Source organism: Oreochromis aureus, linkage group 3 (genome assembly GCF_013358895.1).
Source record: "Oreochromis aureus strain Israel breed Guangdong linkage group 3, ZZ_aureus, whole genome shotgun sequence".
NCBI lineage: Eukaryota > Metazoa > Chordata > Actinopteri > Cichliformes > Cichlidae > Oreochromis > Oreochromis aureus.
The window spans coordinates 77,089,485-77,161,573 of record NC_052944.1 but is presented as its reverse complement, the minus strand read 5'-3'; the positions used below and the strand labels follow the sequence as shown (position 1 = coordinate 77,161,573).

Genomic DNA, 72,089 nt, shown 5'->3' with positions numbered 1-72,089 from the left:
TTCTTAGAACAACTGTAATCCACATAATTTCCTTAGGGATTAATAAAGTACTCTTATTCTGATTGTTTCAGGATGACCTGCCATTATCCAATGACACATGTGCTTACCTGTTTCTTTTGCTCGTTTCTCCTCCTCTTCTTTTATATTTTTTCTAAACTGAGCACCTGATGGCTTTGAGCTTTTCTTGTCCATCTTCCATTGGTTTTAATTTTGCACTCCAGTTTTGTGCCCAAATCATTTTGCACATCATTAGAATAAAAGTTATTGGCCATGTTTGCATAGCCCTTTTTAAAATGATGCTTTCATGACATGATATTGTATGCTGGGTGGAGGTCACGGCTATCCAGGCTGACAATTGGGACATTAAATGTCACCTCTCCGGTGGGGAGGGAGCCTGAGATTGTCTAAATTGGAGTCTGTTCTATACCAAATGCAGAAAAAAAAAAGTTTTAAGAAAGCAATTAAGTTCATGTTTCATAAAATATGATTGTTTGCTTGCAGGACAACAGGAGAGATGAGTTCTCCGTCACAGATGGTCGCCTGCAGGTTTAAGCTCACTGCATCTCCAACCCACATCCACTGCCACTGTACTGAAGGGAAGTTAAAGACTTTCTTCTGGACCTACATTTGGATCATCTCGATCCATGACAGTCATTCAGGCAGTAATGCCTGGACTGGAAACAAGCATCCTTAAAATGTTACAACATTCCAGCTCATGTGTTGGAATGAAAAACAAATGTGTTGTTTAAATTAGAGACTGCACTTGTGACAGAACAATAAATATTTTTATTTTGATTATATAAGTACTGTAAGTACAAAACAAACTTGTGGTAGGCCTAAACTTATTTTCAGAATAATTACATCTGAGACTTTGTTTCATTGTAAGATTATAACAGTGATGGCAATATAATTGTTTGTTGTTCAGCAGAACAGTGTCCAGTATGTTGGCTGTTATACTTTGTTGTGTTTGAAAATAAAAGTTGGGCTGATTTTAACATCATTACAAAAAGTGTTGTTAATTATTTTTAATCATATTCACGTTACCACAAATTGTTTTTTCATTTAGTTGAACTTGAAATGTTTGTCAGTAGGTAAACAATTAGTATTGTACAGTCAGAAATATCAAGTTATTCTTAATACTGCAGACTTGCAATGTATAAGTTGTCCTAACAGTCATCTTTAGTAAGCTCTACTTAGTTTTTTTTTGGCAACGAGTTTACGTATTTTCTTTGAGTTCTGGGAACTAACAAGCCTGTCCAGCATACTCAAAATGAGTAAGTTGCCCTAACTTGGTCATCTTAAGTTAACTTGATCCATTTTTTTGACTTCTGGGAACTAATTAGATTTTACAATGCACACTCATATTTATAATCATATGGTTCTTGGAGTGAGTGCATACACTCATGAAGTTTTTAGTAACTTCAGGTCACTGCAACAAGCCCAGGTATACAGTTTACCGACGGATTGGTACAGGACCTTGAAATGCACCGTGTAGAACGAAAGAACATCGTAGGAACAAAGGTAAGTTTACTAGTATCACAATTCGTCGTCATAAATACACATTCGTTTACCGTTTATTAATAGGACCTTTAACCTCAACGGTTAAAGGAGCAAAGGAGCATAGCGCGACAATTTCTGTTCAGCGCCAGACTTGCTTGTAACCTATATCACCAATTATGTTATGAAAAATGACGTATTAACTACTACAAAACACTGACCTTTGTGGAAATGCTTGGAGCAGACTAACATGTGAGCTGGAGTGTTCTTGGCTTGCAGTTAATAATACAACAGCTTCTTGCCGTTTTTTGTGTTTCTTTTTATTGCTCTGTAACTGATTTCAATTGAAAGCCTGCGTGCGCTAGTACCGCTTGCCACGCGTTCTCAGAATGCTTGAATGGTGTGACATTTTAGCAACCGCCATATTATAATATTGCAAGCAATCACAAACTCTACAGTCTCTCTAACTTCAGTGTATACTAAGCAATCTATTATTCTCACCAGAGAAACTCAACATAAACTAAAACCACATTAAAGTTAGCTCCGTGCTTACCTTTAGATGAGCCCACGAATGAGAGAACTCTGTGATTAAGCTAGAAGCCTTTCCAAACACAATTAACAGATCAGGAAGCTGAGACCCACGTGGTTCGTGATGATCTCAGCTACAATCCAAGAGACAACGGTGGGTAGATCGATGCAGATATCGATTAAAAAGTAGGTAGTTGTATATCATCCTGTAAGTTCACTACTTTACTCCCGTTTCACGAAAAAGCAGCTCTCTCTGCTCGACTCCTCTCCTGCGCACACTTTGCTCCGCCCCCTTTACCCAGCTCTGCAGCGATTTGTTGCTGTGCGGTCACGTGACTCAGCTGCACAACGTAATCACGTGGTGTGTTATTTTAAAACTAGAGGCCCTTTCTCAATGGCTGAAATGCGAGACTTAAATGGACACAAACATACAAATGTAGTACATTTTGTACTTTAGTACGTATTCCTACAGCTTAATGTACTTATTATTATGTAATTATTTGTCTCCAGTGTGTAGTTATCTTGTCTTTGTATCGAAATTATCAGAAAAGACTGTATAACATAGTTTTCATTTTATCCATGTCAGTAAATGAACTCATCATGAAGTGTTGCTTGCTCTTGGTAGCTACAAAGTGTGGAGTATTAAACTAAAATATGATACAAGTTAGAAAAAAATAAATCCTTTTGGGATTGAGTTAAACTTATCACACTGCTAAAGCATCAAAATTTGTTCATAATAGTTTTTGGTAGCAAAAAATGTGTTCATTTCTAACAAAAACAAGAGCACCTTGGATAACAACCACATAGACTAGCAATATATCTAATCTTGTGATCAATTAGACAAGAAGACCAAGTAGGCTAAAGTGTAAAATCATAGTTTGTTTCTTGAGCCTATAATTTTGTTATTGTGGAATAGATTAAAGCAATCCCATGTTTGACAAAGAACGATTTCTTTTCTTAAAAATCACAGCACGTGTATGACATTATAGAATGAGTAGTTAAATAACTTTCAGCGGTGTCATTAGACATGTTCATGTTTAAAGATGTATAGAATGTAACAGAGAGGATAATGTTTTGTACAAATGAGAATGGTTTACTGGTGTCTTTCAAAATACACCATACTCAAAAACAGGTTGTATTTTGCATATAATAACAGGATAAAACAGTGGTGGAGCGGGGGTTGCTTAAGCCCGGGTTGTTTTTTCAGAAGCCCGGGATCTTTTGGAGTGTAATTTTGTCATAGTTAGATGCCTGGCTGACAACTTTAAAAAACAAAAAACTACACACAAAATTCGAAGCACATAGCGCACATTGTGGGAATTTACGACTGTGCGTAAATCCCCTCTACTATTGGTATGATCCGAGCTCAGGCACTAAGCGACGGAGCGAGGGGGCGGGGGGAGCTCCTGTCTGCTAGTGCCAGGCAGACAGAGGAGAGCTTAAGTTCGACCAGGTACCAAAGCAAATCATTTGTACTGTATAAATAATTTAAATATGACGGTTTATCACGAAAGATTGATATCAAACTGATCACTTGACCCATATTACGGTACTTGCTCTTCAAGTGAATCAACAAATGGTGAAATGAAAAGCCGAACAACAACAATGCTGTTTCTTTAGAGAGTCTTAGCTTACATGTGTTTATTTCATATTTTCAGTTGTTACCAGTTTCAGTAATGTATTGATATACAAGAATGGACATAAGGAGCTTCTTTCAAAGAAAAAGCTCTGGTAGATGTTATTTTATATATTATGCTTTGTATGTTGTTCAGTATATTTCTATGCAAAACAAGAGGAATTTCAGCAGTATATTCACAGTTTAAACCAGCTATTTACATACACATTATGGAAAACACAAGAACATTTTTTTTTACTGTACAACATCAATTTAGAGTAAACTTGTTTTGTTTTGGATAAATAAATATTGAAATATCTTTTGAATTAGTTAAATGTCAGAATAAAGAGAGACAGAGCTGTCTATTTTTTATCACTTTCATCAAATTTAGGAGTACATATACACTAAGTTTATTGTTAATTAATAAGAAAACTCCAGATGATTCCATTCTGAGCTGAAGAAGCTTCTGATAGGTTAGTAGAGTCCATGTGAGTAAATTGGTGGCACACCTGTGGATGCATATAAGGCAAAACACAGAGCCTGTTTCTTTGACATGGGAAAATCAAGAGATGTCAACCAAAACACCAGGAACAGAATTGTGGAGCTCCATAAGTGTGGCTCAATTTTGAATACAATTTGGTGCCATTTGCAATTAAGAAATACAGACAATTTCTCTCTTTACTCTTAAAGTTAACAAATATGTTTTTTATATTTATCAATCTAAAAAAATAAACATTTAGTCTGATTTGATGTTACAATTAAAAAAGTGTTTGTGTTTTGATCTGAAGAGTATGTAAATATCTGGTTTCCATTGTATACAGGTATTTGATGATTGTCAGCACAAAGAGAGAGAGCGAGAGGAACAGAGAGGGAGATGGAGAATGAGGACAGAACAGAGATGGAACAAGAGCAGGTGAGACACACATGTTAGTTAAATGGTTGTTTACCAAAAGTATCACTGTATCATAGGTACTCATGTATCTCGTACCTAGTGTTTCTTTTTAGGTTTGTTATTTCTCAATTTCTATATTTATTAAGTTATGCAGGCTTGTTTGCACAACAAGGCTAAATAATTATATAAACTTTTCTAAATAGTGTACTTTGGTAGAATTAAAAAATAAGTGTAGTGCAGGTCTATGATGATTTTTAGTGCTATTGTCATCTAGTTCTGATTCTAGATCTGTCTTGGTTAAGTCCTAAGTAGTCCTGATTTTGATTTAAGATAAGATAAGATAAGATAAGATAAGATAAGATAAGATAACCTTTATTAGTCCCACGTGTGGGAAATTTGTTTTATCACAGCAGGAAGTGGACAGTGCAAAAGTTATGAAGCAAAAATTAGAATAAAATAAAATAAGAATAAATACAGTACACAACTGTACAGAATAAAATAAAATACTATATACACAGTAGAATAAAATATACAATAAGATAAAAATAGAATACACGTTATATACAACTCAGTAAAAATACAACGATGCCAGAAAAGATTATTGCATATTAGTGTTATTGCATATTTGTGGATGTGTGTGTTTGATCAGTTAAAGTCTTTATTGTAGAGTCTGACAGCAGTGGGGAGGAAAGACCTGCGAAATCTCTCCGTCCCACACCGTGGGTGCCGCAGTCTCCCACTGAAGGAGCTGCTCAGTGCTGTCACAGTCTCATGCATGGGGTGGGAGGTGTTGTCCAACAGGGATGACAGCTTAGCCACCATTCTCCTGTCACTCACCACCTCCACTGGGTCCAGAGGGCATCCTAGAACAGAGCTGGCCCTTCGGATCAGCCTGTTCAGTCTCTTCCTGTCCCCAGCAGAGATGCTGCCGCCCCAGCAGACCACACCATAAAAGATGGCTGAGGCCACCACAGAGTCATAGGTCTTCAGGAGTGGGCCCTCCACTCCAAACGACCTGAGTCTCCGCAGCAGGTACAGTCTGCTCTGCCCTTTCCTGTAGAGGGCGTCTGAGTTATGAGTCCAGTCCAGTTTGCTGTTCAGATGAACACCAAGGTACCTGTAGCTGTCCACAGCCTCGATGTCCATACCTTGGATGTTCAGTGGTTGCAGTGGAGGATGCTTGTGCCTGTGGAAGTCTACCACCAGCTCCTTTGTTTTACTGGCATTGATCTGGAGGTAGTTCAACTGGCACCAGTCCAAAAAGTCCTGAGTCAGTCCTCTGTACTCCTTGTCGTCCCCATCAGTGATGAGGCCGACTATTGCAGAGTCATCAGAGAACTTCTGCAGGAAGCACTGGGTGGAGTTGTGGGAGATGTCTGCAGTGTAGATGGTGAAGAGGAACGGAGCCAGAACCGTTCCCTGTGGGGCCCCCGTACTGCAGACGACCCTGTCCGACACACAGCCCTGAGTCCTCACGTACTGTGGTTGGTCGGTGAGGTAGTCCAAAATCCAGGTAGTGAGGTGATGGTCCACTCCTGAGTTCTCCAGCTTGTCCTTCAGAACCGAGGGAAGAATGGTGTTGAAGGCACTGGAGAAATCAAAGAACGTGATTCTCACAGTGCTCCCAGCGGTCTCCAGGTGAGCGAGGGAACGATGTAGGAGGTGAATGACGGCATCATCCGCTCCAATGCCAGGCTGGTAGGCAAACTGAAGTGGGTCCAGGGATGAGCTCACAACTCGCCGAAGCTGAGCCAGGACCAACCGCTCCAGGGTCTTCATCAGGTGGGATGTCAGAGCCACCGGCCTGTAGCTGTTGAGGTCCTTGGGGCGTGAAGTCTTTGGCACTGGAACAACACAGGAGGTTTTCCAGAGCTGTGGGACTCTTCCCAGCCTCAGGCTCAGGTTGAAGAGGTGCTCCATCACACCACACAGTTGGTCCGCGCAGGACCTGACAACCCTCGAGCTGATGCCATCTGGACCCGCTGCCTTCTTGGCTTTAATCCTCCTCAGTTCCCTCCTAACCTGGGTGGTTGAGAGAGACAGGCTGGAGCCTTGTGTTGAGTGTGTATTGGATGCTGTTGTTGGGGGTGGGGAGGAGTGAGCAGGGTGAATAGAGGAGGTGTGAAGTGTCTGAGGTGTCAGAGGTGGAACCTGGGTGGTTGAGAGAAACAGGCTGGAGCCTTGTGTTGAGTGTGTATTGGATGCTGTTGTTGGGGGTGGGGAGGAGTGAGCAGGGTGAATAGAGGAGGTGTGAAGTGTCTGAGGTGTCAGAGGTGGAACAGTAGCAGTGGGGGTGGGTGAGTCTGCAGCCGATGTTGGGGACTGCCTCATGGCTGAATCAAATCTGTTGAAGAAATGATTCAGTTCATTTGCCCACCTCACATCCCTCCCAGGCAGAGAGTTCTGATGTTTGTGGCCTGAGATGGTTCTGAGGCCTCTCCAGACTTCACCAACGTTGTTTTGCTGAAGCTGGTTCTCTATCTTCTGCCTGTAGCTGTCCTACCCATTCCTTATCAGTCCCCTCATCTCTCTCTGCACCCTTTTCAACTCCTCTTTGTCTTTGGATTTGAAGGCCCTCCTCTTCTGCTTGAGGACGGCTTTAATTTCTGGGGTAATCCAAGGTTTGTTGTTGGAGAAACACCGTACAGTCCTGGTAGGTACGGTGTTATCCACACAGAAATTAATATAGTCAGTAATGCATGTAGTAAGTAATGCATGTAGTAATTCATGGGTTTGACCCAACCCCAAATCCCACATGCATACTACCCTTTAGGGCTAAGCCCCGGGTGTTTCAAATGTCTGCCTCCGCCTCTGGGATAAAATAACAGTTATTTCTAAAATGTTATACAAACCTCTTTACAAGGTAATCAATCTCTGTAATTGACAACTTTTCTTCTAAACCCATTAGGAACATAAAGGTTCACATTCTTGTTTCTATTAAGATTTCTGCAAACATCTGACATACTTTAATATAGAACATGCTTAATCAGTTGTAATATGGTATTTGTAATGTTGTTGTACTTATGCTTGTATATACAGTAGACAGCACTCAGCAATCTTCCAGCTTGTAGAACTGTTACTGTATGCTATATTGGAAATATTTGTTACTCTTCCTGTAGTAAAAAAGTATCAGAATGTTAAAATTAGTAATTTATTTTGGCACTAGCCAAAAACACAGTAACAATGTGTGCAGCAGGAACAGATGCACTTCTATGTTTAGTGTACGGATTCCTACCAGGTGAAGCACTGAAAATATTATTTAAATATGTATATGTATTTTCAACTGGTGTTGTTTTGTGGTCTCATTCCTCAAGCAATTTGTTGCCTTATTTTGTCTCCAACACTCACTGCTGCTTCTGCAAAGTCAGAGTGCTAAGTGCTGTCTACTACAGGTAACTCCACTACAAAAAACCTGAACATTTCCATTAGCTTACTATTTTAATTGGGGGGAGAAACTAAGAAAGCACTTACTGACCAGATGAAAAAAAGGCTGCTCATGAAAAAGGCACAATGGGCTACACTGTTAAGAGAACTTAACCACCCAGTCTATTGAACATTCACATTCATTCCTTCATGTTACTGTTAACTACACCTGTGTTTCTATGAACTGTTAGGGTGGAAAACCTAAAACGTGTAGGGCAGAGTGCCTTGAGGACCAAGGTTGGGTAACACTGACCTACACCACATCCATCACCCACATAGAGCTTGCGAGAATGCTGTTAAATTCACTGCGAAAGTCTGGATAGCTGTGATAACCAAGGGGCAGCTTTAGTACACATCCACATGTGTGGGATTGTGGTCTGCGGAGGAAATCTGTAGTTTCTATGAACTTAATTAGTATGGCTTTATCCAACAGATTGGATCCCTTACAGAACCGCAGGAAAAGCTGAAGATAATTGAAATCATTTTCTCCAATGTACACTCTAAAAAATATTCGTTGTGTTTGTCGGTAGAACTTAACAAATAACCACTTTTCTGCTAAAAAAAAGTAAGTTGTCTACATGTACACGTTTCAGTGAGTTGACTAATCAATGTTAAAAGTCAGTGCAACACAAAAATTAAAAAACAGCACCTTAACTTAAATGTTTGAGGATATTGAATAAAATACTTTTGTCATCAATCAACAACAGAAAATATTAAGTTTGTGTAACATGTAAAAATGAGTTTCAACATCCTTCCTGTTTGAATTGAGACCATTCAGACAGCAGAGGGCAACCCCATAGCAACAGTTTCTGGATTCTTGTGGCCTCGTGGGAGAAGAGGTGTGTTTGCCCTAGACTGTGTTCAGTGAGTTAAGTAAGTACTGAATTCTAAATGGATGAATTACAAGTTATATTTGTACACTTTAAAATGTAATCTTTAAAAAACTGAAATTTGATGGTTTTAATCGTAATTTAGCAGAGTAGAGTTGTTGTTGTTTTCTTATTTAAGTTTAGCTAGCCGTTTCTTTTAGCTAGCAAACGTTCCTCACAAATAAAAGAGAACAGATACAATTAAAATATGTCACTTGTTAGGGTACATTTGGTTAGCTGATAGACCATGCCGACAGCAGAGCATGTTCAATTTGAACCCTTATATGTTCCTATTAACCGGTCAGCAGCTGCCTGCATTTTTATCATGGTGTCAGAGTAAATTCGTGTTTCCACAAGATGGTCTCGGGTGAGGTAACTAATTACTGACAGAGTAAAATGTGATGAATTTATCCTTGACTAAAAGTATTTATATCAATTGTGTTGATGTTCTAAGCTCGACTGGGAACTCTGCCTGAGGTTAAAGTTGGTTGACCTAGCAAAAAACCCCAAAAAACAATATTGTGTGTGTGTGTGCATACGACTTGCATTTGCTTTCTGTAATTGTAAGCATAATGTAAAGTGTGGGATTGTGGCATGTCCACAGTGGTATTTAAATAGTTTAAAAGAAATTTCTCTTAAACATTTGGATTTGACACCTTATTACAAGTTTAAACTGAAGTCTGTAGATGTAAATTTTAAAATTCAATTTTGTTCAGTCTTTATGATTCATTTTTTTCAGTGTTGCATTGTAGTGTTTTAGACAAGGTTTTATGCTTAAAATAGCTTGTTAACTCAAAAGCTTCAATAATTCTTTGCATTACAAAAGGTTGCAGTAAATTTCAAAATGCATTGGACTTGCAAAATTTGAAACATCAAGAAGGGATGAGCTCTTAAAGAATTACAGGCTTAGACATAGCCATGGTGGACTGTTTATGCCTTGCCTGTACTGGGATTGTTACTGCTCATTTGAACATATGCTTCTCATAGGAACCGAAAACACACTCTTCACTCATTGGATGACTTCAAGCCTGAGCTGATACAGAGGTGCGTCAGTCATTTGAATGCAGGACATGATCCTCTTGAGGAACATAATGAAAATCCATTGTGTGAAGATGTAGCAAATGCAGAGGATGAAGAAATTGAATTGCCTAATTTAATTGAGAAACATTTAGCCCACCCTGGAAAGTATATATAATGTACCTCGCAGGTGTATTGATGAATTAGTTGTTAGAGTTACAATTCATTTCTTCCTCTGCTTCAGGTCCTATTCATCAAAAGCACAATTGTGCTGTTGATGAAATTTAGGTTACATTTACTTTTACTCACCTTATCCTACTGCTAGCAAAGTGGGCATTTAAAGCAGGCCAGTGTGTAACAGTTTAAATTGAAGTTACAACGATTAAATCTTTAATTCTTTTAAAAACATATTTAAAATCAATGGCACAACGCAAGTCACATAAATGTAATAGTTTTGACTTTTCACCTAATAAACTGTAAGTTTAATCAAACGGAATCTTAACAAGTGATGTGCTTGTGATAAAACACGACAACCTCCTCCCAAAACCTCGAGAGTCTGAGTAGGGGGGCAAAGGAATGTGTTTGATCCTATACTTTGAACTAAGACTTACAAATTTAAGAAACACAATGACACATTCAACAATTTGAATTAACAAAGACTTAAATACACTCAGAGAAACACAGGGAGATTACACACAGGTGGGGGACACAGCTGGAAGTAATTACCGAGACGAGACAAAGGAGGTAAAACTGAATACACTCACATGAGATGCAGACCTTCACAATAAAACAGGAAACAAGAGATCACTCTAGGTTGCAGACTAGACACAGAACTAAACCCGCACAAAACATGAGAACACAAAACCTGCAAACAAAACCCTAAACCAGTAATATAATTTGTCATAAATAATCAAAACACCAGAGAACCCCAAAACACTCCAAAATCAAAAAACAAACCAAAACATAAGGAACTCAAAATGCTGGGTTGAAACTGACCCATAACCATGACATTTTACTTGTTTTTTTCTATTCTTTTCAGTTTTCATTCTCTCTGTTGTAAAGCACTTTGTGATTTTTATCTGCAAAAATTGCTAAATAAAAAAGTCTTGAAAAGTTTGGTGGCATTTGAAATGAGAGGCAGCCTCGCCTACGTCAGTGCGCCCCAGGGTGGCTGTGGCTACAATGTAGCTTGCCAGTGTGTTAATGTGTGTGTGAATGGGTGAATGACTGAATGTGTAAAGCACTTTGGGGTCCTTAGGGACTAGTAAAGCACTATACAAATACAGGCCATTTACCATTAGAAATACATTTTACTTACTAACCATAAAAGAACAAACTGAGAAAATATTCAACTACTACTAGAGAATTATCTTGATTTTTTACAAGTTGAACAAATAAAAACACTTTTTCACCATGTCAGTGGCTGAAGGTCAGACACTGACTGATGTGCCAGCTGTTTTCAGGCTGAGGTTGTAGTTTAATCTTTATTTTCATATCAATTCAACAACCAAACCACAACAAAATAAAATTTCTATCCCATGCCTTTATCCTGTACATCAATGATATATGTAAAAAATCTGAGATTTTACAGTTTACTTTATTTGTGGATGATATATTTTCTGTGCTGGAGAGAATTTACAGCAGCTTTTGGGAATTGTCATAAGTACCGCATAGGTACAGAATTGCCTATGAAAAAAAATGTTGACACCAGTTGACATGATAGTCAGTCACATTAAAATGTAAATAAAAAGTAGAAAAATAATCCTAAAAATGGTAAATGGCCTGTATTTGTGTAGCGCTTTACTAGTGCCTAAGGCTTTACAAGTTCAGTCATCCACACATTCACACACTGGTGATGACAAGCTACATTGTAGCCACAGCCGCCCTGGGACACACTGACAGAGTTCCTAAAAGCAGATGGCACCACGTCACATTTACTGTCACTCATCTGAGAAAGAAAGCGTAACAACACTCAAAAGTATATTAAACACACAAGTTACAACTGAGCAAGATTTCAATTTTAGATAAAGAAGCAAAAATACAATTTTATATTGTAACTTCAATGTTCACCTTCATTCTAACCTCATAAGAGGAAAAGGAAGAGAAACTGTATCACATTTTACATTAACACCATCCTCCCTCATGGTTTACATATGGCCACTAGAGGGAAATGTTGTGCTTTAAACACTAACATGGTTACAAACAGATCATCAGTGTTCTCTCATTTCTCCCACTGTGACCCAAAAATCAGGGTCAGTATGAATGAATGAATGAATGAATGAATGCTTTATTGGCCATATGCAGGTTGCCCCACAGAGGAATAGGACCCCCCCCCGACTTACACACACAACATAGACAACACATGGGAGTACAGGTCGGAGATCGGCAGCGTTACAGAGAAAAACACTGAAAAAAGTACACAACAATGGGAAAGGTACAAGAGGAAAAAAAAGAGACCTCTGCTCATGCTGGGCACCTATGGGAGGACAGCATGAGAACAGGAAACAAAAAAACTCCTCTGCACAGATAGCACATAAATGTCCACAGTACAAAATATGTAGCACGTGACAAGCCACAGGGTTGGGTAGGGAGTGAGGAGTAGTCAGAAGGAAAACATAGCAGTCATCCTGCACAGCGCTACCATTCCAGCGCGGCACACAGACCCGCTGTCTTCCCCCACAGGAAGAAAGCATCGAAGGCGTTTGAGGGGGGATAAGTGTGCTTGCTTTTCAGTGTAAGTGTATGTGTCTGCGTGACCAGAGTTCAGCTGGGACAGTGTCCTTCGCCCTATCAGGCTAAGTAAACAGTCTACCAGCCAACCCAGGTGACCTTGCATGGGATGGGAAGAATAGCCGTAACACAGACGTAATCTGGGAGAGATAATTTCGGCTCCAGCCTTGGGCCTGCAGCTGGGGCCGTTATGGGGTCCGCAATTTTGATGTTGAATTTGTAAATTTCCATGCGAGCAGCCCGGAAAATTTTCTGGCTGCCCTAACACTCCGACACTGGCCTCTCGATCTCCCGTTGGAGAGCCGCGAGCCTCAAACTTCTGCTCCATGGTGTTGTCATTCCTTTGATTCTGAGACCTCACAGCTGCAGTGATCCGTTCCGCGATGTCTTCCAACTGTCGCTCAAGGGTCCCATTTTGAGCAGGCCTCTCTCTGATGTATCCCCCCATACTCTCAATGTTGTTGTTTTGAGCCTTCACAGCAGATGCGAGGGTCTCCAAGATGTTGACCATATTACGTTCGTTGTGAGAGGTCGCGCCTCGTCCCGTCGCTTCGATTCCAGGCGGCAGCTTTGGGGGGGTTTGAACAGCCGGTTCCGCTCTCTTGTTTCTCTGATAAACCAGGGCTAAGCCAAGTCCGATCAGCAAGAACCCTGTTATCACGGTTCCGAATAGATAGATATCTTCAGCATCCTCGATCGACAGTCCCGCCAGGCACACGACCCTCCAGGTCTGCCACCCGTCCATCGTGTAACCAGCAGGGAAAGTCCCTCCAGGGCACTCAGGCTCTCCCGAGCCCAGGCTTCTCGTTGAGAAAATGGTGTCAATAGCATTCAGAGACCAGTTGATCAAATCCATGATTCTCTTTTAGGTTTTAGAGAACGGCTGTGTTAGTCTATTCCAGGGAAGTAATGCACATGAGACAAGACAAGGACATAGAGGCTAAGCAGGGAAGATAAGGGTGAGGAGGAGAGGAGAAAAGTGTGACCGCCTTCGCTGAGAGCCAAGTAGAGTATAGTAGGCCATGTTGTTGTACATGTTGTAGGATGTATTAGAAACACATGTGCAGGACAGAGGAGAGAGGAGGCTGCACATGTGATCTTTTCCAGAAGCTTCTTTAATGTATCAAAGAGGTGTGACACAGTTACACCATACAACCATGGAGGGAGAAAGGAGGGAGGGAGACTCTTTAAACAGCGTGTCAAACTGTCTGTCTTTCAAAGTCTGTCACTTTGGTTCATACTGTGAATTCAAAGTGAGCATAAAAATCAAATGTAAAGAACACTGTAACACTTTGTTTCCTTCACTCCTCTCCTTACATCTCCAGTTAGTGGTTCCCAAACGTTTTTTTTTTGCTAGGCCCTCTTTGTTTTACAAGAAAAAATACCTCTCTGTGCAAAATGGGTTTAAAAACATAAACAACTGTGGGATACTGTTTGTCTTTGATTTGAACCGGGGGAACAAATCGTGGCAGGATCAGCCTGATTTATTTGTATCCCACTGTAACTTTACTGTATAAAGAGCTAACATCTCCAAAATGTCAGGAGTAGTTAGTTATTACAACAAGTGTTTGTGAACTAAAAATCAAGAATCTGGGATACTGTTTGTCCGTGATTTGGAGAGCCCAGCGTGTGCTCCCAACGAAGGGAAAACCAATTCTGCAGGGGAGACCTATCTTGGCACTTGTGCAGGTAATCCAGGAGAGAAGAACAACTGCTGTCTACGTGAAAACCTGTAGTGATCCTGTATGTGTCAAGAGTTTCAGAACTTTTGAGACACATTTTTTTTCTAAACACCGTGTCTCTGTGGGTTTTAACCACTGCTGTGCCAAAAATTGGTCCGTCCCAAGGATCGGGTCCCCCAGCACTAACAGAGTAGCATAGCGTATGCTGTTAAGTGCCAGGAGTCACTTCTTTGTCTCCGTCACAGCTGGATTACAGATGTAAGTCCACACAGGCTCCAGCTAGCCTTGTGTCTCCTTCACACACACTGAAACAATATGAAAATGGTTTTGTTAATAACATGTAAAGCAGCTGTTGTTTTTTCGTCTTTATCTAAGAGACAGTTTAGTTTCTAACAGTTAAATGTTAAAAGAAAAAAACAACAAACAAAGCAGAGTTACACTGTTACAGCAGAGATACAGGTTCTGTAGTTCTGCTGATCTGACTCTTTTGTCATGAAATGTTTTTATTTTCAGTGAATAACAGAATCCAAGTTTCAAACTTGACTCGATTGGAAAAAAATAACTATACGGCTTGTGTCAAAATTTGATTGATGACCCCCCTCACCTTTAAGATTACCTGCCTAGCAACAAATTGCATTTTTATAGAGTGGGGTGGAGGCAGGTGCTTGTAATGAAAAGAACTTTCTATCTGCTTGTAACCTACAGACCGCCCACCTCGTATGTGTAAACCTTAGAGGAAAAAAAGCGCAGCGCACATCTTCAGAAATCGGCCTTACTTAAACAATTAAAACACCAGGTATTTTGGTTTTGTGCAGCCACTCCTTCTCAGACCAAAGTAAAAAGTTTTTCTTCATTTTTTGCGCTACTTTTACAACGGGTTTTCTCAATAGACAGAAACCCTAAAAGAAAATGGCCTTGTTTTAGGAGGAGTCAACAACCCCTCTAATCGTTATTAGTATTTCTTAATGCCTCCAGCCAAGCAAAGAATTTCATATTGGCCTCAACTCAATGTACGTGTAAAATAACCCTTAGTGAAAAAAAGCACAGCGCACATATTGAGAACTTGAATAAGTTCCGTCGGTTCATTACCTCCGAGAGATCGGGATGCTTCCTCCGTCCCGTACCATAAACGTATGAGAAAAAAACCCAGAAAATTTATTATTTTGGTAAGAGAGAGAGAGAGAGAGAGAGAGAGAGCGAATCGAACAAACTTTTCTACAACACGATATACCACTCCGGGTCAGGAGGGGCGATATAGCACGGACCGGTCAGATGACTACGCCGGATGGAAGCATAACCGGAAGCGTGGCAGGGACTTTCCCTTTGACCTTCATCCTGCTCCATGATCAGCCGTTCAAACTTTCCCCAATATTGCTGTAACGTAACAACAAAGTTAGTTTTTTAAGATCAGACAGGTCCCAAAACATTCCTTGCACACAGTCGCTGAATTAGCATCTGTGGCACAAATAAGCTTCAGGGACTGACTTGTTTTTTAGAACCGACCTTTGACACTTGGATGTTGGCTTAATTTTTTACACAAAGAGAAATTTGACCCTAATAATAAAAAACACGATACTGTGGTGAATACTTACCTCAACTTTGATGGGGGTTTTTTTCACAGCTATTTATTTAGAAAAAAGTAAAACAAGGACACAATGCACATTGCAGAGTACATGAATGAGAATTCCTCCTCTCTATACTTACACTCCTCCCTAACAAATGCCGAGTCATCATCTCCATATTGTGTGTCCCGCTTTTTGAGTTTCATTGAAGTGTGGACAAGATGTAAAACAATGTATCAGTTTTTTAAGCCCCCGTCCCCGGTCTAACAAGATGCCATTCATTTAAGAGACTAATAATCTTTTGATTTTAAATTGTGCTAACGCAGTAACATTAAAAATAAAACACAGCAGAACTCATTTTTGTTGGACACAAGAACAACTCAAGCATATTTTCCGGGAGCCGGAACCAGGGCTTACAAGTTTGCCGTGCCCCTGGGGACCAGTGCGAGGTTGTGTGGCGAGGACGGTCCAGACACTCCCACAGCGCAGACTTTGCTATCCGCACAGAGCTTTTCTGGTGTGGCTCATGCAAAAGAGACAATACAGCGTGTTTCTCTGCTCCCGGTAAGCCTGTCCTTTATAAATATCTCTTTGATTATTCAAACAGTGTTTAAATTGTGACTCCAAAAACATTTCATCTGTGTTAAAATATACAAAGTTTTTTTTTTTTTTTTAGCTCAAACAGACCCTTGAGCAAAATCCGTAATGGCATAACGAGTGTGCAGCCTAATGTACATCTTTTAAGTGTATGTTAATCAGTACATGAAGTGTACCTCTGAAAAGACTCCATCATTTGTGAATTTACTGATTTGTGTTTTTAACTACAGTTTTCATAAACTGCGGATGATGAAATTATTGTAGAAAATGTCTTTAAACTATTGCTGTTCCTACTTACTGAGCTACTTCTTTACTATGTGAATAAAGAATTTGAACGAGAAAGGGTTTAAAGACACATTGAAGCAAAGGTAAAAACTTTGTAATGAAATTTATGTGACCGTTCTTCTGAAATCCGGCAGAGAGTGAAAATCCAAGAGCTGCTGCAATCCTCTGCATTAATGATCTTTCTGTTTCTCTCCTTCTCTGTGTGTGTGTGTGTGTGTGTGTGTGTGTGTGTGTGTGTGTGTGTGTGCTCACAGGGCGCAGGTCACGGCAGGAGTTCCCTGAGTTGACACGTATGAACCATAAAGTCAGTTTGGACTGAGGACCAGTTGGTAAACTACATTCGGTCTTGACAAAATTACTTTTTTACCCAAAGCATGCACAAGAATCCAAATCTCTGTATCACAATGATTTCAATAAAACCTTATTATTTTATGGGGACAAATTACCGTAGATCATTAATAGGGAACAAAAAAGGAGGATCACATCAGCAATGGGAGACTGAAGTTTTGACACAGTCTTATAACTTAAAACACAAAAAAAAACCCAGTTACAGCCGGTAAGATTTATGGTATAAACCAGAATTTCACAGTCTGCATCTTTACTTTTTTTTTTTTTTCTGCTTTTGTTCACTCCTAGTGTGATTAACAAACAACAACCACAGAGCCCACTATTAACCACTTTTTCCCCTAAACAGTCAATTGACTGAGAGAAATGCAATCCAATATTGTGAACGCTGAAGGAGATGTGCTCCATAGTCAAACTTATATTTCTTTAACTTACATCCTATGTTCGGTTTAATTCCCTTTGATGGAAAATTGGTTAAACCATTGCTCAACTTATGTCCGAATGACGTTCTGATGAAAAAGGAAACTGACCCCGTAAGCACTTTGCAGCTGAGTCGAGGGCTCGTGCACATAAGGTCAAGGAGGTGTCCGGCGTGAGTGCGGCCTGACATTCCATTTGGGACAGCTGACAGACACATTAGTGCAACTCAGAGTGTGAGCAGCAACTCCTGTATACTGAACATAAGAAAAGTAATGTGTAGTGCTAAACCGAGATTCCAGGGCTCATGCTTATATGGTTTTCTTTTATTCAAAAACAGGTTAGTTTAGCGATCGTGTAACTGTGTCCTTGACCTTTTTACCGGTTTGAGGAGTTGGTTCCCTGGTCCAGATATTTGGGACGGTTCAAATGCCAAGTCTCCAAATGCAAACAAAAGGATATTTTCCACGTTATTTCTTAAATGTGCATAAATGAGATCGGATGATGTCCGATAAAAAATAATAAACAATAAATGTAAATCAGTTTTTTTAACTGTGCAGACTCATTTACAGTGAAAGCGATAAAAAATCGATCATGACTTTAAAGAGATTATGAACAAAATGCAATACATTTTGGGTTTTTGCTACATTAACAACTTTTCCAACTCTGATTCTCTGCAGGACCCACACGGACATCAGTTCAGACTGAAATCCAGTTCAGAGGGCACACGCAACGTGTTCAAGCTTGCACGGAGGCCTTGCAGTAAAAATAAGAAGATGGTTAAGGCGAGAGATTGCTATTCCATCTTTTACATCGGTACAAAGAGAGGACTAAATGCCAAAAAAGAGAAAAGTTTTTTAAAAAATGACGCTTTAAAACAGTTCGAGTATCTTTGTGTTTACAGGGAGAAGGGAATTCTTTTCAGGAAGCACTGAAGTACAGGAAGGAGAGCTTTGGAAAGAGCCGGCAGCCTTTTACTGAAATTCGCAGCGTTATGTTGCTGCTCGAACTGAGCGAGTCAATTTGTCTCATAACCGGTTCCTTCATAAAGCAAGGCACAGACTTTGTGCTATTTGACAACTTTGTCTTGACCAACTCCCGCTTATTCGACTACTGGGTTAAATCAAACACACCTAACTGGCGTGAATTTGTAAGCGTTACCGTGGTCTTTAACTTTGAAGACCAAGAATCAGACAGGAACAACCTCGGCGCTAAGGTGTTCATCAGCGATGATAAGTTAGATTATGTCATACTTAAGCTAGAAACAGAGAAAGTGCCGCCGGGGCTCCTTAAGAGATTTGGGCCTGTACCTTCAGACGGCGAGGTCTGTGTCATCGGACACCCAGGAGGAAGAGTGAAAAAAATGAGTCCTACGTGCGTCATTGAGAAAGAGAGGCGAGAGCATGCTGAGAATAATGAAAATGGAGAAGACTGCGAGGAATTTTGCAGTCTTTGTGAAATGAATGAGCAGATCAGAAACGACCCGTATGAAAATATCCCCCGTGTCACCTATGGTAGCCAACCTTTACATGGAGGAAGTGGAAAGGACACATTAACGCTGTGGATAAAAACATCAAGTTCACCAGGGAAGACACAAAGGATAACGGTTTGCCTTTCCTGGACTCCGCTGTGCACAATGAAGAGAATGGCAACCTCAACATTGAAGTTTACCGGAAGCCCACACTCACGGACCAGTACCTCCTCTTTGACTCCCATCACCCTCTGGAACATAAACTTGGAGTAATCAGGACCCTACACCACCGGACAGAACATGTTCCCTCTAAGCCTGAAGAAAAAAGAAGGAACACACAGATGTAAAGGAAGCACTTAAAACATGTGGTTATCCTAATTGGGCATTAATAAAGTCAGCAAAGAGGCACAGAAAAGAAGATCAGACACCAGCGAGGGAGGATAAGAAAGACAGACACAACAACATTTCATCCCCTATGTAGCCGGTGTATCAGAGAAACTCAGGAGAGTTTTCTCCAAGCATGACATCCCAGGGTACTTCAGACCCAGCAACACACTCAGACAGAAACTGGTTCACCCAAAAGATAAAACTCCAAAACACAAACTTAACAATGTGGTGTATGCTGTACAGTGTAGAGAGGAATGCCCAGACCTCTACAGCGGAAAGACCAAACAGCCACTTCACAAGAAATGGACAAGACAGAAGAGCCACCTCCACCGAACAAGACTCAGTAGTCCATCTGCATCTTAAGGATAAAGTACACTTTCGAGGATGTCAGTGTTCACAATTTGGACAGAGAGGACAGATGGTTTAAAAGAGGAGTGAAAGAAGCCATTTACGTCCACTGTGAGCGACCATCTTTGAACAGAGGCAGTGGTTTACGACACCAACTGTCTGCCATCTATAATCCAGTTTTGAGTTCCCTCCCCAGACGCCCTAACGCCCACTACATCCTGGGCCATCTGACCACAGGATTTCGCATGATAGTGTAACCACGGTAACATCTGACCCCACTTCCGCCAATCCCTTTATTGTGGCGGGAATGAACTCTGTATAACTTCCGGGTCAATCAGCTGCATGTTCCCTGCTCCTCTGGCTGCTGTTGTCCCTGTGGCTGGCGTACTTGTCAGATATTGACAGCTTTTACACTGCATACTAGTTGACAGCTTGCAATAACCCGGCCGATTCATTCATCTTTACACCGTCTCACAATCGACTCAACGGTGAGTTATTTGTTTAGTTTGTTTTGCCACAATGAATGAAAATGCGGTGCCGCGGTCGCGCTTTCTAAAAACGCCGGTAAGCTAATGCTAGGCTAGTGACTGAAAATACAATTACTAGTGTTATTTATCGAATATTGTTGTTTTTGTTTATTCCACTATGGCCGAATGTTGAATTAACGTATCAAGAGTTGAACGAGTGATTTGTAGCTCGTAGTTTTGTCCGTTTTGGATCTTTTTTGTTACTTTTCTGATTAAATGCCAAAGCGGCCTATGAGACTTTTGTATTGAGTTAACTTCTATTGCGATTATTATGTGTGCCTATGACAAGAGGCACACATATTACTATTCCTCGGATTTATTATTATTATTATTCTCCAGTTTCCGCCTGAAATTTTGCAGCGAATCTCGCCCCGCAGTTTTGAGACAAGCTTCATATATGTTACCTCATTTTGTGCGGCCGGATCTGGAATGGTGTGCTATGACTTTTGGTGTTTGTGAATTTTATAGTTTTTTAAATATTAATATTTTAGTGAAAATTTTCCCGCGCTCCTCTGCCGAACAGCTTTGACATTAGGGTTACATATGTTAGATCATTTTGTGCGGCTGGAGCTGGACTATTATGTCATGACTTTTGGTGTTCATGACTTTTATAGTTTTTTAAATATTAATATTTTAGTGCAAATTTAGGCCAATTCATCTTTTGGCGCCAAATAAACAGACTTCATTTGTGGTGTGTTGGCTCTCTCTAGTGGTATGCCGGGAGTGGTACAGCCTGTCTACCCTTATTTGGATTACCGTAATGATGACAATTTCAACGGTGCGCACAGCGTCGCTGCTTTCAGGAGCCATTGGAATTTTTAAGGTTGCGCAAATCATTCAAAAGTTACGGTAATGCTTGGTGGAAAACTCAATATCCCACAATTCATAGCACGCCTCTACAGAGTGAACAATGGCGGCCACCACTTCGTTTTATATGTCTTTTATTCGTGTTTCTAGGTCACAAAATAAGCTTTTAAGATATTTTCAGGCGAGAATGTAGGTGTGTAAACTTCAAATATCTGCTTGTTTTATCAAGACATCCCATATTTAGCGACAGTGCTCTGACTACGTTGGTCCTGCCTGACAGCTAGCCGGCTACCTAGCTAGCTGCCGCACTTGGCTGCAAATGGATAGCGAGGGGACTCTCTCTGTCGTTTCACCTCCCTGGTCTCTCGCAAATGCTCGCATAGAATCGGAGTTACAGCTGGATGTGGAAAAATAACTGAGTTGTTTGGTGGTGGAGCTACAACAGAGGGCAGCTACCCACGGTGTGTGACAGAAAGGACATGCCGCCAACGTGACATATGAGGCCGGGCAGGCGATTGCTAACGCGGTGGTCAATCATGGATCAGGGAAAGCGAAGGCAGGAGCGTGAGGTGAACTGAATTTCAGGTAAGAAGTTATGAACTGCACTCTATTTGGGTCAGATATAAACCGAGTTTAGGTGTAGTTTATTTAGCAGCAGTTCTCTTATGTGTTGCTGATAGTCGGTTAGCTAGCTAGCGCCGCTAGCATAGTTAGCTCAGCGCCGCTAGCAACCCTTCGTGAAAAAGCACCCAGGCTTGGCTTATATTGAGGCGTGGTGAAACTCGTGTCAGCACCGGTCGCTCTCTATTTGGGTCAGATATAAACCGAGTTTAGGTGTAGTTTACTTAGCAGCAGTTCTCTTATGTGTTGCTGATAGTCGGCTAGCTAGCTAGCGCCGCTAGCATAGTTAGCTCGCGCCGCTAGCAACCCTTCGTGAAAAAGCACCCAGGCTTGGCTTATATTGAGGCGGGTGAAACTCGTGTCAGCACCCGGTCGCTCTCTATTTGGGTCAGATATAAACCGAGTTTAGGTGTAATTTATTTTCGTTGACCTTTACAATCGTAATGCCACGGGAGTTTATATACAGCTGTGTGCGCACTAAGTTACTGACGTTGGACTTTATTTTATTCATTAGGGTTAGTTCATAGAGTTGCCGTGCCGCATAAACGGAATCGCCCCACATTCAGAGAAAACATTATGATTTATTCTGTCGTTACGAAGCCTCCCTGTCATTCTCTCGCGTGTTGAAACGTCAATCATGAAACTGATCAATGATCGGCTGTTCGCTCTTATTTATCGCGCTAAACAACAGCAGCACGTTTAAGCTTGATCAGCTGTTGTTAGAATTCTTTTGATTTTAATTTCTAGTATCAGCTGATGTTTGCTGGAGCATGAAGATGAAATCAGGAGATGTCCTTACTGAATCATCAGAGCTGAACTGGTGATGGAGAAACAGGTTTACACTTTAGGTGACATGAATGAGTTGAAGGGAAGTTATGAGTTGTTTCTGAGAGACAAAGACCAAGCTCCTTTTTTGTGTAGCTGACAGCTGGTAACTGTGCAGGGGCGGATCTAGCAAAGCTTTAGGGGGGGCTAGGGCATTAACAGAGAAAGGTGGACACAAAGATATACTTTTCTTTCTTACTCTCATATAAAATATTTAGCTTTTATTAAATAGTTATCTGAATCTCACAACCAAAGTTTGTATAATAATACACAGGATTGGCTGTAGACCATTGTTCATAATTCAGAACACTGTGTAAAAATAACAAAAACAAAAAGTGAATGCATGTGTGAAAAGTGGTCTATAATGTAATGCTTCAAAGTGTGTTCATGCAAACATTGTCGGGTCTGCCGTGGTACAATGGGACTTCTGCTCATGAACCTGTGTGCACAGCGTCTGCAAATCGGCGCTGTACAAAGTAACTTCATCTTTACACAAAACTGTAAGCTGTCATCTGTGAAGCGTGAGCGGTGTTTGTTTTTACCATAGTTCATGGTGGAGAATGGCTGCTCTTCTGAGTTTTGCTCTCTGTAGCCGTATGAATGGCAAACTACAGTGATTAGCAGCGGCATAGGCACACATAAAATTTCTTCTGAAATTTTCGCTTTCTAGTTGAACTTGTTGCGCAACACCTGTGATTAAATGTGTTTTGTAAATATATTTGATTAACTTTGGATAATGTTTATTAGCTTTATTGCTGATATACTTTGATGGGACCCATGAGAATGTTTTTTCTAAATTGGTATTTTGAATTATATTCATTATAAGAGATGACGACTATTGGTTTATTGATTGTTGTATAAAATACGATAATATGGATTTATTTATGTATTTATTTTTGTCATAGCAGTAGAATGCTGTTTCATTTTCATCTGTGAATGATAATTTATGTTTTTGACCTTGTTTAGGTCAGGTTTTTTTTTTCCCCCGCGATCATCCCTGATCAGCGCGGGATGGCGAGCCACCCAACCACCGCTACGTTGCGGTAGGACTTGTAATCCTATGGATTAAATCGAACTGTTTCCACATGACCCATCACAGGTCAATGAAACTAAACTGATCTCATACCGGACTATACCTCATCCCACCTCCTTTTGGAACTTAATAAGTTGTTTTGTATTGTCAATATTATTTTTGTTTGTGATATATATGTGCATATATTTTTTTTTTTCCCTTTTTGTACATCTGTCTATATAATTCGCATAACAAACATAATATATATATTTTTGAGCTCTATTTTTGTTTCCTGTGTTTTATTCACACACTCAGGCTCCATAGTCGAAGCTACTTCTGATAGCTCATTTTCTATGAAGCTGCAGTCAGGTGCCCTGGTTCTTTACCGCGTTACAATAAGGTGTGGCCAGGTTCCACAATGAGCTCACCTGAAATCCTGGCTGATTGGGACCCACACCCATTTTCACACCTCGGCTCAGGTGATTAGACTAGAGGATCATCAGGTGCTGCTTTTGTTCCTCTATGGCTACGTCCACACGTACCCGGGTATTTTTGAAAACGCAGATTTTTCTATGCGTTTGCACCTTTCGTCCACACGTAAACGGCGTTTTCGGTCACTGAAAACGGAGATTTCTAAAACGCCTGCCAGGGTGGATATTTTCGAAAACTCCGTTTTGCATTTACGTGTGGACGAGGAAAACGGAGAAAACGCAGCGTCATAGGTGTGCGCCTTTTTTGACGTCACACTGTGCGCCACGTTATTGTTTCGGTGAAATTAATTTCTACAATACTGTTACCGTTAATTGTACTCTCTGCAGTGTTTAAATGCTTACATATACACACACAGTTACTGTCCCTCCACACATACGACTCGGTTCTGCTTCTATGCCCCATCTTTGTTTACTATTTCCCACCGAGGCTCCTAGACTTCTGATTGGCCAACATTTCTACACGGTTAGGAATATATCGCCACCTGCTGCTTTGGCATGTTCCTAGCAGCGTTTTCCTTCATTTCTGCGTTTACGTGTGGACGGGATTATTTTTAAAAACGAAAACGGAAAATCTCCGTTTTCAAAAATACCCGTGTACGTGTGGACGTAGCCTATGGGGGATACTCCCACTGGGTTTAAATCTGGGACTCTCCACCATTTGACATTGGAACTGAAGAAGCTTCTCGGATGAGAGGTGAAACGTCTTCAAGCAACTTAAAGAAGTCCAGACGGTTTTCTTTGCAAGCTCCATTGAGCAATGTTCCCTCTAATTTTTCATGTGTCTGAGCGAACACACAAACTCCCTGAGCGATCCCTTGGACCACTGTGAGCGACATCACACGTGTGCACTGTGGTCACGCCAGCATCGAATCCATCCAAGTTACGTGGTTTATTAAAATAATCAAATTACAGCATTTACATTTATGTTAGACTACTTTTAATTAACTGCTTTAGCCCACTTATAAATGAAAATTTAAAAAATCTTGTTCATGACCTGTGTAGTATGTTAACACTATTGGAAGTAAAAATGACTTGAACTCCAATTTTGAAAAAACACTTTTTTTTTTTTTTTTTTTTTTTTTATATATAAAGCTCTGACTTGTATTATGAGTCTGTGGTCTGGGAGAGAGTCCTGTAACTCTGTCTGCCAAATACAGTATATAATGACCAATGTTGGGCAATTAATTATATAGTTACTTCTTCAAAAAAGTAACTCAGTTTGGCAAACAACAAAGTTTTTTGCAGCTATTTTTTTAATGCAGCCAAGGTGTTTTTAAATAAACATTTCAAACTATTTACAGATCACTCAGGTGCTCTGCATCAAATTTGATGCCACACAAATTATTTGTGCCACTCCAAAAAATAATTTCTTTTCACTATGAGATAAAGGAGAACAACAGCCTGATACCTGCAGGCCTGACAACAGGAGATGTATCACTCCTGTAACACCTGTAACATGCACCAGTCGCCTCATTGTTCTGACACACACAAAAAAACTACACTACACACTAACTACACAAGATTTGCGCTAAACGTCTCAAATCTCTCACATCTCAAAACACCGCAGTCACTCCTAAAACTTCCTCCCGTTTCTTAACAACTAGATGCCACATTGCCATATCATTTTTTGATTGGTCGACATGGTGAATTTTTCGACCAATGGGAAAGGGAGGGGTGTTTTGGTTTCGTCTCTGCTCACAGGCGGAGAGTGCTTTCCAGCGTTTTCCTTATAAAACGCTGTTTTTACCGTTTCTTGCAGCAGTAAAATGGCCTGTAAATGGTAAATGGCCTGTATTTATATAGCGCTTTTATGGTCCCTAAGGACCCCAAAGCGCTCTACATATCCAGTCATTCACCCATTCACGCACACATTCACACACTGGTAAATATAAACAACGACAGTACTCAGGAAGAAAACCAAACATTGTATATATTTTTATCATAACTATCAACACAATTTAAAAACTGCTATAAAATCCACACGTTTCCCTTTTTCAATTGTTCCGTCTGTCCTGCTCACCTCTCCAGTGGTTGTAAACGTTGTCATTAACGTGGCTTCACTCCACATCAGCCACACCGCTTTGCCAGTCATAGGCTGTCAACGACGTTAATTGGCTGCGTATATACGAATGTGAATCGCATCATTGGCTGGACTATGGGAAAAGGTGGCATCGTTCTAATCCCATACGGGAGCAGCCAGTCCCTTACTGACTAACACTGCAAAACAGAATTGTTAAAGTTTTAATTTTAATTTCAATACAGGTTAGATTTTTTTTTGTGCGCAACACAGATTTTCTTTGCGCAGAGACCGTGCCAGCAGTGCGCAATTGCGCACATGTGCAGCTTAGAGGGAACATTGCCATTGATCATCCAGGTAAGGAACAGCATATGCAGCGTGAGGACGCAGCTACCGCTCCATGAGGTGCTGGAAAATGGCCGGGGCTTCAAAAAAGCCAAACAGAAGTGTGACGAATTGGTACGAACCATACAGAGGGGAGAAGGACGTTTTTGTCTTTGGATGTGGAACAGGAACATCTGCTTTATTGGAATGTGTGAAATGATAATCACAGAGCATCTTAAACATACCCTCTGAAAATTTAATGCCCACAGTATGTTTTTGAGAAAAATCAAATATGTTATGACCTTTTTGTCCCTTGAAGATTATTTCAGTTTTTAATGAGCTGCAGGAACTGTGTTCAGTGTGAGTGGAGAACAGCCAAGTCTCCTCCTCTGATAAACCTGCACATTTACCACCGAAAACAGTTAAATTAGTTTGAATCTGAAATAAGGACTCAAACTAGTTGTTCTGAGACCATTTCTTTATTTTTCACACCAAACTGTTTACGACAAACTTTACACAGAGTTCATCAAATAGAACTAACGCTTTAACAGTATCAGGATTTCATAATACAAACTTCAAATTAACAAGTAGTGATGGGTCCTGCAAAACTGACGCACCGACGCATGTATATGGATGAGCCCAGGATGGAAAGGTTTACAGCTCATTTTTTTAAGGGGTTTTTAAAAATCAACTAGCTGTGCACACAGTTTCAATATCAGTATTTAACCTCATAAAACATTTCAAAAATGACTTTGTTAATGTGAAATTCAAAAATGATTTTATAACTGCAGAATTTATTCTACAATTCATTATCTAAGCACAAAATTCTATTTTTTTTATGTGTGTGGCTATTGTAGTCCTTCATATAGGCGGAGCAAAAATCAGATAGGAAGTGGCACACATCATGAGGGGGTACCTGTTGAAGGTGTTAACAACACACAGTGTGGTTGGCTAGGTTAACTGGCAAACAGGATTTAGCTGTGCCTGACTACAATAGAGACTTTTATTTTTCTTTTTTAATGTTACTGAAACAACAAGCTAGCAGTAGAAACTTAATTCGACATAAGAAGTTCTGCTATCAGCAATAAACATATGGGGACTGACTGGACTGATAATGGGGACAAATATTTGACTGACTTTACACTGATATGCAGGATTCCACCTTCTCCGCCCAGACAAGGAAAAGGGTGGATGCATGCCTGTTTTTTTTCAGGAGCAGGAAGATGACAGTGACATCCTAGGGTCGCATGAGCTTGTGGGCCATGCAGACTTAATCTTCTAGTTGTTCATTTCTGTGTGTATTTACCACCAGTATGTTATTCATGATGTGGTGGCAGATTTCTTTTCTTATGAATTAATCGTATATATAGTAATATTATTTCTTCACTTTAGTGTTCACCAGTTGTATGGATTCACGTAGAATGTTATCACAAGTGGGCCCCATGTTATTGCACCTTCACAGTGGACCCATCGCAGACTGGAGGATCTCCAGACATCCTGCTTTAAGGGAGGTGACAGCTGGACTGAAGGTATAGATACGTATGCATGATGTGCTGTGGAATGTTCGAGAGTATCTTTGATGGTGTATATAAGATGTAAGGGTGGCGGCCATATTTCAGAGATGATCCCTGTGTTTGGCTGGGATGTTTCTCTTCACATTGTAATATATTTATTAAACTCACTTCAATCAAGCTCACAGGGTGTGTTATTCTTAAAATTTCCATCACAATTTGGCATTGGCTCGCAGTTCCTCGCCATCCTGACTGTTGCCTCAATCCCATCATTCTTTTGTTTTCAAAAAAAAAAAAAAGGGGGGGGGGGGCGCGTAAGATGTCCTTTAGCACCTCACACATGCAGGATTTTTTACGAACCAAGAGGGGGACTGAAAAGAATTTGCAATGGTGAGCTGTTTTTGATTAGGGAGCATTTTCAACCGGACCAACGGGGAAAGCCTTGCTTCCTTGCTGCTGCGATTATTGGGTGCAGGTTCCTAGAAACTTAACGAGTTTGGGTATTCTAGCGTATGGTTTCTTGGACCGGTTTTAGGTGGTGGAAAGGACATCTCACCCTGGCTGAAGAGCAAGGGAGAGACATGGTATCACTGGACCCAGTGCGCAGCAGTTGAGGAGCGTGGGAGACGCATTGCGGAGATCCAGAAGGATCTGACCAAGCAGGTCCAAAGCCCTGACTCAACTGAGTCAGAAAAATCCCAGACATCAACTGCAGGGGCAGAAAAATCTCTTGGTCTCTGGAACAACAGTTTTCAGGGCAGTCTACCCCTGACATTGAAGCAAGAGGAGGAAGAATGCAGAGAATCACCCAACATGGACTAATACTTGTAGAGCATATTTTAATGGAATAGACGTGGACTACGTTAGGGTCCGCTACGGCCTTTACTTGCAGTTGACCATGGTGAACTTGAAGTGGAAACAGCCCCTGAATAGTGTGATCTCTCTAAGACAGATCGTCCCAGCAGGAAGCTGGAGCGGTGGTCCCCTCGCTGTGACACTCCCCTTCTCATCCCCCTGAGGCCACATAGTTCTGGCCTTCAGGGCGGGCGCCAGGCAGCCGCGCGCCACGTGGCCAGGCTCATCGCACCGGTAGCAGCGGTCGGTCGGTCGATGGGGACGCCTCCAGGGCACCGAGGGCTGCAGCTGGCATACCTCCAGGACCTCTCCCTCCCCGTCATAGTCTGCGGCTCTGATTTGAGGGTAGTTTGGGGGGGGGGCACCTGCTGGTTAGGTGGTGAGGTGAGCACCAGCTCAGCCTTTTCAGCCTCAAGGAGCGCCTCACGGAGAGTTTGAGGCATGGCCAGGCGGACGTGTTGGCGTAGTCGCTCTGGGAAAAGTCCTCGCAGAAAAGCATGCAGGCTAAGCTCCACACGGGCTGCTGCTGGGAACTCTGGATAGCCACGATGAGCATACAGCAACACATCCGCTGCAAAAGTGCCCAGGCTCTCCCCCGGCCTATGGCTCCGGTTGGTCAGCTGCTCCCTGCTCTGCTCAGTGGAGTGCCGCTGCCCAAATCGCCTCTCGAGTGCTACGGTGAGGGCCTGGGGCTTATGCTGCTCTGACGGGGCTAGGTCATGGAGTGCAGTGCATCTCCTTCCAATGCTAGCGCTAGCTGTGTAGCAGCCTCTTCGTCGCTCCAGCCATTATGTCTCGCGGCTAGCCATACTTGTGAGAGGTAGGGCTCTAGCGGGGTTAGCCCGTTATATTTCGGTACCTTAGCTGGTGTTGCAGGCGTCACTGCTCGCTGTCGGGGGCCCGGTGTGTCGGCTGACAGAGGCAGCCCATCAAGCATTGCCCTAGCGTTGGTCGCGGCGGGCCATCGCGGCGGGCCGCCGCCGCGGTGCGCTCACGCCATCGGGACCCGTCGGGGCACTTACATGGCCGCTAGCTTCCTCTCTCTTCAATCGCCGGCTTCTCAAGCAGCGAATACTCTCCTCGACGCCTTGCTCCAGCCTCTGAGTGTCTCTCTCCATTCCGGCGAGGGTGAGCTATCCCACTTCTGACACCAATGTGGCGAGCTCAGGAAACGGAGGAGACAGAGGTTTCTTTGGGAGCACCTGTTTATTTTAATCTCTCTGAGAACACTGGCGCGAGCCCACTGCTCAGCGCGGCAACCACACAACAACAACACAAAATGGCGCTCTCTCACCGGAAACACACAGAGGGAGCGTCACTCATCACCATGACAATAAAACAAACATAACTGTAAACAGAACTATACAACAGAACATAAATGTCCATAACATCCCCGAACAGCCCTGGCCCGCTACAATATCATAAATATTCTGACAATACATATAATATTGGCCATATTATATTTATGTTGCCAAACTGAGACGAATGTAGTCTTCTGAACAACATTAGCTAATTGTAATTTATCAACTAATCTTAAGATCATGTTTTTACAGTCCCGTGGTCTCAGCCTCAGATACTCAACAAATCAAAGTGATGTCATAAAAAATGAACGAAAAAAACAAAAAAATGTTCCCCTTCATTTGTGTCAAACAATACTGTATGAAACATTTCGCACGGTTAGTATCATGGTTGCTAGACAATCTGTAAAGCGCTAAGAAGGCCAGACCGCCCCGTTTCACAAGCCTCTTCGTTGAGCATAGTACGCGAAGTGTGTGTACTACGAAGCATGTGGTTGCTAGTTTGGGACACAGCCATGTTCTTACCCCGTATCAACCGCCATTTCATAATGTTGCAAGCAATCAGAAAGTCTGCAGTCTAACTCCAATATATACCGAATAATCTTTTATTTCTCAACAGAGCTAAACTCAACATAAAATGAACCCACATTAAAGTTAGCTTGGCGCTTACCTTTATATGAGCCCACAAACCGAGAGAAACTCTGTGATGAAGCTGGAAGTTTTTCCAAACACAGGAAACAGATCAGGGAGCAGAGACCCACGTGGTTCACGCTGATCTCAGCTACGATCCAGGAGACAAGGGTGTGCACTTCGATGGCGATATCGATCCAAACGTTGGTAGTGGTATATGTTCCTGTAAGTTCACTACTTTACTCCCGTTTCATGAAAAAGTAGCTCTCTCTGCGCTCCAATGTTTTTGCATTCAGTCTATTGAGGTTTTTTTTTTTTTTTTTTTTTACACCTTTTCCCCAGCTTTGGAAAACTCACAGGCACAGATGAAGCTGGGGTACACAAAAGCTGTAAAGTCAGGTGGAAAAGGTTCTGATAAGATGTCTTCCTATTCCCCCAGTATGTTAAAGGATCCTCTGATCTTGGAATTTTTCTCTCTGACACTCTCCACAATACTAAGGGGTTGGCAGTCCTTTATAGTAAAATTCAGGACTGCCTGGTCCAGAACAGTTTTCCTTGATGCTTGATTTGAAAAATAAAACACATACTAATAAAAAAAAATGATGATAAAGCTGTTCAGTGTCAGTATAGGCCGACCTGTGTTCATTCTCAGTGTGTTTGTCTCCTCATTTTCATGTTTGGCTCTGTAATGCCTCTGTAACACTGAGGATTTGCTTTTGTTTGTAAGAAAGCTCCGCAGAACAGATGCAACATTTATCCTGCATAAAATGAAATAAATAATTTACACTTCAAGTCACATTGCTGTTTTTCCTATTCTGATAGATTACACTGAAACAAACAGTTAGCTTATTTGCAGTTAAAAGATCAAAATGATCCCACACAGCAGAAACGTTTCTTTTTGTTTCGGGCTCCATTTTGTTATGGAGAGATGTGTATTTTTTTTTTCTTTGCCAGAGTTATTTTGTGGGGGTTTTTTTGGTGGCGACTCATTCCGTTGGCAGATAGGGATGCGGTACCTTTTAAACACAGTTTGGCGTGTTGGCGTTAGCTGTGTCCTCCGGAGGCCGCATTTGAAGGTCAATTACATCACAGCCAGGCGACGAAGGCTTTCCCAATTCGTCGACTCCTTCAAATGCGACCGAGAAATGCGTCCTTCATTTCCCGGAATTTGATGGATGGGTCCGGTGTGTCCTTCGTGGCCCACCATATCCCAGAATTCATAGCGCGGCCCAGCCAAATTTCAGCTGCCAACAATGGCGGCCGCTATGAAGTTTTAAAATTACTCTTATTAATCTTTCTGGGTCACAAAATAAACTTTTAACATATTTTCAGGCGAGAAAGTAGCTGTGTAAACTTCAAATATCTGCTTGGCTTATCAAGACATCGAATATTTCCAAAAGTGTGCCGAATATTTTCGGAGACGTCTGTTACCCACCCGCTCGATAGCAAGTCGGGGTAGCAAGCTGGGGGGTTCAATGGTCACACAGCCGGCGAGCGCAGCGGACTCCCGGCTTTAGACCCCCGCTTTTTCGCTACTCAGGTTAAAGATGATATATAACTCACTCGGATAACTTAAATATGTAATTGTTTTCCTTTTTTCGCTGTTTCATTTGTTCAGGAATAAATCGGTTTGGCTGAGATGAAAGTTATTAGATTATTAGATTAAATACTAATCCATCGGGTGGGTTCCCAGAATTCATAGCGCTGCCCAGCCAAACTCCGGTTTTCAGCAATGGCAGCAGTTACGGAGACGGTAGAAACGGCGGTCGAGAACAGCTACAATTTTAAATGTAAGTTGTATTTGAAGTAGCGATACAAATGTTAAGATGTTTCTTAAAGTAGTTAATAAGGCAGTTCAATGGAAGTAATTTTTTACAGTCGTTAAACTTGCGATTGTACAGTCCTGCTAGTTGTAGGTTTTCTGACCCCGCGCTTCGCTACTCGGGTTAAACATGATCTATATAAAAGTCACTTCGATAACTTATAAATCTTAATGTTTGTTTGTTTTTTAACAATTTTTTTTGTTCCTCTGTAAATTAGTTTGGCTGAGTTAAAGTTATAGTAGTTTTCACATAGCTGAATAAACGTCAAACAGAAAACCCATTAAACAGAAGTGTGAGATGGTTGATTGTACTCCAATGTCCTGTCATGTTTTAGGGAGCAAAGAGCAGAGGACCAATTTCATTAAACTCCGGAGCGACAATGAGCATCTGTTTACCGGTGCCAAAAACTCAGCCACTGTGGGTTGGAGGTACAGCAACAATATGCCGCTTTTAATCTGTTAGGCATACGGGAGAGAGCTTAATCTGTCTTTTACTCCGAAGTGTGTACATTTCGCTATGGATACTGTTCAGGAATTAAGAAGATTGATATGCACTATTATTTTCTGTCTGTTAGGGTCATTCTTGAGAAGATGGGCCTGCAGGGTAAAGTCACCCCTTTGCAAGCGAAAAAAAAAAGGGACAATCTAAAAAAGAAATACAAAGTATGTACAGCTGTATTCAAATATGTTTGTTTTTAGCAAGTTAGAAACTTTTTTATTTCCTCTGCCTTTAGGACTTCAAGTATCCAGGGTCAGGCGAGGGAGTGAGTGGGAAGCCCACTGCTGCTACATGGCCCTGGCTTGCCCTCATGGATGAGGTGTTAGGACAGAGGCCTTCTACCAAGCCTCCAGTGCTAATTGCTTCCATCCATGAGGACACTCCAGGGCCCAGTTCAGCAGTGGGAAACCAAGTTTTGGATGAGGAAGAGCAGGAAGATGAGGGCCAGGTGGAGCAAAGAGGAGCAAAAAGAAAGAAGGACAGGGATGGGTTTTTGGATTTAATCAGAGAGGACATGAGATTGCAGAGGGAAATGGAGGAAAGAAGAGCACAGGAGGCAAAAGATAGAATGGACAGACTGTTTGGTTTGCTTGAGAAACTTGCTGAAAAAAAAGGATTAAATTTCTGTAAATAAATATGTAAATGCTTCACCTTTATTTGCATTGTTTTTCCTTTTTTTTTAAAGAAACTATGTACAACATAAATTTTATCAACACAATTAATTGAAATGTCTGACAAAAGTAACAATAGAAAAAACAACAAAAAACATGAATTCTTAAGAATTATTATTATCCATAAGGTCTAGGGATGCTCTTTTCCACTGTCCACCGCATCATCTGTCACTTGGGTTTGCAGGGCTGATGTAACTGATGGCTGCCATGTCACTAAGATGTATTCAAAAAGATGCAAACAATCCTGTTAATGAAGATCTAACAAGTAATCTCTAAAAAATTGCTCTACTAACAGAATACTTGCCTGTTTAAATATATCCATGGTCTTGGGGTAGCTCCTCAGGGGCAGACACCTCAGCAGATAGCTGGTCCCGCCAGGGAGCACCACTGACTGCCTCCAAACCCATCTCCCCCTCATCTTGCACATCATCCTCAGGTGCATCCTCCGGGTCCATAGCGTCATCAGCACCGAGGCAGATGTTGTGTAGAACAGCACATGCTGTTATGACCTGAAACAGATGTTTTTTTAAACAAAAAACCCAAATAAGGTGTTTATAAATGTACACACACTAAAGTTCCCATTATATCATTATAATTATTTGAAAAAGAATTTCACTATATTGTAATGACTTACATGTGGTACAAAGGTGTGGTGCACCTCCAGCGCTTGAAGGACGATGGCCCGGAACCTCGTCTTCATCATTCCAAAAGCACGCTCTATAATAGAGCGTGCCCTGGAATGATGGGAGTTGAAGCGCTGGGCTCCCACACCTTGAACTGGCCTCTTGTACGTATGAAAAATAAATGCATACCTCATGGTAACTTCACTTGTAGAGTTACTTTCTAGTGTGGTGGTTTTTCTGTTGGTGGTTTTTCAGGTGATGTGGAGCTTTAAACGTCTTCTCACACAGGTCACATTTAGAAAGTCTCTCCTCGGTGGGAGTAAACATGTGTCATTGTAACTGTGCATCTTTTGTAAACAGTTTCCCACAGCAGATCACAGCAGTAAACATTTCCAGTGTGAATCTGTAGGTGAACTTTTCGGTACTGTTTGTCGTTGAAAGACGTTCCACAAAAGTCGCAGCTGTAAAGTTTAACTCACTGTGTTGGTGAGTTGGTGTCTTTTTAAGCCTCTAGCCTGGGTAAAATCCTTCCTACACTCATCACAGCTGTAAGATTTTCTCTTCCTTTTTTCTGTGAGGTTTGTCAGCCTGCTGAGAGCGCTGACTCGCTCCATGTTGGTCGTGCTGTGACAGAGATACAAACAGAGGCAGTTTGTTAAATGCAGTCATGGAACAAACGGAAACTCCCTCCATTAGTGGAGTCAAACATGTCAACAAACACATTGTTGGTGTGTTAGCACCACCTTCTGGTGATGTTCATGAGTTCAACTGATTATTGTTTCAATGTGTGTAGATAAAATATCATCTTTGTATTTTCTTGCAACGTCTGTGGTTTTGGGGTGTGAATGTTGATTCTGTATATATGAGGGAGCCCAAGATGCAAAAGATAATGCTGCTGTTAACGGGTTTTCAAAACCAACCAGCTGTACACACAGTTTGAATAAGAGTGTAACTGTGATATTTTTCTCACCTCTTGAGTTGAAGTCACTGTTTCCTCTGTAGTGGCTGAGCTGAGTCCAAATAGCTGAAATTGTTCCTCTGCTGCTCCACCAGACTATTTTGCTCCTAGGTATGCTTATGACATACATAGGCACAAAATGTATTAATACTACTAACACATACACACATGCAATGAAGCTCATGAAGACCAGATATTTTATTTAGTATTTTAAGCAGAAATTTTTGATTTTATCATGTTGTTTGATTCACTTAGTGGGATGAGAAGCCATATATGAACTAGTGGACTAATGTTATATTAGGAAAGATAACTGAATTATAGCGGACGTGAACAGAATGCAGATTGTTAATTTCTTGTTCCTGATGTGTGAGGGAGGTTTTACCATGACATACACCTGGTTACATGGGAAGAAACTTATTATCTAATAGGACATTATGTAATAATTTACGTGTTTTCAGTGTGGGAGAAAGTACTCAGGGCATTCAAGTTACACACTATGAAAGGCAGCAACAAGTTTAATATTCAGAAACATAAAGTATGTATCAGCAGCAGAATGGAGCTACAAATAATGTTTGTTTCAGTTCTATGAAGCTTTGAGTATTTTGGATTAGTAGCACTGCTGTGTTTGTTGCATCATGTTGCTGTAATTGTTTATATGCTTTATATATTTTGAGGTAAGTTAATCTATAGTGTTACATCATATTCTATAAGGATTTTATGTGCTAAAAGGATGAAACAGTTTGCACTGATACATCTCTCCTCTGGATAAATCTGTACCCGGGTCCTAATCCTAAGAAGCCTGATTTACTCACATTTTTGTTCCTATGTGCCACAAAAATTATGACAGAGAACAAAAAAGAAAAAAATATTTAATTTTGGACTCTCCACACTGAAATTGTCGTTGTTTTACTGGCTTATATAAATGTTATTTTTTTCCACGAAAACAACGATTTTTGACTGAAATCATTTTTGTTTGACAACATTTAAAACATACTGACTGTTGAATTTTATTCTGTGCCTGAACTTGGCTTTTTTTTATTGTTTTTATGGCATTTTATTTATTTCCTTTTATTATTTTTTTTGTTAAAATCTCCCAATTCTTTTAATCTTTGGGCTGAAGGAAGGACAATACTCGGTGTAAAAATGCTCAATCAACCATTATTTATTTCCATACAATTCAACACTTTTGAGCATAAACCATCATGATGGGGAGACCTGCATGCAGAGGGTCACAGCAAATCTCAAACTGGTGGAGGGTTACTCAAGCTCTTATAGCCTCTAATGGCCCCCACCTAGTCATAAAAATCTAAACATTCACATTCTTTCTCTCACACGGCGCCTAAGTTATGACCTCGGCTCTTTGTTTTCCTGCTCCCAACAAGGTGGTGGTATGGAATATGGTCTGTCTCTTCTACTATCAGAACAACAAGGCCTTCTGCACCCAACATTCTCTTCATGATTCAGCAGTATGAAATGTCAGGAAACAGTGTAACACATTCACAGCAGATCAATGGTACAAAATAATACACACCTATGTAACAAATCTAATAATTGTCACATTCTTTTAACTCAGAATTATAATGGAAACTAAACTACATACACATCACACAATCTAGACTAAAGGATATAATATGACCTACAGCAGTATCATAATTCAACCACTTTGATTACAGATATAAGGTAACATATGATAGCCTAATAATCTCACAATGTACAGTGCGTTTGAGCCGCTTATTTGTGAAAGGCTCTTTATAAATACATGTTACTAACTTACTTATTCATGGCACTCAGGTTTTTGATGATGTAAACAGAGCACTTCACTTTAGTTTCAGGAGAAGTGAAAATGAATCTGAGTGAATGTGTTTCTGTTACCTCTCAAAGACTCTGAGCTGTCAGAAAAAAAGAAACTCATATTTGAGAGTAAATGTTTAGGTGGAAAAACAACAGGAGATTTAGATTTTTGCCTCTGAAATTGAAAAAGCTGTAACATGTGGTTGATGAGAGATCTGTCCTTAAACGTATTATTGTAAAAGGCTGATGTGTGATCTCCGGGTTCTCCGGCTTCCCCCCACAGTCCAAAGACATTAGTGGGCAGTTAGTGGGGTTAGGTGAATTGGAAACGCTAAATTGCCCGTAGTTGTGAATGGTTGTCTGTCTTCGAGAATAAAATGGTTGCTAAATGAAAAAGACACAATTAGGAACGCCTACCTGAAACACGCTTTTAATCTGATGGGTGAGGCTAAATTATTGCATAAAGGCAGTATGAAATTTAAAATCGACCTTGAAAGTTGTTCATTTTTCATGAGAAAGCTCTTCTGGCTCAGTTCCAGGGTGAGAGACGTGTTCACACTCGCTCTGTGTTGTTGAACCGTTTAAGGGAAGTTTCTGTGAGTCTGCATTTCTGCTGAAGTTGCCTAAGAGAATTTATGTAATAAACTGCAGCAGGAAAAAAAATCCCCGATATTTGGAAATACGTGAAATATCAATAAAACAGACTGTAAATTAATATGTTTGCTGTAAAATAACATAAAAATGTAAAGCTGTTTAAATTGTTGCCCAATAACGAATGGTTAAAAAAGACAACTTATACCAATACATCGAGGATGTGCTATTTGTGAAAGGCGAAAGAAGGCAGGTTTGAGCATGTTTATATCAACAGAGCAAATATTTTTTGTGTATTTCCATCGTCTCAGGCTGAAATCTCTGATGCAACATGATTTCAGATCATTGTGATATTTACGGGAACTCTGGGCCTCATTTCTGTGTGTAAAACACTGAAAACTAAAGAGACAAATTCAAAGAGCACAGTGTAGAACAGCTGACTGCAGACTGGTTGATGTACACCACTGTAACATGTGAACATCTGCAGCTGCTGCTTGGATTGAATCTAGAGAGCCTTCAGCTGTAGTACAACCGTCAGCAGAGATCATTCAAACTGGAGGACAAGTTTAACACAGCCGCTCCACCCAAAGACACCTTCCTAAAATCCAACATGGCTGCTGAGTGTAAACAGGAAGTGTTGGCTTCACCTTTAAAGAAGTGGATAGAGGTCCTCCATTTTTTGATTCCTGGTTAACACGGAAAAACGAGGAGTTGGAGGTCTTTTCTTCTTCTCTGAAGCAGGAATTTGAATTCAATTCTGGATTTACCAGGGAGCCAATAAAGGGAAGTCACTATAGGAGATTTTTTTTTTAATCCCAGTTAACATTTCCAGTTTTAGTTAAAAGCAATGCCACATATGTCACTAAAATAACTTTGATTTCATCATTTATAGTTTCACACACAGGAGATGAAAAATATACAAATCTGATGCCCCCTTGTAGGAAAGAAGGTGCAGTTTCTAATTAAACCACTAGAACACCACTCCACACTTCAACAGTTCCTTCACTACGTCCATTTCAGCTCAAATGTAATATTTAAAGTAAATCCTATATTTAAAGAAAGAAAAATATAAGTTTAGTTTTATGTATAATTCTCTCTTGTAGCACTGTGGTGTTTGGGAAACATTACCCAGTATGTGTGGCTGTAACTGCAGCCATCACCGTGTTCAGTCAGTAACAGATGCTGTTGCAGAGAAACTTGCATTTAGTTACCCTCAGCTCTTTCTAAACACAACATGGACTTTATTTGTTGTGCTGTTTGTATCTTGGAAATGTAAGTGGACGTATTTTGAGAAATCAAGATGGAGGACAAGCCTAGTAGTTTCATTTTCACTTGCAGACAAAATGAAGAAGTGTTTGAGACAGATGTGAAGAGTTCCAGTGTGAGACGTGTTCACACTGGAACTGCTGTCACCTGATGATGGACTTATTGATCGATTTATGGACACTCTCTGTGCGTCTGCATTCCTGCTAGTGTTTCCCACACCATGTAAACACTGCCTGGGAGACTGCTATATTAGTATAACCAAGCTAAAGGTCAGAGTATGTGTTTTAATAAACATACGTTGGCAAACTAGTAAATAAATTACTCTCTGTAATAATATACAGAGAATGAAGAATTTAGACTTCAAACTTCCATTGTTTCTCTCTCCTGTGATGGTAAAGCTCAGAGTTCAAATAAAGGCATGCTCCCTGCTGGATGTTTGCACACACTACATCTCACACAGGTAAATGTTCTTAGATAAACCAGCAGTGACAATCTGTTCTTACTATAGAAATACTGAGAGATGAGTAAAGCGGTCTGCTTTAAAACTGTAATGCTCATCTCAGCCTTTATCAATACATCATCTTTTATGTTTGATTAAATTTTTAATGAAAGTAACTAAAGCTCTTGATTAAACAGTGAATATTGAATAAAAGATTCTCCTCTGGAAGAAGAAAAGAAACCAACTACTGACACATACTCTGTTTGTTGATCATAGTTTGGATTCTAATAACCTGAAATCATCCCTCACAAAAGAGTCTGACTTGTGTAAATTTGTCCGCACGGTGAACGGTGAGCTTCAGTGAAGTCAGCTCCATGTTAACCTCCACACATGTAAATATGGGACAAACTGCAGTTTTTATTCGATGATTAGTCACTTTCTATCACTTAGAATATTTAAAATGTGATTTTTTTAATGTGATGAAATTTTGTTAAAATTTCATCACATTAAGCAACTGACACGAATTTATTACATGATGTTATTAAAGAAACACGAACGAAATGGCTCTCAGAGCCGTATCTTTGACGTGAATGACATGAGCCGGCTCCTTATCGCAAGCCGTGGGGGGTTTTTTTCTCTCACCCTCTCTCTCGCACTTTTTTTCACTCTGCACGCCAGCCTTGTGCTTTGTGCTGGTAAGAGGGGGGAGGGGCGGTAGTTACACTCGCAGTAGCACAGGAACAGAGGCGGAGGGAGAGAGAGGGAAAGAGAGCCAGGGACAACGTCACATTAGAAAGGTATAATAATCATCTACAACTATTTTCAGTTGCAGATGAGAAAGGATTCAGAAAGTTTATTCATGCAGGCCCATATGACAGAGAATGTGCATCTTCTTTTTGTTTTCATATTTTAATTTATATTTAATTGTGTTGTGGTTTGCAGTGTTTTGTGTTGTTTCACTTTAAATTTGTTTAAAAGGAAAAAGCTGAAAATTTAAATAGTTAAAAGTTGTGAATAGTTGATTTTTGTATTATATGATTTATTTATTACATTTTATGTGGAGTGAATAAATAAAAGTATATTTACGGTGGCCCCTAGAGACAAAGGATGTACAAACTCCAAAACACGTACGAACTCAGAAGCGTGAGGGACGGAAGGAGTCCGATGCTGCAACTGCAGCTGCTGCAGCGGGGCTCCGTCCGCTGCGGTGGCGTGAGGGGGCTTGTTCGCTGTGACTGAGGCGCTGTGGATGAGAAGATGAGGGTGAATTCGGCCAGCTCCCGGGCTTGTCATTTAAACTGGACTACTGCGATTCAAAAAGGAGTCCAGTCTGGGTCACATGTCTATGAGTTTGTTGTTTATAACAGTTTCACAACACAACTATCAGCCTGATTTGTTTTTCATGTCTTCTCCTCATCAGTTATCAGGAGAGCAGACAGTCAAAGAAACTCTGCTTGTTTCTCATTTCCCCTTTAGCAAATATTTCTCGTGGAGAATAAACAAACAAACAAACAAACAACAAAAACAAGAAAAATAGTATAATTATAGTAAAATTACTTTTATGTTTTAAAACCATGAACCACCTCTGCTTTCTGCCTTTGACTTGAATCAGAAACTTTATTAATATCATAGGAACAGTAACTGACTAAACTAAATAAATAAATTAAAGAATATAACAAAATATTTCTACTAATGAGTGTCCCAGTATAATAAACAAAATTTAATTCATATGTTTGACACTGAGGCGTCTGTCTTATTATACTGCACTTTATACCTGACTAAATGATTGAATATTTTGATATTTTAATCTTTAAAAGCCCCATTTTAACGTGAAGGTAGATTGAACACTACTACAAAACTAAACACTGAATAAACACTAAACAAAATAAAACTGGTGGCTTGCTGAACCAGATAAGTAACCAGAACAATCAGGAAACCAAACTTTATAAACAGCTTGTGTCGTATGAATCATGTGCATATAAAGCTGATGTGACCTTTTTCTTGTGAAATGAAAATGAAAGCTGCTCTGAGTCTCTGCCTGTAATATGAGATGAAAAAGTGAAGGAATGTTTGAGGAGGAGAGTCTGACTCAGTTCCACTGTCACAGTAACAATCCTGAGGTATAACAGACTATCAGGGCTTAGGGCCAACCTGCTCTCAAATCATCAAGTGCCTGATAACAAACATTTTGAGAGCTTTATGCAAACTTTTTGTAATCTCTCCTGACATTTCCTGAGCAAATTACAATTCATAGCACTGTGAAGCCCAGGTGTGCAGGGGATCATTTTTTTATTATTTGTCAAAAGCATTGATTCAGAAAACTTACCAGGTCAAAAGATCAGAGGAATGTAGCAGATGATTTAATAAACACAAGTTCAGGAAACATTAAAAAGTGGATCATCGACCTTACCTCACAGCAAGAAGGTTTGATTTCACTATCAGACCATGACTTTCTGACTTTGACTTTCTGGAGTTTGCATGTTCTTCCCCTGTTTGCATGGGATCTCTCTGGCTTTCTCACACATTCCAAAGACATGCAGTTAGTGCGGTTAGGCTATCCAGAGTTGAGACCAGGAAGCAGAGTTGCAGTCTTACACGCCTCTCTGCAGCTTCTCTCCTCCTGCTACCCCCCAAAAACCCATCTCCATAGAGACCGTGTCGGCTCCCAAACAGACAAAAACAAACTAAATACCAGCAATTAACAACGTAAAAATAAAAAATCACAAAGAAAGAACAATACAGAATCCACATCTGAACAAAAGAGTAAAACAATGAAATGTGGATTATTAAATATTAGGTCTCTCTCCTCCAAGTCTCTGTTAGTACATGACTTAATAATTGATCAACAAATCGATTTACTCTGCCTTACAGAAACCTGGTTGCAGCAGGATGATTATGTTAGTTTAAATGAATCAACACCCCCGAGTTATTCTAACTACCAGAAACCTCGAAGCACAGGCCGAGGGGGCGGTGTGGCAGCAATTTTTCACAGCAGCCTATTAATTAATGAAAGACCAAGACAGACTTTTAATTCATTTGAAAGCCTGATGCTTAGCCTTGTCCACCCCAGCTGTAAAACTCAGAAACCAGTCTTACTTGTTATCATCTATCGTCCACCTGGGCCTTACACAGAGTTTCTCTAGATTTCTCAGACTTTTTATCTAATTTAGTGCTAGAAGTAGTAGTAGTAGTAGTAGAAGTTCTGTTTTTCACCACTCTCACCTTTTGTTTGCCATCACTCGTGTTCGGTATCAATGAAGCCGTCTTACTTACTTACTACTACTTACTTACTTACACTGCATATCCGTATCTTGGGTCCTTTGCCCTGCTAGCCGTGACATCATTAGCGAAAAAAATTACTAATAATCATCCCACAGGTGTAATATTATCTACAGCTACTTTCAGTACCACTGATATTCATTTAGACTCTTTTTCTCCAATTGATCTTTCTGAGTTAACTTCAATAATTACTTCCTCCAAACCATCAACATGTCTTTTAGACCCCATTCCTACAAAACTGCTCAAAGAAGTCCTTCTGTACACTATAAAGTAGGGATGCACCGATACCGATACTGGTATCGGGTATCGGGGCCGATACTGTAAAATGTGTGCGTACTCGTACTCGTAAAAGTTAACCGATACTAATGGAGCCTGGATGGGAATTTGGGAGTAGATACTCATAATTCCCATGGACTTGAACGCCACGGTAACATAAGGTGTTCACAGTTATGTGATGTAACTGTACCCTGAATTTAATTTGCCCTGTAATATGTCACAAGGTAAATACAGGTAATTAGAGCAATCAAACTGTTATGTTAATCATAAAGTATTATTGTATGTTATGTAACTCTGAAGGGAGTTAAAATATTGTTCAGAGTTCTAATTTTCTGGAGGCCCGCGAAGGTAGCATAAAACGGGACCTGTGTATCTGTTGCAATGGAGGAGGAGAAGAGAACGGCATGGAGAGATGCACGAGCTGAGCCAAAGTGAGAGACTCGGCTAGTTTTACTGAGGTTAACTAGCACAAAAGAGTGTGTGACTAGAAAGCTAACCGTGTGGGAGCTTCGCAACAGAGTGTGGGTGAAGTGACTTTTTGTTTCAACGGTCGCACCACCATGGAAAACTGTGTTTCCAGCTACGACCGCCGAGGCTAAAGGCTAGCCCGGACTGCTTGGCTACGCCACGGAGGCAGCCGCTATTGACTGTAGTAGAGCTGGACAGTGACTGGCTAACGCTGTAGCAGAGACAGCATCGGTCCGCAGGGAGTGGATTTAGTGTGGGACTGGTGAACGGCGACCTACCGAGCAACGGAACTGTAAGTCAGACTTTTGTGCTCTTATTGGGGAGAAGAGGATTTTTCTCCATCGTCCAGCGTGAGCAGCAAACAGGCCTGCAACAAGTGTGAATGTGAGTGTGTGTGGGGCCCATGTGTGAATATTGTATGTTTAGTGGAGTTATATAACGTGTTTTGGAGTGTATATTAGTGAGTCACTTACCAAAAGGTGATAACATAAGTTGGGTTGTTTAATATAATTTGAAAGGGAATTATTTCATTTATACATTGTATTTCATTTGGTTAAGGAATTGGAATATCATTTGAGTTTAAAAAAGGGATGTGTTGTACAGTATTTGTCTCTGCCCTTACGTTCAGTAAACGTTTCGTTTGTGTTAAAGAGTTGTCTGGGGTCGTTTCTTTACTACTGGTTAAGTTTAACGTGTGTGTGGTAGAAGCATCGGATTTTGTACTCGGTATCGGCAAGTACTCAGATCCAAGTATCGGTATCGGATCGGTTTGAAAAAATTGGTATCGTTGCATCCCTACTATAAAGCGCTTTGAGGCGACTACTTTTGTGATTTGGTGCTATATAAATAAAACTCTCTGACTTTATCTCCTCTACGTGAGTTTGTGTTGTATTATATTCAAATGTTTAATAGAAAAGTATCGTTCATTCTAAATGAGGAAAGCTTTGTAACTGTCCCGACTAGTGAAGAGTGTGCCATTTTCACAACACTGCTTTCCCTCCGAGGTCGACAGTGCCTTTGAAAATGCTCTGGAGGTCCCTGTGTGGGCACGTCAACCTGTAAGAAAAAGTTTACTTGGACACACACAGATGTTTTCCTTCATGGTATGTTCATAGGAGACGTAAAAGGGCCTTTATCCTTCAAGGACCTGCAGTCCAAAAAAGCACCCCTCCGACAGCCAAACCCATCTATTCTCTGATTGGATAGTTAAATTTGTGATTGACATGACATTGACCAATCAGCTGAAAGAAATATGAGCCCATAATAAACCGACTAATGACAGCGTATGAAACACACGAGGGGAAGAGCTTAGCTATATGTATATCCGCAAGTTTGGGTCTTATTTTCCTAAGACCCAAACTCTTTCATTGCATGTATTTTAAATTTCTCTTTGATATTTGGGCTGATTGCCACCTGATGTGTAAAAACAAAGAATTAACAGATTTTTTAATCTAATTTTTGCCTCTGAGAAAAATTAGATCAAGATATGAGGATATTTGTTTAAAATTTCAATAGAAGAGTGGCAGTATAATGTCCTCGAAAGTGGATATCAGGCCCTTGTAGATCAAAATGTAGTATTTTGGTCTAGACAACCCAAAATGTGATGTAGATATATGTGGACACCAGGTTCTAGGGTTAAGTGTAAAACTATTTTTTTATCTTTCAAAGTAAAATTTGTATTTTTTTATTGTTTTGTCTGAGCAGTTATAGACACGTTTGAAAACATTTCACAAAATTTTTAGTGCTTTTGTAAGTTACACTGTAAATCTATACACAGTTCAGAAATGAACGAGGTGGAGATGGCGAAGTCCATTCGCTGGTTGGTGAGGAAGAGGAACATATTCAGGATCACATTAAAACAATACATGGAGAAGAAATAGATAGTTGGATAGGAATGAGGTTATAAAAGGATATCACAGGCAAAAGCAGGTTGGCTTAAGTGTGCATTTATTAAGAAAAAGTGAAAGGGATGCTCACTGCTCAATGAGCAGTGGGTAACATGGACAATTTGATGTTAGGGAGTAGACCAGATCTGTGAAGGGAAATGCAGTTAATTTCATCTTCATTTGCATTTTATTTTGTTCTGAACATGTGTTCATGTGGCACTAGGCCTTGTTTAAGAAAATTGACTTTTGATGTGCTCATGTGGCAGATTTAGCTACTATAAAATTGTCCTTTGAAGTTATAAAATAACTTTATATGAACCTTTGAAAAGTCATTTTGTATAAAATTTGTATAGCATTACAGTTTCTGAGATCAAAACTGTTTTACTTTTATAATCAACACCACAACTTACCCCACACCACATTTTGGGTTTTTTCCAGAAAGCTATATTTCTTAAAAAACATATTTCAGATCTACAGTGATTGTTCCCAGGGGTGCACAACATCATGAAACATATGTATTTTTGTTGGAAGCATTACTGTCATGGCCTCACTTTAAAGTCAATGTAAGTAAAAACTGGCACAACTCACCCCACTCTCCCCTTCATGATTTGCAGAAAGTTAAATAAAAGTGGTTTGTAAGCTTTACAGTTTAGCATCAGATGGGGAGAAATATCTGAGTCTTCAACCACATCAATCTTTATATTTATATAATCCTATAAACATTTTTAAACATTTTCAACTAAAGAAAAGGCTTTTACACAAACATACAACAACATGAAATAAATATTTTAGACCAACAAGAAATTAGATCTACTTAATTTTAATTTGAAATGTGCTTCATAGATGCTAAATAACCCAAACTGAGCCAAACACTATTCAGACTCAGGATCCTGGACAAGATTATTGATCATCTGTAATCCTCAGAAAATGTTTATGTTGTTGGTTCATTCTAATTATACACTATCCAGTCGTCTGCTGGATGTTCAGGATAGTTTTATTCATCAACTTTATTTATTTTTTTTTGTATTTTCTTTCTTTTTGTAGATCACAGACCCAACAGCAGCAGCAACAAGAAGCAAACCAAAAAACGTCAATGCAACAGTTCCTCCTGTCCGACCTGCAGGTGAGAAACAGGTGTGAGGTGTCAGCTGTCAGGTAGGTGATGAGTGAAGAACAGAACAGAATCCATTTCCTCTTCAAACTGCTGTCAGACATTATCTACTGCACTCTGATCACATCACTCAGACCAGCTGCTTTCTACAAAGTCTCATCAACAACATCTTTAGAAACAAATATCAACAACCAGGAAGCAGCTTCACCTCTGATCACACACACACACACACACTCAACTCTACTCACTCACCTGGAGGATCAGCAACACTTAGATAGATGATGCTGATGAACTTCATACTGTCTCCCTCTCTCTGGACACGGCACTCGTAGGTTCCAGCGTCATTAATCGTCACATTCTTCAGAATCAAAGATGTGTTTCCATCCTCCATCCATCTGTTCTGCAGATCCACCCGGTTCTTAAAAGATGGATGCTGGTTGGCTCTAAGAAAGTATCCATCCCAGTACAAAAACACATATCTATCTATCAGGTCAGCTCTGCTCCACTTTACAGCTATGATGATGTCATTGTTGTTTGGAGCTCGACATGTAAGAGTGATGTTCTGTCCAGACTCAGCTGTGATGTTTCTCCTCACTGAAAGAGGAAACAACACAGAGCAAAGAGGTTAAAGGTCAAAGAATCCTTCATTTAAACAGACAAACTAATTCAATGAGAAAAACGTTGTATGTAAACTACACTGATGCTCAGACACAAATTCTCTGTTTGGTTTCTAACACTTAAATCTCACCCGCACAGACAAAAAGTCAAGCTCAGCAGTACTGTGTTAGTTTTACTGTTGATTTTCATTTATATAAAATCTCTGGGTCTGTAGTTTTAGTCACAAACAAATAATCTGAGTCTAAATCTGAGTTTAAATCTGAGTCTAAATGTGATCAGATGAATTGTGACTGGCTGTGAGAAAGTCTCTGACTGCATTCATAGATGTGTCCTTTCAGCTGCTCTGATCCAACCTTTGGTCTCTAAGGAAGAGGCTTCAGGGAGATGTTTGCTACGTTGGACTGTAGGACCATCAGAAATGTGTGCAGTAACAAAACAGGCAGCACTGAAAGGAGCTCTAAGTGTTTGTGTTGTTCAATGATTTGTGCACAACAACAAAAATGGGACCTCTCTCATCCATCAGTCATCATGTGGACATTTTTCTGACACACTTTGAAGCTGATGGACGTTTTGTGTCTGCACTAAGTACGTTTTCATGAGCTATGGCACCGTAAGGATTCACTTTCACAGACTCACAACCACCAGCTTCACCCCTCCAGCTGTAGCCTTTAACATTGAGTTTCCCCACACATGTTTACAGACGAGTTAGAGAGCAAGAGAAGAAGAGACTGATTCATAAATGTCTTTGTTTCTGCTCTAACCTTACCCAAACAATGCTGCTCTACAACTCTAGACTACCAGCCAGAAAGACAACAGCTGGAGAAACATCTGTCTACCTCTGACATCCACCAGCTCATCCATACAGCAAACAAACATCAACAACCAAGAAGCAGCTTCACCTCTGATCACACACACACTCAACTCTACTCACTCACCTGGATCAACTCTCAGGTGAATGAAGCTGACACCCACATTAGCTCTCTTTCTGCGGTGGGTTTCTTTTGTAATGACACGACACATGTATGTTGCAGCATCATTAATCGTCACATCCTTCAGAATCAAAGACACGTCTCCATCCTTCATCTGTCTGTCCTGCAGATCCACCCGGTTCTTAAAAGATGGATGCTGCTCATCAAGATCAATTGTGGTACAAAAGGACATTTTCATCTTCCAGGTCAGCTCTGCTCCACTCTAATACTGTTATGTTGTTGTTGTTTGGAGCTCGACATGGTAGAGTGACGTTCTTTTCAGATTCAGCTGTGATGGTTTTATGGTCTGAAAGAGGAAACAACACAGAGCAGAGAGTTTAAACCAGGGTCCCCAATCCCAGTCCACGAGGGCCGGTGTCCCTGCAGGTTTTAGATCTCACCCTGGGTCAACACACCTGAATCACATGATTAGTTCATTACCAGGCCTCTGGAGAACTTCAAGACATGTGGAGGAGGTCATTTAGCCATTTACATCAGCTGTGATGGATCAAGCACACATCTAAAACCTGCAGGGACACCAGCCCTCATGGACTGGGACCCTGGTTTAAAGTAACTGTAACAGAAGCCAGTGAGACAGAGACCACTGAGCTCTGCTAGAGTTGATGGACTGTGAAATTATACTTCCAGTTTTCTTTGCCATGAAGATAGAGCAAGACCTACTGACAGGGGGGAGGAAAAGCTCCCCTTTACCAGGAAGAAACCTCCATCAGAACCATGTTTACTTTGAACTAATACAAAAAAAACATTAAATATAAGATATATACATTATAGAAATACTGTTTTTTAATTGTGTGTGTAAATATAAGAGCAAAAACTGTAGAGAAACAAAACAGCATTTCATATATGTTTCACTGCCATAATATAGAGTGATTTAAAACACTCCAGAAACAGAGCTAGTTTAATTCATGTTTTAAAACGAGTTTAATCTCACCTGCAGAGACGAGCAGGAGGCAGACACACAGCAAAGTCCAGCAGAGAGACGCAGAAGCTACAGCAGACATTTCTCACAGATGTCTGAATGATGGTGCGATTGTTTGAGAATGCCATGAATAAAAACCTGACTAGACCGCAAGTTATAAAAGGAATTCAAAGTAATTAAAATTTTTTCCAGGTGTGGGTGTGTGGGGCGGATACTCTACTGATCACTCTGACTGGTTTCGGAGAAAGGTGGATTCCGAGTGTTGGAAGTGTAGCAATGGGTGGGGAAAACCAACGACTTCAGCTGGTTCTTCCTGTCTATCCACATAGTGGAGTTTACTGGTGTGAGTTCAATCAGAGTACCATCGCTAACATGGTTAACCTGACAGTCACTGGTAAGCTGAGTGTGTGGAGTTAGTGTTGATGAAGCTGTGTGTAAATGGATGAAGTGATGTAGTTTGTCTCTGTGTTGAGGTGGATCAGTGGTCCTGCAGAGTCCTGTCCTCCCTGTGATGGAGGGAGATGACGTCACTCTGCTCTGTAAAACAAAGACCACTCCCTCCAACCTCCCAGCTGCTTTCTATAAAGGCTGTGTCCCAATTATTAGACCGGACACTTGAAGTACGCGCACTACGCATACTACGTACGGTGCGTGCTGTGGTCGTGTCCAAATTCATGGGCTGCATCCTCCTGCGGCCGCATTTGTAGACCGATTACGTCTATGTTGTCCAAATTCGTAGACTGCTCCGAATGCAGCCGACAAATGCGTCCTCCTTTTCCCCAAATTTGAGGATGGGTCGGGTGTATCCTTCTTGGCCCACCATATCCCAGAATTCATAGCGCGGCCCAGCCAAACTCTAGTTTCCGGCAATGGCGGCCGGTACTACATTTTAAAATTACTCTTATTAATTTTTCTGGGTCACAAAATAAACTTTTAACATATTTTCAGGTGAGAAAGATATCGCATATTTGGAAAAGTGCTTCGACGTTTTCGGAGACGCCTGCTACCCACCAGCTCGATAGCGAGCCGGGAGCTCGAGGGTCACTGAAGCCGCTGAGAACGGCACAACTCCCGGCACATCATTTTCAGATCACTACGTTTAACCCGCTACTCGGGTTAAACGTAGTATATAAGTACCTGAGACAACCTAAAAATGTTATTGTTGGGCTTTTTCAGTGTTTTGTTTGTTCATGAGTAAATCGGTTTGGCTGAGATTAAAGTGATTAGATTAGATAAAACTTTATTAATCCCCCGAGTGGGTTCCTCCTTGGTTTTTATACAGCTGACTAAACGTCAAACAGAAAACTGATTAAACAGATGTGTGAGACGGTCGAGAATTTACGCCAGTGTCCTGTTATATTTTACATAGCAAGGAGCAGACAGCCGAGTTTATTAAACTCCCTTCCAGGGAGACTCACTCAGTAGTTAAACATGAAAACAGAGCTGACGTTAGTTGGTATCTGATGAGCTTCAAAACCTTATGAACTTGTGATGCAAGGCTTGAAGATCATTTTTTTTATTCTTGTTTTCCCTGAAACTGAATCAGCACAAACCCCACACATGGTTTGTCCAAATTCAGGAGAAGGATGCTTCAAATGCCAAATTTGGAGGTAATGACATCACAGCGATGTAACGAAGGCTTTCCAAATTCAAAGAGTCCTCCAAATTGCCGACAAATGCGACCATATTTTTCAATGGTGCGACTAAAAAAAATATTTGGTCGCACCAGTCCGACCAACTGTTCGGGTAACAAAAAAAAAAATCTCTGCAACTCTCTGTATGGTCAACATCAGACCACCTATTGTGGACTAAGCCAATCAGAGATAGTCAGGGGCGGGACCTCTCTGACTGGCCGTGGTCAAGTTGAAAGTGCAGTTGGAAGAGGGAGGTGAGAAGCTTGTATAAAGCGTTATCGATTCATTAAATCCTGAATCGACTTATATAAATGTGTTTTGCCAGAAACGTCAGATTCTCAGATTAAAGCTCACAAAACTATTTCTACAACCAGTAAACAGTAAATGAGAGCAGGTACATGGACTCCACACAAAGACGTAAACACAGAGCGGACCCGACGCATCAGAATCAGCTTTTTCTTTCTCGGCTTTCTCACCCGACGGCACATAGACGTTTTTATAGAAATAGTCATTATAGAAATCAGTGATGATACCCAGCCCTAGTGAGTAGCCTAGTCCTGACAGAAGTGGATGTAGCTATGGGTAATAAGAAAAGATGAAAAGAACTATTGATAACTTTTTTGTTAAGTTCATAGCCAGTGCTCTGACACGGTGCCATCAATCTTTGAATGCTGAAAAAGCACAGTGTATCTAGAAAATTATATGCTGCAATAAATGCACTGCCCAAGTGCCCCCTCTCCCCACTGCCTTTCAGCAGCATGCAACAGCAAACAGGTCGAGGAGGCCGAGATGATAATTAAGTTTAACATTGTCTACAATATTGACAAAGCACTTTAAGCACAAGACTGTTAGTTAATAATTTAGAAATGAATATTGTCTGTATGGAGTGCTAACTGTTTAAAGTTAGGTGCACTCTAGTGCACCCATGGCAAAAAGTTAGCCTAGAGCCCTGATATACCAGCTAGCCAAACTTCAGTAACACTACAAACGTCACTGCTGTTTAGTTTTTTGCCTTTATTTATGTTGGAAGTCATAGCAGAGCTGTACGTTTTAATTTCTTTCCAAAACCCCCCAGTCAGGACATGCTTTATTGTATTTAGATTAGGGATGCAACGATACCAATTTTTTCAAACCAATACAATACCGATACTTGGATCTGAGTACTTGCCGATACAGAGTACAAAAAACGATACTTCTACCACAAACAAACACACACACACACACAAATGCAATTACATTGGAAGAGAGGTTTTATTTTATTCTCTGCCAATAAAAAATAAAATGTTAATAAAAATGACCACAAAAAATTTTCAAGTGAAAAAGGTGTTTTTTTTTTTCTGCAGAGGTGTTTTTTTTCTGTTCTCAAACTGATCTCCCTGTTGGAGCTCAGTCTCGGGGGAGTTATTTTTTTTTCTCCTTATCTTTCTTCATTTTGTGCTTTTCCATGTTATACCCCTCTGACCTGTCTTCCCCCGTAATGTTTGTGTAATGTATGTATGGTTGGATGGGTAAGATGGCGCTGCCATTGCAATAACATGAAATTTTACCATGTGGGACTAATAAAGGTATATCATATCATAAGCACTTCTGTTAAATTATTGCGGAGTGTCCACATCGTAATTTAACAAAATATCACTGAACTATTGGCACTGTCTCCAGCTTTCAGAATAATAAATAAACACTTTTGTTTGGAATAAAATAAACACAAATTAGGTTTGAGAATAAAATAAACGTTTAAATTATTGCAGTGTCCATATTGTAAACAAACAAACAAAATAACGAAAATATTTGGCATTGACGAACAAACTCCTCATCAGTCCACTGTGCCATTAAACCGAGGACTGACAGCGGTTGGGAATTTCATATCACAGCTCGAGTATGCTGAGAAGACGGTTCAATCCTGTTTTCCAAGACCGGCATTGGCTGGTCATCCTGGGGCCTGTTCTTCGTACCTCGCTAAGTAAGTTAGCCGGATTTGAATGTTGACGATTTCGCGTGATCTTGGATCGTTCGGTTCTCCGAAGCTCATCTGGGACTTGCTGTCATAGCAACAGAGCCGTAAGCGTAAACCTGCTCGGGAGCAGGTTTACTTTATGTAAACAGGATTAGATCGCGGCCACTCAGGTATGTCCGCTGCATTTATACGAAAGGAACAGCGATATTTCGCCACTGTTTTACCATAAATAAATATTATCAATGTAACTAAAGATAATGCAGTATTTGATGCTTTATTGATTTCATACAGATACATACAAGTCATTTCAGAAAAAAAGGGAAATGTATTATTAATCATTCTATTACATGTATTTGATCATTCCAGATGTAATTCATATTTTAGAGTAGTAATAGTAAATTACTACGTGCAATCAAGATCAGAGACCACGCTACAAAAGCGAAGGTGGAGTTGGGAAGTCTGTTGCAGCCATGTCCTGTCCGTTTGTACGCGAGCAACCCATTGCGGAAGGTGCAAGATTGATAAGGAGGGTTTACAGAATTCAGCGTAGATTGCGGGATAGACGGGATCCTTTAGCTCAGCGCGACAGTGTGCTCATAGAGAGATATCGATTCTCCCGTGAGGGTATTATTTACTTTTCTCTCTCTCTCTCTCTCTCGATATATATATATCTCCCAACTTACTGTGCATGCTTCAGTCACCCCTTGCATGGGAACAGGTAAAAGTGATGGAGTGTTATGTCAAACTACACAAAAAAACCCACAATGTCAATAAATGGCACAGTACGTAAAGGGGTGTGACGAGGGGGTGCAGGACCACCACCTGTCTTTATGTGCTCTGCCCTTTTCTGGGTTGCTGTTATGAACAAACAGATTATTCCAGGGTCTCTTGTCATAGACTAAAAGCAATATAAGTGATAAATATTACCATTCTGTAGAATATTCCTATATTTCACTTTTACTTGTTCCCATGTTCTAGTGGGTCCTGTTGTGGCTCTAATGTGGAAGAGGATATGGTGTAATATAATATAATGTGGTATAATATAATATCACATGATATAATGTAATATCATGGATCACTTACGAGTGTAATTTGTCAGCAACTTTCTGCCAGCCCCCTCTCCTTGCTTTTGCAGCCTTTGCAGTGTTCTCCTGCGTTTTAATTAAACTCTGAAACTCCTGATATCCCAAAATCAAGAGTTCTTGCTCTGCTGCCGTAATACACTGAGTGCGCTCCTTCCACATCTTCGCCGACCAATCACAGGGTTGCCGATCAATGTTTCTACTATCGATGCGTAGCCCCTTTTAAGCCACCCAGTGATCTCAGATTACTTCATCCAGCTGTACTAATCGTCAACAACAGGTGCGTTCGGAGAACCGGATTAGCGAGCTCACGGTTAGCGCGATGATTTGATCTTGGATGTGTCATTTGATCTTGGATGTAGTAAGTGAGGTACGAAGAACAGGCCCCAGAGCTATAAAATGAGTCAGAACCTCTGTTATTGTAACTGCCCATGGATTTTCTTTTGACATTTTTCATTGCTTTTAACTCCGTTAAATGTCATAAATTCCGTTTTCATGGATGCCTGGATGTTAAACTCAATTGTTACACCTGGTAGAGCAGAACACTGATCATTTTATTAAAGATGAAAGACTTTAAACAGTTTTTCAACTCTCAATAATGCCACAGTGATCGTTTGATATATGGACCTTGTTGCGAAATCAGTTTCACCCTGGTTCTCTTATTCCTCAAGGCATCCAGAGACGGCACCAGAACTCAGTAGTTATTTCACAAAACCTTTATTCATCTTTATTTAAGCATGCATTCTTCTAGAAGGGAAGACGAGGCTGCAGCTTCGCAGTGTATACAGCACTATAATGACCAGACCTAATTCTTTTGAAAACCTTACATCTTTCCACAGGTTTCCACTTCATCAGACATCACTTAGACACAGAGCTGGATGAGGCCAGCACAAACAGCAGCCTATTCGACAAAGATGATGGATCCATGGGGTCAGGAAAGCCAGAAGCAGGGGAGCTGGAGAGGTACCTTTCATGTCCATTCACAGGATGTGTGGCTCTATTGCATGTCTTTCCTCACATCAAGAAGCTGTCGATCAAAGTCAATACAGCTCTTTCTGCATTTGGAGCTTGTGAAGGACCTCTTAGTCATGCAGGACTCCTGTTCACTGCAAAACAGTTACAGCTTCACAGAAAGAACCTCGAGAGCAAACTGCTGCTGAAGCTTAACCATCACTTCACTGAGTGAAGAAATAGCATATTTTTGCTAAATATGCAAAAATAGATGCACACATGTACAACTTATGGTAAACTGAGCTGCCTTGTATGTACATATGTTGAAGATGCCTCGTTCTAATGTTTTCTCTGAGGCTGCTATGCCATTTGGAGCAAAAATGAATATAAAGTTTACAGCATATCTTGTCACTGGAAATTGTTTGCAACATTTATATATTCATATTATTTACTGTAGGTATTGGTGAAAAAAGTTTTATGTTGTGAAAAACCGAAATATGGAAATTAGAATTGCTGTGCCTTATTTTGTTGATGTTTTTACATATATTCCTTTTGAAAATAATACAATTTGTATATTTATTTATTTTTGTTTGTCTGATAGCATTTATTTATAAAAGAATCGGACATTTTAAACAGTTACTCGCTACTTGAGTAGTCTTTTCGCCAAGTACTTTTTTATTCTTGAGTAACTTTTTTGACGACTACTTTTCACTTTTACTTTATGTAAAAATGGTATGAAGGGTTAGTCCTTAGGGACTAGTAAAAGCGCTATACAAATACAGGCCATTTACCATTTACCAAGGACGGTTTGGTTTTTGGAATAAGCAGACAAGGGAATCTGCCAGTAGGCGTTGGTTAAATCCAGCATGATAAAAACCAAAGTGCTTAACCATGACCTGGGCAATCATGGCTCAAGAGTTGGGAGTTCGCCTTGTAATTGGAAGGTTGCCGGTTCGAGCCCCGGCTTGGACAGTCTCGGTCGTTGTGTCCTTGGGCAAGACACTTCACCCGTTGCCTACTGGTGGTAGTCAGAGGGCCCGGTGGCGCCAGTGTCTGGCAGCCTCGCCTCTGTCAGTGCGCCCCAGGGTGACTGTGGCTACAATGTAGCTTACCATCACCAGTGTGTGAATGGGTGGATGACTGTGTATGTAAAGCGCTTTGGGGTCCTTACGGACCAGTAAAGCGCTATATAAATACAGGCCATTTACCATTTAACCAGTCCAGGTCAACGCGGGGCATGGGATAAGCATCAAACCTTGAGACCTTGTTCACTTTGTGACAATCATGACAGAACCGAATGAAACCACACACTCACTTGTTAGTTATCTGAAAGCACCTTAAAGACAACCGGCCCCTCTCAACAGCTAGGACAAATCATCTGGCAAACAGATAAGCATAGGAGACCAAACACTGAGAAACAAATCCTCATTACCTCCTGAGATAACAGCATTTTCAGCTCCAAAAGTTCAAGCTGTTCCTCTGGACGTAGCGTTTTGTGGGAGAAACGTTTCGTCTCCAGAGACTGAAGAAGTCACTTGGATGAGTGACGAAACGTTTCTCCCACAAAACACTACGTCCAGATGAACAGATTCAACTTTTGGAGATTTACTTTCCTGGATGATTGAGAATGTTTCAAGGAGCATTTTCAGCATTTCAGCCAATTCCCTTTGAACAATTTGTCTCTTCTTCTCAGGCAACCTGTAGGGCCATGAACGCACTTTGACGCCAGGTTGTATTTCAAAGTGGTGCTCCATGAGAGACGTACAGACGAGCAGGGGGAGAACACATCTGCAAACTGCTGTTGCAATGCAGGAACATCTCTCTGAAAACTTCTTGCCCACAGCACGTTTTTGAGGAAAATCAAACATTTTATGACATTTTTGTCCTTAAAAAACATTTCAGAGTTTTTATTGAACTGCAGTAAGTCAGCGTCAGTGGAGAACAGCCAAGTCTCCTCCTCTGATAAACCTCCACCTATACTAGTTGAATTAATTTGAATCTGAAATCATGGCTCATACTACTTATTCTGAGACACCAAACTGTTTAATAAGACGAACTTTACACAGAGTTCATCAAATATAACTAATGCTTTAACATTATCATTAAAGGATTTAACAATACAATCTTCAAATCATCAAGAAAACAGCTGCAGAAGACGTGGATCAAAATTAATTCATTAAAAAACAACATATTCTTTGAAAGAGTCCTGCTTTGGATCCTCTTACCTCCCCACCCCACGGTCTGCTACACAGATCGTGACAGAGTGATCCCGCCACACATGGGTGCAACAGACTCAATGGAGAGGCTAAGGTCAGCGGAGGAGCACACGCTGTAAGGGAAGTGTAAATTATTTATTTCATTTTATGCAGGATAAATGTTGCATCTGTTCTGCGGAGCTTTCTTACAAACAAAAGCAAATCCTCAGTGTTACAGAGGCATTACAGAGCCAAACATGAAAATGAGGAGACAAACACACTGAGAATGAACACAGGTCGGCCTATACTGACACTGAACAGCTTTATCATTATTATTTTTTGTTAGTATGCGTTTTATTTTTCAAATCAAGCATCTAGGACAACTGTTCTGGACCAGGCAGTCCTGAATTTTACTATAAAGGACTGCCAACCCCTTAGTATTGTGGAGAGTGTCAGAGAGAAACATTCCAAGATCAGAGGATCCTTTAACGTACTGGGAGAATAGGAAGACATCTTATCAGAACCTTTTCCACCTGACTTTACAGCTTTTGTGTACCCAAGCTTCATCTGTGCCTGTGAGTTTTCCAAAGCTGGGGAAAAGGTGTAAAGGTGTATACTGAATGCAAAAAGATTGGATAAACTTATTTTTCTGAATGGAAATTTATAATAAACTCTGAGTCAAATGGGTAATATTACATTCACAATTTTCATTTCAATTTTCACTTAATGTCATTTACACTATATTTTAAAGACGTAAATGGCCTGTACTTGTATAGCACTTTACTAGTCCCTAAGGACCCCAAAGCGCTTTACACATCCAGTCATCCACCCATTCACACACTGGTGATGTCTACAATACTTGCAATATAAAACATATAAAATGATTCCATAGAAAGTACAATACCGTACAGTGTATAAGTATGACTAGGTCATTGAATTGTTGTGAAATGTTGTGAGTCTCAAGTAAGTTGCCTGCAATGATATTTAAGGTCCAGCAGGTGTCAGTATGGAGCAAAACAGCAAAACTGTGTCGACACAGTGCTGATACAGTTTGGGGAATGTGCTGAAACGCTTCACGAGGCCTCATCTACCCATCACTAATCTTTATGTAAAATAATAAATGTTGATAATGTGTTCACCTATGGAAGTGTATCAAGAGGAAGAAGTGACCTTACAAAAAGATGATATGAGTCTGTCTTTGTGGCTTTCTGTGCTCCAAGCTTTATAATAGTATATTTACTTTTAAACATGAGTTATTATAGTTAGAATTTTCAGTTCATGTTTCACATGCATTATTTGTCTTTATGATTTTAATTGTAATTTAAAATGTGTCATCCATCATTCTCCCTGAGGAGTCGAGTTACGGTGACTTTGTATCTTCTACAAGAGACACACAAAAGCAAGTTAAAAAAAAAAAAAAAAAAACTGTCGAGGAAAATATGGCAAAGTCCCAAGACTTACAAAAGGAAGCCTATGCCAGACAAGTCCAGAAGAAGTACAGAAATCTTGTGTACAGCTTTCAAGATGAAGTTCTTCTCTTGAACATGAGGAAACGTGGAAGGAAGGGAGGAAGGTTTGATCCAGATTTTTCAGGACCCTAGACCATTCAAGACATCACTGGCAAATGTGTGAGATTAAAAAACACGGAAGGAGCAACTTTAAAAAATCACTACAGCATTGACCATATCAAGCCGTACAGAAGAAGCCACCATGTAAATGTCAGTGACAATGAAAAATACCCAACTCACAGTCAGACAGTGAACAGCAGCACAGACCTGAAGATGCCCCCCTGCCATCCTCCTGCTAACCCTCAATGCCAGCAAAGTCCAGAGGATACCAGACCCTCTATTATTTGGAGAGGTCAGTGAGGTGAGGTGTTGACCACTACAGAAGCAGTTGTGGTGGAGCAAATGCAGATAGCTTGCACCCTACTTGAACATCGAGGTAAGTCCAGTACAGTCCTTATCACGTTAGAGTGTGTACTTCCAATTTAAATAGTGCTTTTCAAACATTTTCAGATAAGACCCTTCTTAAAGTCTAGTTAAAAAAAAAAAATTCAAGGGACTAATTTGCCATGAAGTAATTGTGGAGAAAATGTACTATTATTTTTCTTTATTAATCAATAAATAATGTTTGATTAAAACCTAACCATGAATGTGTTTCAGGGAACAGTGAGGACTACGGCATTGTTTGCTCTATGTTAGATGCTGACGCTGACCGCAGCATGATTGAAATGGCAAAACAAAACAAAAGAAACACATAAGTCTTAGTATCATTACTTGCTAATCATGTTGACTAATAGTATTCACCAAACATAATATGAGCCATTTATTTTTCCTTTCCAGGTGCTGTGTGAATCTTGCTAAAGATGGGCACATTTTGCATGTGCAAAATATAAAGAGAGCAACCAAGAATATAAATGCAAAAAATGTAAGGAAAACACATAACTTCAAATAAAAACAGCTGTCTTTTCCCCTCCATGTCTCTTTGTATTCTTTGTCAACATTAGATGATTGTGTGCTGGAGGCACGTTTTGATAGTGTGATTTGGCCACCTAAAGATCCTACCTAAATAAATCCAAGCTGGAAGCATGTTCTGAACGTCCTAGCGAAATAAATCCAAGTTTTTAAGTGTGACTTGGCCATCTGAACGTCCTAGCTATAGATATGTATAGATATGTACGATGGAGCCATTAACCACGTAAAGTAGCATATTCTGATAAGACAGCACGGATTGATAGACAAGACCATAAATTTACGCTACGGTAGGATATTGTGACAAGGTAGGACGTTTTGTCAGAACACCGGTGTTAGCTTATGCTTGTGCAATAAAGCTTATAAAAGGCAGCAATCAGATGTCCGAGCCTGAGTACGACACAGTTTCATCAGTTAAAACACACCCTTATGGTGGGAATTTGCTAAATTAAAGGTAGTTAGCTTAGTAAAAACCGTACAGTAATCAAGACTTAGCCAGACCCCGCGACGGAGAAGTGGAGGGTCTGTGTCGGCTATGGATAATCCAGTAACACTGAGACACAGTGTCTGCACTTGCATTGTGTCTCTCCTGTATGGATTCCCTTATGCTTTATCTTTAAGCTCATGTGCAGAGGTGAAGGATGACCCACACTAGTCACAGATGTGCTTTTTCACCCCACTGTGGAAGAGTTCATATATTTTTAATGTACTTGGTGTGTGGAAGCCTCTCCCACATTCTTTGCAGTAGTTCATTTGGTCTCCAGTGTGTCTACGTTGATGTGGTTTTAGGTCCTGTTGATGATTGGCGGTTTTTCCACAAAGGTCACAGAGAAACTCTTTCCCACCACCACAGTGACGACAGGGTTGAGAACAGGATCCATCTGTGTTGCTCTGCTTCTAAACAAAGACCGTTTAAGTCAGGGAATTCCTTCAACATTTTTATCCTGGACATCACCTGAAATATCTGCCAATGTCCAATTACGTTTTAATGTTCACATTATAACTTACTGGGCGAAAATGACTCTTCATTTTTCCAAAGAGTTTATTCAATATAACTCCAAAAGTTTACTGATCACACTTGTTCCAAACAATCAGGTTACAATTACAAGATAAAAATAAATGCGTACCTCACAGTAACTGCACTTGTAGAGTTACTTTCTGGTGTGGTGGTTTTCCTGTTGGTGCTTTTTCAGGTAATGTGGAGCTTTATAAGTCTTCTCACACAGGTCACATTTATAAGGTCTCCCGGCAGTGTGGCTAAACATGTGTCGTTTTAACTGTGCATCTGTGGTAAACATTTTCCCACACTGATCACAGCAGTAAACATCATTTCCAGTGTGAATCCGTAGGTGAATATTTCGGTAGTGTTTGTCACTGAAAACTTTTCCACAGAAGTCGCAGCTGTACGCCTTAATTCCAGAGTGGGTAACTAGATGCCTCTGTAAGTTTCTACTTTGAGCAAAAGCTTTACCACACAACTCACAGCTGTGTGCTTTTACGCCACTGTGGATGAGTTGATGTGTTTTTAAGGTTTGAGCCTTTTTAAAAGACTTTCCACATAAGTTGCAGCTGTACGGTTTAACTCCACTGTGGATGAGTTGGTGTGTTTTTAAGTTTTGAGCCACTGTAAAAGACTTTCCACACAAGTCACAGTTGTATGCTTTAAATCCACTGTGGATGAGTTTGTGTGCTTTTAAGCCTCCAGCCAGGGTAAAAGACTTTCCACACAAGTCACAGCTGTGTGCTTTAACTCCACTGTGAATGAGTTGGTGTGTTTTTAAGTTTTGAGCCTTTTTAAAAGACTTTCCACACAAGTCACAGTTGTATGCTTTAAATCCGCTGTGGATGAGTTGGTGCGTTTTTAAGTCTCCAGCTTGGGTAAAAGAATTTCCACATAACTCACAGCTGTAAGGTTTAAGTCCACTGTGGATGAGTTGGTGTCTTTTTAAGCCTCCAGCTCGGGTAAAAGAATTTCCACATAACTCACATTTGTAAGGTTTAAGTCCAGTGTGGATGAGTTGATGTTTTTTTAAGTCTCCTGACTGGGTAAAAGACTTGCCACACTCATCACAGCTGTATGCTTTTAGTCCACTGTGGATGAGTTGGTGTCTTTTTAAGTGTCCAGTCCGGGTAAAATCCTTCCCACACTCATCACAACTGTATGTTTTCTCTCCCTTTCTTCTGTGAGGTTTGTCGGCCTCCTGAGAGAGCTGACTTCTTGCTCCATGTTGGTCCTGCAGTGAAGACATATTGATAAGAAGAGAAAATCTTTTGCTTCATAAAACATTTGAGTTCAACTGATGATATTGTTGTTTCAGTGTGTGGTCATAAAATCTGATCTTTGTATTTTCTTTTAAACTCTGTGGTTTTTGGTTGTGAATGTAGAGTGTAACAGCAAACCAACCGGCTGTGCACACAGTTTCAATAAAAGTGTAACTCTAATATTTTTCTCACCTTTTGTGTTGAAGGCATTGTTTCCACTATACTGGCTGAGCTGAGTCCAAATGGCTAAAATTCTTCCTCTGCTGTTCCACGAGACTATTCTCCTTCTGTCACGCAGCAGGGACACAAAAGTGCATAAGTATGTGTGTATGTATATGTGTGTGTGTATATACACATACACACACATATATACATATATACATAGATATCTATATAGATATCTATATAGATATATAGATATCTATATAGATATCTATATAGATATCTATATAGATATCTAGATATCTCTATATCTCTATATCTATATCTCTATATCTATATCTATATCTATATATATATATTATGATAGCCCGACGGGCAGGAAAAATCGCTAGCCCCGGGATGTCTGGCTGGCGATTTTGCGAGCCTTTTTCCTATCACCTTAAATCTTCACTCAAAGACAAGTATCTTCGACAGCGTATATATCGATGTATTATACATAAGAGACAAAAATTGTATATATGTATACATACATACACATAGATTTGATGCGCTTTCGCCTACAGTGTGAACGTAGAATTAAGCGCCAAACCATGCTACCTTTGTGAATGTTACCTACAAGCAGGGGCGTCGATTTGGCATGGACGGAGGGGACACGTCCCCACCAATATCCAGCGATTATTGAATTGTCCCCACCAATAATTTGATCGCTTCTTGTAAAAAAAAAAAAAAAAAAAACAGATAGAAAGAAAAAAAAAAAAGATCTGTCAGCGTCTCATTCACCCAGCGGTGCAGAAAGAGTTAAATTACGTTCTCTACTGGAGTCCGACCTTATGTGACAAATGTCAATGTGATTGGCTGAGCCTTTCAGGGAGCTCTGTTTAGTTTCAGCAGCGGCAAGCCTGTGCTGCAAGGAGAGGAGGACGGTAGCAGAGGAAGAACGTGCATATAAGAAAGTATTTTTCAAAGAAAGAAAGCTGTAAGTCACTTAAAGCCAAGTTCACTCATGAAATGTGTCCGTCATAATAACGTTACAAGCTATGCTATGCTTTGGCCCACATCAGTCTTTAATTGTATGCAACCATGAATTACCGCTTTTGGACACTAACTGCACAACAAGCAGCACTATTAGTTCTCCCAGTCTCAGAGCAACATGTCTAATTTTGATTGAAACTGTCAGAAAAAACGGCAGCCTCGAGCAAGCCAGGATATTAGTTTAAAGAGGCTGTTAAAATTATACGTTAAAATGTTGGTGACACAATAATTTCATCCTAGTGGCACTGACATATTCATAGGGTTAATTTTTGAGACAAAATATCATGAGGTAGTCATGATTTTGCAAATATTCCACCTTGTAGTGCAGTTTGCACTACAATTGTTAGGCTGCTGATGTAAATTGATTGATTAGTGTAGATTTGACAAAGAATCGGAATTGTCTCACTTTTTATATGGCACGAATCAATGTGTTATTTTGTCAAGAGGCAATATGTCCTAGTGCAGTCAGAGGGGAAAAGCCAGGGCAAAAGGTGAGGCACATCAAGCACAGAATAATGATTTTGTGGTCATCTTAGATGAGTTTTATGGACAAAAACCACCAGTTCATTTAGTGTTCCCTTAGTGCTAATGTATAAGAGAAGTTGGTGTACTATAACTGAAGTAATCGTGTTAAGATAAGATTACCTTTCGTTTTGTCACAGCAGAAAGGGGACAGTGCAAAGTTATATAGCGAAAATTAGAATACAATAAGAATAATATACTGTACACAACTGTACAGAATAGAATAAAATATACATTAGGATAAAAATAGAATACAAATGTTATATACACCTGAGTAAAAATACAACTTACAACGTCTTATTGCACGTGTGTGTGTTTGATCAGCTGCAAAAGTCTTTGTTGTGGAGTCTGACAGCAGTGGGGAGGAAAGACCTGCGAAATCGCTCCATCCCACATTTAAGTCCTTAAAGTTATATTCTTTTATTGTCTTGACTGTATTTGAAGCTATTTTTATTTTTGTATGATACCTGATTTATGTGGAATATGGCTGAAGTAAACTAAAGTCTAAAATAGTTAGTCAGTCATTTGTTTAATAGTAATTTAACATTATATAATTCACATATAAAACTATGAATTGTAATTTTAAATGGTTTAATAGCATGTAGAATAGCATATGTAGGCAAGTATATTTCTCCTTTTTTATCAAGAAGCAAAGACGAAAAGGAAAAAAAAAAGGAGAAATAGGGCGGGGTTCGGTGGTTGAAACACCCGTCCCCACCAATGCCAAAACCAAATCTACGCCCTTGCCTACAAGCATACTTTAACGGGTAAAATGAAGTGGCAAACTATCCTGGCTGTATGCATATGAGCTACAGGTATACTCTGATGGGCAACGTTAAGTAGCAATCCGTCATACCTACTTACATTGGTGCTGGAATTAGTCTCTGTGACAGCAGAAATGTGCATAAACTACTTAAGGTAGGACGTTTTGACAAAGTAGGATGGTTTGGCAGAACGCCGTTTCGTTCGTGAACGACGCATCAATAGACTCGACTCCATTTGAGAACACACAAAGTAAACTGCACGCGTCAGTTGTGCAGCGAAAACGCCGAAATCAGAGTCATAAAACGTACGAGGGGGACGATAACGACGAGACGATTCTCTCGATCGTTTACTCTTGCTGTCCTGTGAGCAGCATCGGAGTAGTGTTAATTGTTTGAGATTTTCGCGATGGCGTCGCGCATGAGATTCTCACAAGGTAAACTCGCGACATTTTAAAGAGCATTTCAAGAGCAACAAGAGTGTCGGAGTGTTTGCGGTAACCTCGCAAATTTCACAGAATGAATACTTGGTGTTTATTTTGTCGTTTTCTATGTAGCGGCTCCTGAAAAGCCACATCTCTTCGACAAACGCCAATTAATCTGGACTATTTTTCTATATGCATTTCTATCCCCTAGCAACCGCCATTTCATAATGTTGCAAGCAATCACAAATTCTACAGTCTGTCAAACTCTAATGTATACTAAACAATCTACTATTCTCAACGTAAAATGAACCCACATTAAAAAAGCTCGGTGCTTACCTTTAGATGAGCCCAAGAACTCCGTGATGAAGCTGGAACTCTTTCCAAACACAGGAAACGGAGCAGGTACCCACGTGGTTCACGCTGATCTCAGCAAGGTGTGCAGATCGAGGCAGATATATTCCTCTAAGTTTACTAATTTACTCGTTTCATAGAAAAGCACTTCTCTCTGCTCGCCTCATCTCCTGCACGCACACGCTCGGCCCTTCTTCTTCTTCTTCTTCTGACATTTGTATTGGCGGTTGGCAAACAACTGAAAGGTGCATTATACGCTCGGCCCTCGTTATCCGGGTCTGCTGTGATTTGTTGCTGCGCGGTCACGTGATTCAGCTACGCGTGGGGCGTTCTAAGGAGCTTGGAAAGAAGAGCGTCTCGCGTTCTTTAGGCTGGGCATACCATTGGCTGTGTCCCAGTTTATATATACCTGAGACTGTCACCTGTCTGTCTGTCCTGCACTCTCTCTCTGTTTCTTTCTCTCTGATTGTGGAATAAATGTATGAACATGTATTTATAAGTTACACTTGTGTTTGAATCCTGCAGCTTATCACACATTTGATTTCCATGTGTGACGACTGCAAGTGTCCAGAGTGAGGACAGACTGAGGGACCCACTGCTGCAAATCATCTGTGAGGCTTTGCACCCCTGATGATCCACCAGAACAAACTCAGCAGTGTGTGAGGAAGAGGAGGAGGAAGAGCCAGCAGCAGCTGACAGATGGAGAGAATAGACAGACTGTTCCCTGTTTGTGAAGGACTGCTAGGAAAATTTAACATAACTAACTGTCTGTCCTGAATCAGTCTTATTAGGTAATGTTCAAATAATGTTATCATTCCAGTGTTTTCAGTGTGGGAGAAAGTACTCAGGGCCTTCAAGTTACACACTATGAAATGCAGCAACAAGTTTAATATTCAGAAACCTGAAGTATGTATCAGCAGCAGAATCGAGCTAAAAATAAATGTTTGTTTCAGTTCTGTGAAGCTTTAAGTATTTTGGATTAGTAGTACTGCTGTGTTTGTTGCGTCATGTTGCTGTAATTGTTTATATGCTTTATATATTCTCAGGTAAGTTGATCTATAGTGTTACATCATATTCTATAAGGATGTTATGTGTTTGTATACTTTCTGCCCAGTTTGACCCATTTAGCAGAAGTCAGCCTGTTTAAGGCTCTGATATCTATTCTTTATGACTTAAAGCAGTTATGACATGGTCTGATTTTCTCACCCAATAAAGGAATATTTCATATATCAGTCTACTCTTCATTCTATCAGACACAGTTATCACAGCTTGTACATTTTCTTTTTACACATATATGTAAGCATTGAGCCAAATTTAGTAATGCCAACATATTAAAAGAACAATGTTTGTCTCTTATATATAATACATCTGTATATACACTGTCAGAAATACTTGTCTTTGAGTGAAGATTTAAGGTGATAGGAGATATAAATAACTGCTACTTGCATCCTTGACCCAGAGTTCAAGCTCATATCTATCTATCTATCTATCTAGATATATATATATATATATATATATATATATATATATATATATATATAGATATATGACAATACATATAATATTGTCCATATTATATTAACATTACCACAATGAGATGACTTTAGTCTAATGCACAACATTAGCTAATTGTTTACTAACTAATCCTGAAATGACTGTTCAGTACAGAAATGAAGCCCAGCTATTATGTTTTACAGTCCTGTGGTCTCAACTAATCAACGTGATGTCATGACAAAAACGAATGACCAACAAAACATTTTTTCTCTTTCATTTCTGTCACACAAAGCTGTATGAAACGTTTCTCGCGGTTAGTATCATGGTTGCTAGGCAACTTGAACAGTGCAACGAAGGCTAGACCGTCCCATTTCACAAGCCTCTCACTTCCGCACTTCCCGTACTTGTAGTATGCACTGTACGTAGTACGCATAGTGTGCGTACTTCAAGTATGCATACCCTGAAAAAAATTAATAAACAGCCATTGGGCCTTTCTCAATATGCGTACTTGTGCGTACTTGCGTTCTTGTGATACGTCATCAGTTGGAGACCAAGTACTGTTCCAATTCGAAGTACGCATCAAGCCGAGAACACGAAAAAGTCCCGGATGTGTTCTCGCTCCGCCCGTTTTATCGAGCATGCATCGGTGGTGACTTATGTGGACTTGGTACAGCTAAATATCCCAGAATGCATTTCGTCCAAAACTCAAACGCGGCAATGGCGGACGAGAGGGGCTAAAAACTTTTAAATATTACTCTTTCTGGGTCACAAAATAAACTTTTAAGTTATTTTCAAGCGAGAATGTAGCTGTGTAAACTTCAAATATCTGCTTGATTTATCAATATATCATATATTTCCAAACGCGCTCCGACGTTTTCGGAGACGACTGTGACCCGCCAGCTCCATAGCAGACAGCGAGGTCGAGGATTATTAGAGCCGGTGAGAACAGCGGACTCCCGGCACATCGTTTTCAGCCCCCGCTCCCCCCCGCGGTCTTTTCGCTACTCAGGTTAAAGAAACCCCAGCAGCTGTCTATCGTATTGAGTGTCCACTAAAATAAAAATAAAAGCGTTCTAACATCTCACCTGCTTGTTTTTATTAAGGTATGTAGACGTATGTACATGTACACTATTTTTATTAATAGAGATTTCACTACTGAGGTTAAAAATGATATAAGTCACTTAGATCACTTCTAAATTTTACCGGTTTGGCTGTGATTAAAGTTAAGCTTCATAACATATTACTCACAGTTAAATTAAGAGGGGACGGCAGTAAAAACTCCGGACCTGTGACATCATCAAGTACGCTGGTGTTCCAATTGTACAAATCGCGAGTCCGTACTCCCGTGCGTTCTCGGCCAGTACATACTCGCCGAGAACGCGAGTATGTACTCGCGTACTTGAGAATTGAGAAAGGGCCATTGACTGTAGAAAACAGGGACGACGCGACAGCTCCCCAAAAATGAAGCCAAAACGTCTCCATCGCCCCCTGGTGTCTGACTGCAGTATAGGTCATAAACCCCGCCTCCTCCATGTTAGCGGATGGGACTGGGGTCAGACTAAAATAAATTTATTCTCCTTAGATAATTTTTTTCCAAAGATTCTTTCTTTTGTTATCAATAGTTATCATCACGCTGATTGATGTCCAAGGGGTCTCCTTTCCCATAAGTTTGATTCTAATTCTTACCGCGGTGATGTTAAATTGGGATGAAACGTCATCATAACAGCTTTGACTGACAGCTGCATTCACGGAGAAACTAGCGTTTCTCTGTCAGGGAATAGCAGATAGAGCATAGGCTCTGAGAGGAGGGCCAGCATTTACGTTACGAAAACACGACCGAGTGTTTTACCCTGACAGCCTGAGGTGTTCTTCGACAAACTGGACTACCTGACAGAAGGACCCGAGGCCCCACTACACTTTTTCGGTAAGTTTTGTGTTTGTAAGCTAATCCGTAACTACCGTCCTTAGCTAGCTCCTGAAACCTAGCTAGCTAAAATGAGCACTCAGCTGTCAGGGTTTGTTTAGCTAATCTGTGAAGGTGAATGAATTTACTAAAGAAATCAAGAGAAACGCCCCGGCTGCTACAAGTATTATACTGTAAAAGCAACAGGCTGCACCCTGCCTCAGCTCCTGTGCAGAGCTGAATATCAAATATATGCAAACAACAGCGTGTTTTCAGTCTCTTGCCACATCTGTAAAGACAGTAACATCCTTTTTAAAAGCTTGTGTTCAGTAACTCCTCATTAATCAGGAACTATGGAATAAAGTACTGTAGTGTACTGTAATACTGAAAAAAATGTAAGAGAAGAACTTCAGATCCTGAGTGTGTGAGGACAGAAGAATCAGCTTTATTTCAATTTTGAGGGATAAAATTTATATCTGAGTTTGATGGTTCTGTTCTCTTTGTGATTACAGGAGCTGCCCTCAGATTCAGACCTCAGCACCACCCAGTGACAGCAGACAGATCATCCAACATGTTCACATGTTAACTGCAAAATGAACTGATGAAAACAGTGCAAAGGTTAAAGTACCACATGTGCTGTAGTGAAACCTGCAGCTTTATTCATAAAGTTAAAGACAAAAAAACAAAAGGATTAATCACTCATGTAACTGTGTCACTATATATCAGCATTAACAGGACCTCAGTTTGGTGTTTCACAAAGCTGCTGGTCTCAGACCTGCACAGTTTCAGTTTTAAACACTTGATGTACTCAGCTGCATGAAGACCATATGAGATCTTCTGTAACACAATTAAATAAAAACTGATGAAGGTCAAAGGTCATCACTTGTATGTTGAACTACAAAGTTGTCATCTGGAATTCTTTCACAGTTTTTTGCAGCTAGTGTGTTATTTACCATAAAGTGATTCAGAGTTATTCATACCAGAGTAACCAGAGTGGATCATATATTTTTAAATATATAACTTTCTACAGGACTGAATATAATATCTTTATGTAAAAGTCTGGAGCCTCTGGGGATTATCTGAGTATTTATAACATTACACAAACCAAAGGTCTCCATCACAGTGTTGATGAAATGCTGGGTTTATCTATCTCCTGGGGCGGGCCTACAGAGGAGTGCTGAAGATTTCCCTGTGAGGGAGCTGCTGGTGAAGATCATGAGTCCTGCTTGATCAATGCAATGAGCTTCAGTGTTCCTGGTGTTTCTTAAATGAAGCCTCTCACAGTGGGTCAACAGAACTTCTGGCACAGGACAGCTGTGATGAAAGAAAGGAAAGAAGTTTCTCCAAACCTCTGGACCCATGAAACCCAGCTTGGTCCTGATGGTCTCCCTCACTAATTTCTCTTCTCCAGAGTGAATGTAGCTGTTGATATAATATGGATTATTATTAAATGAAAAGAACAAATTAGACTACACTACTGAAACGTTCTGCTGCTGTTTTTAAAGTCTCCATGTTACCAGGATGTAGAGGGCTCTGAAGATTTAAACAGTTTTAGATCCATTACACTCAGTCTTATGTTAAAATCTCAAAGGACAGCATTATATTTTTGATATTAACAGTAACTGGGCCTCTGTAGAGTGTGCAGATGATCTCATCGCTGTCTAAAAATGGATAACAAACATAAGAAGTGCTGAATCCTTCAATAACACAGACAGAGTAACAGGTGTACAGCATTGCTAACTAGCTAGCTATGCTAGTGGCTAATCTAGCAAACGAATTAACAACAGTGATTTTAGAGCTATAAGATGATAAGCTGTGTGTCTTTTTTTATAACAGTGACATGGTTGTATTTATCTTAATTAAAGGAGTTGTCAGTTGCGGTAAACCAGCAAAAACACTGGAGCAGCCAGGCAACGTAAAAAGTATAGGGGGGCGTGTTTGCGATCACGTCACTCAAACAGACATGCACACCACCACCATCAACTTCGCTAAATTGCCAATGAAAAACATTGATCAGGCAGCTGTGATTGAGTAGCAATGTAAATCCAACTATTTTCACAGTTGTTGTGGTCGTGATGATGTTGTGAGGTCACATGGAAAAGGCTCGGATGAGCTTTCCAAAGTTCTACAAGTGCCTCCATTGCTTGTCTCCAGGTCACACGCTGCAGTGCTGTGCTGCTCCGTCTTTTTCACCTACGTTTATGTGTTTGCGCGTGCGCAATGTGAGCAGCTGCAGTGACACCCTCTCGACGGTCGTGAGGATTTCAAACAGGTTTGAAATCCTAACAGTTTGAAATCCTAATTAAAACAGGTTTGAAATCCTAGGGTTTGAAATTGACAGGTTTGAGATCCTCCTCACCAAGCGATTGATGATCAGGAGCTGGTCGTGAGGTGTTAATCGCTTCTTGTTACCCCACGTATACTACACGATGCACGACGCACGATGAAGGCCAAAATCGGGCCCATCACCAAAACGGTTGCACGACTGAAAAATGGGCTCAAAATGGGCCATAAATCGCACAGAGTAAGCCCAGCTTTACGTTGCTTGAAGATGTTTAACCTGTCATCTGAGAAGCTTCTTCAGTTCTAGGCTCAAATGGTGGAGAGAGTCCCCCCCCCCAAGAGGAACAATTGACCTCCTAATGATCCTCTACCTAATCACATGAGCCAAGTTATGAAAATTATGGGTGTAGGTCACAATCAGCCAAGGTTTCGGGTAAACTTGGTCGTGTCCAAATTCATGGGTTGCATCCTCCTGAGGACCCGGTGGATGACGAAGAGGTAGTCAGGAGTAGGAGAGACCCGAGGCGGTTGCCCCGGTCCGACTGTCAGGTGAACTGAACTTCAGGTAATAATAATGGATTGGATTTTATATAGCGCTTTTTAAGTCACCAAAAGCACTTTACAATGCCACTATTCATTCACTCTCACATGCAAGCTGCAGTTGTAGCCACAGCTGCCCTGGGGCAGACTGACAGAAGCGAGGCTGCCATATCGCGCCATCGGCCCCTCTAGCCAACACCAGTAGGCGGTAGGTGAAGTGTCTTGCCCAAGCACACAACGACCAGGACAGAGAGCCCAGAGATCGAACCGGCGAGCTTCCGGTTGCAGATATGCTTCCCAAGCCCTGAGCCACGGTTGTAAGAAGAAGGTATGACCTGCAGTCTATCTGGTTCAGATATAAACCAAGTTTAGGTGTAGTTTATTTATGTTGTGCTGACTTTTTACAGTCACTTACAATAACTTGTACTGCATACTAGCTAGCATGACAGAGTTTCTATACAGCTGGGTGGATGCTATGATGTTACTGATAATGAACATTCTTTTATTCGTAAGGTTAGTTAGTAGAGTTGCCAACCATCCTGTAAAAAATGAAATCTTACCATATTCTGTTAAAATATTATGTGTTTTGTATTGAACTGAAAAGGAACATAGTTTGTGCCGTACGTCAGCTAGAATGGAAGAAGACACAGAGCTGGAGTTATTCTGTCTTTACGCTGCAGCTGCCTCTTCTTCTCTCATTCTCTCCGCCTTACTCTGCTGCTGCTACTTCAGTCATGAAACTGATCAATGATCCGCTGATCGGTATTACTGACGCAAGTCGCGTCTCGCTTGTTTGCTTATCGCCCACTTTGTGCCAGAAAGAGGAAAGCAGACGATGCTGCGTTTAATTTTGAGTATCAGCTGATGTTTGCTGGAGCCACAGCTGTAAAAGCTGCTGGTTATGATATCCGTTTGGATATTTGGTGAGAGGGAAACATGAAGATGAAACCATGAGATGAATCATCAGAGCAAAACAGGTGATGGTGAAACAGGTTTACCAGGTGACATGAATGAGTGGAAGAGAAGTTATGAACGATTTTTGGTCAATTTTTTGTCCCAGTCCAGCCCTGATCTTAGCCAAACTGATTTACTCAGGAACAAATAAAACACTGAAATAAACCAAACATTAACACTTAGAAGGTATGTAAGTGACTTATATATCATGTTTAACCTCAGTAGCGAAATCTAACTAAAAATAGTGTACATGTATGTCTTAATAAAAACAAGCAGGTGAGATGTTAGAAATCTTTGATTTTTATTTTAGTGGACACACAA

General features: G+C 40.5%; 1 protein-coding gene and 1 long non-coding RNA gene across 4 annotated transcripts in view; both read right to left on the bottom strand.

Moving 5' to 3' along the window:
* LOC120438272 overlaps positions 1-2,303 on the bottom strand; it is a 5,682-nt gene extending 3,379 nt beyond the window's left edge. The window contains exon 1 of the long non-coding RNA XR_005611756.1: positions 2,051-2,303. This is a non-coding gene — a long non-coding RNA (uncharacterized LOC120438272). The remainder of the gene's footprint in view (positions 1-2,050) is intronic.
* Positions 2,304-46,127: 43,824 nt separating this feature from the next.
* On the bottom strand, positions 46,128-64,860 carry LOC120438244 (matrix remodeling-associated protein 8-like). Of its 3 annotated transcripts, none has more exons than XM_039608688.1 (4): positions 64,580-64,860; positions 47,817-48,156; positions 46,516-46,857; positions 46,128-46,269 (listed from the first exon to the last, which is right to left on the bottom strand). In XM_039608688.1, the coding sequence occupies exons 2-4, from the start codon at positions 48,046-48,048 to the stop codon at positions 46,160-46,162; spliced, it is 684 nt and encodes a 227-aa protein (XP_039464622.1). In that variant the 5' UTR covers positions 48,049-48,156; positions 64,580-64,860; the 3' UTR covers positions 46,128-46,159. The 3 variants fall into 3 exon arrangements, 2 of the variants coding, with proteins under 2 accessions (XP_039464622.1, XP_039464621.1); XM_039608687.1 differs by lacking the exon at positions 64,580-64,860 and adding an exon at positions 48,802-48,932; XR_005611736.1 differs by lacking the exons at positions 46,128-46,269; positions 46,516-46,857; positions 47,817-48,156 and adding exons at positions 61,253-61,313; positions 61,534-61,628.
* Positions 64,861-72,089: the final 7,229 nt, after the last annotated feature.

Coding starts and splice junctions, on each gene's coding strand:
- LOC120438244 (XM_039608688.1), bottom strand. CDS start 48,048: ATGAAAATGTCCTTTTGTACCACAATTGATCTTGATGAGCAGCATCCA. Junction 46,858..47,816: donor TCACCTGAGAGTTGATCCAG/GTGAGTGAGTAG, acceptor TTCCTCTTTCAG/TGAGGAGAAACATCACAGCT. Junction 46,270..46,515: donor AAGTGTTGCTGATCCTCCAG/GTGAGTGAGTAG, acceptor TCTCACCTGCAG/GTCGGACAGGAGGAACTGTT.